Raw genomic sequence first — 72,089 nt, 5'->3', positions numbered from 1 at the left:
TTTTCGCGAACTTCCGACCGTTTCTTGCGGTATCGGTATCTCGAGGAATCAGAAACGATATCGGTAATTTGAGTCAGAAACGGAAACAAAAACGATTTTGCCTCCTTCCAACCGTTTCTAAATATTTCTGTTTGTAGCTGGTAATTTCTGTCGATAATTACCGAATACCCACAACTAATTCCAGCCTCCCAAAGCCTAGGTGACGCCAACCATCGGTTCGACCCATCTCCCGATCAGATCGGCCCAAGCCTAAGCCTAAGCCCAACGTTGCCACCAGCCTCTCAACCTCTCATGGCTCCTGATTCCTAAGTGGTTGAGTCCCAAGTCCAATAACGCTGCTGCCTCTCGACCTCTCTTAGCTCCTGAGTCTTGCCCTCATCCTCATCCAAACTCCGGCGCGGCCGCATTTTTCTCCAAGATCCTGCACCGCCGCGTGTCCCTCCGGGCTCCTACACCGTTGGCACGTCATTGGGCACCAAATCTGTCTGGTGGCTCGACGCCACGAGCCGACGACGCGATGCACCGACGCCACCCCAGAGCAAGTCAACGACACCATGAGCTGGCGACGCGACGCCACACCACAGTGAGCCAGCGACGCCATGCCACGCCGCAGCGAGTCTTCATCCACGCCCCAACACCACGCCACGACCCGATGCTGCCACGCAGTAGTGAGCCAGCGACGCCACCATCCACTGACGCCACCTCCATGCAACGATGCTACCTGTAGGAGAAGCACAAGCACTTGCATCGTCTCGACGCAGGCTCATGGAAGCACCGACCCAGCATCGTGAGGCCACCCCTCAGAGCTTGCCGACTGCAACCAGTCCACCATGTCCGAGTATGCATGCCACATTGCCACCCTACCCCTTTTCTGAAATGCTCCATATTTTTTTTGGAGAACTTGTTTATTTAGCACTTAGACAATTTAGTAGTTAGTAATCTACTACTCTTCTTGCAAATGTAGTAAATAATGAACATCAGACCTTAGTCCGACTTATCATTTTCGATATCACTTCTGCAAAAAAAATGTGAAACTGAAAATGGTTTTAGCCTTTTCCAGTCGTTTCCGACCATTTTCAGTCCTAATGCCCAGGCATCGATCTGATCGCACGGTTGAGATCGATCTGTGCTAGTCTCCGTATCATGACAGCGACGCTACTGCAACGATGAGCAACTTGTCCTCCGTGGAAAATCAACTGAACGAAGCCGTCTGGCATGTCCGTGACAGGATGACTCACCGTTGACACAGTAGTTTCTGCAGCAGTGCGGGCGGCGCCGCGCTGAAAGAAACACGAGCGGTTCTTTCATTTCCGTGGCTGGAGCCTCGAGTCCCAGACAAACATGCTCCAGCAGGCTTCGCGCGGTACATCCGAGCAAAGAAGCGTGGTTTTATTAAGGAAAGCAACTCATTTGCTGTCCTAGTGACTGGTACCCAACAAAAATATGTTCACTGCGTAAAAAAAAATCAGCAAAGGAGACATATTAGTGACAGCTGCTCAACACGCGTCACTAATATGCCTTTTGATCGAAACCTGATATAGATATGTCACTAATAAGCGGTCATTAGTGACGGATCGGGTCAAATTGTGACCCGTTACTAATGATTAGATCATCAGTGATAGGTTATCATAAACCAGTTATTAGTGACGAGTCAAATTATGACCCATCACTAATGATAAGATCATCAGTGACGGGTTTAAGTTGTGACCCATCACTAATGACTAAGTTATCAATGACGGGTCAAGTTATGGTCGTCCTAGGCCAGTTATTAGTAACAGAACATAACTTGATCCGTCGTTAATGATCCACTCATCAGTGGCAGGTCGTCCTATGCTAGTCATTAGTAACAGATCAACTTATAATATGTCACTAATGACTAACTCCAGTCACTAATGACGTTATTCGCAAATATTTTTATTTTTATTTTATTTTTCTCTTATTTTTTCTCACCTCAGTAACACTAAAATACGAAATTTGGTAAAATTAGTTATTAGTAACGGATCATGATTATGACGCGTTATTAATGACCTTTGATAAAAAAAGTTAAAAAGAATAAAATATCCGGTTTCTATTGTAACTACGTGATAGTAGATGTGATAAGATGGCTACACGCGTGAGAAGAAGGTTGCTGGTTCGATTTCCATAGAACACAAACTTGAAATAATATGAAAAAATGTGACTTTCAAGTGTTTTTTTTATTTTTTAGTAAAAAATAAAAAAATATTTATTGATCATTAATAACATGTCACGATTATAATCCATCATTAATGACTGAATATTAATAACAAATCACAATTATAACCCATCACTAATAATCTCAATAATAACGAATCATCATCCATCACTAAACCTATCATTAGTGATATGATAAGAATGACAGACGCAGAATCCATCACAAATATCTATTATCACTTGTTATTAATAACTTTTTTCACATAAGGATTCCTTCCTTGCATGGACGCTAGCTGCTACTTCTTTGCATGAAGGTACCCATAAAAACTAATAAAAGTACACAAGACTGACGAGTGGTCCAGCTCGCCTCCTTGTCCGACTTGGATCATTGGAAGCATACAAAATATACAAGTTCTGCGTGAGACTTGTATCATTGGAAGCATACAAACTATACAAGTTCAGCGTGAAATGCAACAAGAGTATCTGACAGAGGCCAGACAATCCAACACCATATGCAGGTAGAAGAAACAAAAGCGGTTGGGATTTGCCAGACATGCCGGTAGCTAGAAACAAACGACACTTTGTTTGATTATGACTGCCAAAATCTAGATCTTTTTTTTGTCTAACTACATAATCCCTATATCGAAGTATTGTGATAAAACCATATCCTTCGATCATTTACAGAAAAGATACAGCTCGCAGCAAGGCATTCCAAGTCCAACTCTAGTTTCGGCAATATTGTTTCCCAGATGACAAGCAAAGAAGAAAAGGAGCAGCCAAGCTAACCAGCCTCAGCTTCATCAATATGGACAGTTGAGAAATTCTCCTACATAAAGTAATAAATATATTGGAGTAGCAGCAAGTTCTGCCACAGATAATGACAAGTCAAAGGTGCCCAAAGGTAAAGGGAACCGACCACAGGTGTACAACCAAATAATTTGAGTGGTAGTCATTTAGAGACTTCCTTCCATTGCAAATATCTCCAGTCTGTTCTTATCAAGCAAATGGCAATAGATTTGACTGAAGTATGATGGGTTATTACATCAGGAACAGCATTGGGTTGTCATGCACAACTTGCATACAGCCGAGTCCACTCCTTAGCTGCAAATTCCACAATCTCTCTTACTATCAGGGAGGGAAATCAGAGGGCAAGATCAACACTGTTGACTGATTTGTGAACTTCAATTTACCTGTTTCAACAGCTTCTGCCTCGTTGGCTTTCCAGTGTTTTGCGATATTATCAGAGAGAGGGTCATCTGGATTTGGTGCACTCAGGAGAGCCTGGATACTGAAAGCCAGAACATTGTCAAGGAAAAGCTAGTACGTCAGTGAATACAAAAGGCATAAGAACTTAACCACTAGTTAAATTTGGTGAATAAGTTTAAAACAGATATTGTGTTTTTTAGGCCAATCCTAAGTTAAGGAAACAGCAACAGGAAAAGAAAAAAAAGACAAACACAAGAGAGACCTCAAAAGAACTGTTCGAATCTGAAGAGCTGGGCTCCATTTGTCCTTGAGAATGTCAAGGCATATCCTACCAAGCTGCAAAAGTAAAGCCCTCTGCTGAATAATCATTCATAGAAAGGAAACTGACACTACAAAGTAATATGCATCATACCTTGTCAATGTTGGGATGGTAAATTTTGGTCAGGAACCTAACCTGCATCAGCGGCAGCGCACAAGCAACAATAAGTTCCCATTGAGATTATGAACACTAGAACGATTTTATTTGAGTAGTTCTAACACTTTAATGAACCAAAGGAAAAGGGGCAGACAATGGTATGCACTTCCAATAGATGACATGGTAATCCAACTACATACAAATCAGAATCAGCTAAGATATGAAGTGATTCACTGATGAATGCCAAGCAAAGAGAGAACTTGAACCCCTTTAGCAGCCTTTTTCAACAGACAATGATATGCTCCAAAGAACAGACTAAGAGTTCCCACCAAAGGTAGATAGATCTGCATAATGATGAGATAGACCATGGCGCAGGATGACATGATCTTTCTGCAAGTATTAATTTCCCTGAGATCACTGCTATCCTAATTTACTGAACAGGAAAGGTAATTATTATGCTATACCCCGCTCGTCCTCTCCAACTTCCATACAAGTATACAACACATGTCAAATCATGCATGCTTGCACTGTTCAAAGACAAGGAAATCAAGCAGATATGTAGTTAATATATCACCATACATCGTATCAAACCTGTTCTGCGGTTTGAGAAACTATGTGAAAGAAAGCAGAAGTCATTTCGGAAAAGAGGAAATTTTACTCACAGTTCTGAATATACAAACAAAATTAGATTAAAGGTATAGAGCACAATAATATTTTTATGCGTTAAGCAAATTTCATCTACAAATAGTTACCTTTGGGGCAGCCATTGGATATTCCTCAGGTAAAAAGAGCTCAAGCTTAAAAACTCCACCTGAACAACGATAAGCAAGAGAAACAACATCAGGAAACTAATTAAGTACAAAATCAATATGCTAATACTAAAAAGAAGATGTTCTTCCATAAATATCTCCAGTACAAGGTATTATGGTAATTAATATAAAGCACCATGAATTGAGTTTGCTAAACACAAACGCTACGCAAGATGAAAACGAGTCCTCAGTTCCCACTGCTATAATTTTCGTCATTCCATACCATTTAAGGACGGAAGCCAACTAGCCCTTTCTCCTAGTTGCGTACAGTACAAGTGACTTCATTAACTCCAAAAGAGCTAGTTTCCTACAGGTAACTTCATTAACTCCGAAAGATCTTAGGGAAGCCAATAACCAATATGACATTACGCAAATCAGAGGGTAAGGGGATCAAGACAGCATATACCGATAGAGCGATGGGATCATGGAAAGGAACACTAAAAATAGCTACACGAACAAATTTTGATATAGAACACTGAAAATGATTTTTGCTTCCCCATAAAACATCAAACAAATGCGCGCATAAAGCACTATCTAGCAGTAACTAGCACATAATTTATGGGCGTAAACACTACTAAATTACCAACCCTTTAACATTACTAATAGCATACTAAAAAGACAAGATGAGAAAAATCAACCACAATACCTTCACGAGAAACTAAAATTGACAGGCCAAAGCCACCAGCCCGATCAAGCAATACAATATTACATGTGTGCATAAACCAAAACAAACATTTCAGAATTCCTCCCATGGCTAGTGGCATTTTTTAACAGAAACATCTCCATTCCACGTTTGGTATCTAGAAGCGCCCAAATTTACCACTCCACGCAACGAATAGCACCACTAGTGAATCGAAATTCTGGATTAGAAATCCGTACCTTCATAGGGCGACTGCGCCGGCCCAAGGATCATGACGTTGAAGTAGCGCATGTTCTCCTCCGAGGGCGACGCGCTGATCCCCGGCGCTGCACGCTCGAACGAACCAAACAGAAAATCATTCAAACAACAAAAACCAAAGTTACCAAATCCTGCCTAAAGAAAATTGAAAACCATGCCGAAATCCACCGAGACTGCGAGACAGAGAGCACCCACACCTGGTTCGCTGAGCAGCCGCTGCGTCTCCTGCGCAGATCCAGCAACACAGCGACAACCAAAAAAGGATTAGAGACAAATCGGACCGAAGGCGGCGAGAGATCTGCGCCGGGAGGATCAGATCGGGCGCGCACCTTGATGATCCGCCGCGGGAGGTTGCTGTTGGCCATCGGATCGGGATCGGGGCCGAGGCGCGGGCTTCCTGCGGATTGCGGCGCCGGAGATGCTTTTGAGGACCGTGCGGGGGAGGACGAGGAGGCCGGAGCCGTCGGTCGGGGGTGGGGAACGGGGCAGGACGCAGGAGACGGTGCGCGCGTCAGAGCGCGGCTGCGTGCTCGCTATTGTACACGGACGCGGTCACGCGTCGGCTTTGCTCCAATGGAGACTAGCCGTGCTACAGTAGTGCTGGGGTTTTATCACAACCCTGTGATATAGCCTTTGACGGCTGTGATTAATTTGGTGCGTTTTCGGTGGAAGAACCATTGCTTTGCAGAAATAGGGCGCGTACAGCGTTATGCTTCGTTAAACGAGATGTTTCATTTGAGATATCAATTCATTATAGTCGGGAGTCCATCAGGGATCATCAGCCCATGATTTTTTTGGGATAATTTAATTTAGTATGTGCATACTCTCTTTGGTAGGATGTTATTGTTTGAAAATGGATTTTGCAAATAGCTCAAGTCTATATTCCTACTCCGTGTGGCATGTCACTAAGTTTGCAAAGATGTTTTACAAATTGTCATAGTGAATGTTTTAACCCCTGGTCGTATAGAACATTTAGGTTGCACATTTATTTTGAAAAAGGTTAAGGTTCATGCAGTTTTCATTGTGGTGGATCTTTAGACTGTGTGTTAGGTTTGATCTAATGTGTTTGAGATTAATCAATCAGTTGGGATATGTAGCCCTCTGAATAAGCTTTCCGTAGAGTACAAGAACACCTAAATCGGACATCGGGTTAGAAAGTTATTGTCGTTTATCTAGGTGTCAATTGTGCTAGTTAGGGAGTAGCGGTCTAAATGCCAAGAACTCCAGTCTGACCGCCAGGGTGGCGGTCTGACCACTGGATCTTGTAGAGATCTTTTATCTCTCTAGAACAGGTGGCGGTCTGACCACCAAGGTGACCGTTCTGATCGCTAGGTGTTACTGATTTGATCGCTAGGGAACAGAGAGTTTTGATACTCTGTTCCAAGTTGACAATATGACTGCCAAGATGACTGGTCTGACCGTCGGAGGCCTGAAAAGGCTATAATAACTAGTTTTAGAGTCATTGGATGAGTTACTGTCTAACCACCAGTTGTACTGTGGTCTGACCGCCAGATACGCAGAGAAGTCAGACTTTGGGCAACAGCTACATTTCGGGTTGTGACCTAGAAATACCTCGTGTCCAGCGGTTTGGGTAAGTGCTGCTGCCCCCATGAGCATCCTTGAGCATAGTGAAGTTCTCCCCAGATATTTGTGCATGTTTTGCATAAAGAGAGGGTTTATAGGCAAGAGTCAAGTGCATTTGCATTAGAGTGGAGGTGGTTGCGCTGTTGAGCCCTTCAAGTTTGTGAAGGAGTCACGATGGTAATTGTGAGAGGCTTTGTGCATGACTTACTGGAGAAGTAAAGTGCAACTCTAGTGGAATCAAGGTGGTGAGTGGTTCATTAGATTAATTGGCTCAAGATCAAGTTGATCGTGAAGAGCCTTTTCTCATAGTGAGAATTGCATACTTGATAGTGAAGTGGTTAAGGGTTTGAACCCACCTCAACGTGGATTAAGAGAGACCGGTAAGTCCTCGAGACCATGGTAAAAAATCGGTGTCTCCTTTGTGGTTTATCTACTTAAACTTATTTACATTGTGCAATTTATATTTCTAGAATTATAATTGATTACATGTCACACTAGGTTATAAACCTTGACATAGACATAGAATTGATCACTTTGTTGAGACATAGATTTTGGGGGTTTTATATGTGTTGTAACTGATCATTTTAATTCCGCATTAGAATCGGTTATATCTTGTAGATTTTTTAGAACCGCATATTGACCCCTCTCTAGTCAGCCTCCTCGATCCTACAAACATCCTGTTGTTGCACTTGCTATTCCTTAGTCTCCTTCTCAACGCTCTTGGCTTTAGGTTTCTTAGGTTCACAAAAGGTTGTCAGTGATGAAAATGTTGCAGGGGCTGGAGGTGGATGTGTGGGAGCAGTCGACAGCAGGAAAGAATGCTGAGCACTGGAGGGTTCAACTATATTTCACTATTTTTCCATTAGATCCTCTGCATGAGAGCCTCCCCTAGAGTTGAGATCTCATCATTAGGTGGGATCTTCAACTTGTGCACTATGAATTTAGGATGGACCACGTCCACCTCAACCATTGCATTGCACCATCACACCTCGACACAATGTAGTATCTTCTATAGTGGTTGCACATGACCCCTTGCGACATCAATAGTGAAATCATTGAGCCTAATGATGAGGGTGCATGGTGTGAGCCCATCAAGGTCACCTATGGGTGAGTGGCAGGTCTACGCCACCTCAATGGATGCACAACTACTTCTTCCCAGATCAATAGGGCCTCCATTAACTGGTACAATCTAAAGTCTCTGTTCCTGCAGTATGGTGGTCACACGGGCGAGGACTTCCTTAGTGAATTCTGCCTTAATCCTCTGAGATAGCTACTCATTATCCATGGGCTCGTTTCCTCTTCCTATACAATAGATGGTGTTTAGGCCATCTATACTTCCAACCCTCGTAACTAGAAAGTTCTCAAACCCGACCTGGATGCTCAGGGTTTTCGAGAGCAGCGGAAAGGACATCATTTTCCTTAACACCGATGAAGGACCCTTCACTAGCTTCTATCTTCTTATCTCTAATTTTTTCCATAGACCTCTTGAGTCTCGCTATTCTTGAAGCTAATCTCGCCATAAGACGCCATGGTTACCCTGCCTCGTAACCAATTCTTGGCATGGCCATCAGGAATGTCAGCAAATGGCATTGATCGACATTCCTTCTCAGCTTTCTCATACTCCTTCTGCCATTGAAGGATTTCCCCCTCATACCCACATGTGCCCAACCTATGGTTGTGCTTGTTCCGAGTCTGAATATCCTTGTGTTTGCTACTCCAGCTTTGAACTCGTATGAACTATTCATCTCCATAGAGGCTACATAATCCTCCTGTGTTATGAACTTGTAGTTATCAAATGGCTCCCAATTGAGAATATCCTCCAAGCCTTATTGGTCAGTCCCAAAGCTTTGCTTTTTTCACAAGGCCTCTCAAATTCTACAGTATCTCCAAATAATTTAGTCAGTCCTAGCAAGATGAGCTCGACCCTCTGAGGTGGTTGTATCTTTGTGACGTCCGTCGTCTGAGTAGGGATGCTAGTGAGAGGATGGCAACAAAAATTGACCACTTGATGTCATCTAGTTGAACTACGTTAGCGAATGAAGATAAATAATATAAAGGCAAGAACAATACTGATTTATTCACTGAAAATCTATTGCAACTGAAAATCTACTGCAACAGAATCCAAATAATGTGGACTAAAAAAATTCTAGCATTCTAGCATACATAACTAATCAGTACTATGATTGCCTTCATACATAACTAACCCTAAGGTGGTTGTACTCTTTTTAGCCTTGAATTCTAGCATTCTAACTAAACAATATGGATTACAAAAAATTAAGCATGCTGCTTCAGTATGAACTAGAAATCATGCTAGAGTTATGTATGCATAACTAATCCTAGAGAAATAAATGCAAAAAAAAAAAAAATCCTACATTCTAAATCAAGCTCTAAGATTATACAAATAACTTGAGTAGCTAACATTTAGTACCAAGTAATAAGCAATAACCAATGCAGGAATATTTTCAACTAGAAAACCTTAATACCATAGCAGGGAGTAGGAGGAGGGCCCAAGTAATACCCGACGAGTGTCGAAGGAGGACCCGAGCACTGCCGGAGGGGAGGAGGAGAGGAAGTGCTACGACAGTGGAGAGAACGATGATGAGGACAAGTGCCCGAGCATCACCACAATCGAGCGGACAAGAAATGAGTGCCCGAGCGCCACTGTGGTGGAGAGGAGGAGGAGGAGTGCCCGAGCACCACCGTGAAGAGGAGGAGAATGCGAAGCGCGTGCAAGATCTGTTTGATGAATGAACAATAGAATACACAGGTACGTTAAAATACTCAGCACAAATGATTTTTATTCATGTTGGTCTGTGTCTTATCATATCACAGATCGTGTTAACTAATGTCCATCTGTGATCTAGCCTGTGCCACATGGGCCCGCACTACTAGTCACGGACGATATTCTCTTAATGTTCGTATATGCCAAGGACACAGACTGCCAAGGAGAGCCAATACTCACATATGATATTTTATTGATGTCCATTTGTGTTGTATGAACACAGACGGTTTATTGCTTGATGTATGTCTATATCTTCTTACTGTCACATGTGTCTTCAGAATTGTCATATGTTGTCAGATATCGTATAAATTTGAATACTGGAATTTCAACACAAACATGATAGAACTTAATTTCAACACAGACATTATTTTAACATTAACACATATTCACATCACTTCATCAATATATGGTCAGTAATTTACAAAAATTATGTAATATCAACAAAAGGGGGAGCTTCATCAAATTGATTGTACTCCTCCTTGACAACGCCATTTTCAACTCCGACGTTCTGTCTTTTATCACTGAGAACTATATGTTAGTTCTTTTATGATGTATCATGCACATAAAATACTTATGTAACATTCAACAAAGGAAGCTCCAGCGCTACAAAGGTAGCTCCAAAAAATCACCCCGCATGGCAATCTCAACATGCTGTCTGAAGACTCGCGCGCGTCTCTATCTGAAAAACTCACGCTAAAAGGTTAAGACTAATAATTCATGGACATAGACGGTTATTATAATGAACCGTCTATATATTCACCATCATGAAGACGGTCGTTAAGTCTAGACGATTTTTCAATTTCAACCGTCTGTGACTACCACAAAGACATAGACGGGTTTTAAAAGAAACCGTTTGTGACAAATGTACAGATGGGCTTGTATTTATCTACGAGACACTGATAAATTTGTAAAATCTGTCTGTAGATATTGGCACACACAGATTGTGAGGATGTTACAGATTCGTCTGTCTTAACAACCATATGTGTTTTTTTCCTAATAAATCATAATAAATCGTTTGTGACACTCCATCTACTTTTATTATTTCTATGGTACTAACATAATCCATCACTACTCTATTTCTCAAAGCAAACAACCCATAAGATCACGATGATCAAATGAGAAGAGCACGATGTAGCCATCGTTCCTTCATTTCTGCAGAGGAAGAATCAAGCAAAAGGTGGTCGTTCAACAGTACGTTCGAACGAGAGACGAGTGAAGTTTCGTGTGCTTAAATTAAGATCGAGCTCTTAAAATCTGTTATTAGCATTTGTTTGGTCTTTATGCTCTTTCAAGTAATCAATCTGCTCGTTCAGTACATATTGGCTGGTCAGCTACGCACACCTGTTCAAATAGGCATGTTGGGCCGGCTCATCATAAGCCTAGCTAGGCAGGACTCGACAGGCCTGATAAGCTTAACGAGTTATGCTGTGCTAGGTCAGCTCGGGGGAGCATAGCGCATGACCGGCTCGGTTCCCGGCGGAGTACCGTTGGCCCGATAGTATTTTTTAAAACTATAAAAATTTTAAAAAATAAAAAAATTATAGAAAGTATATAAAGAGTTTTATTGATTGAAAGCCTCGTTAAAAACATTTCTGCTAGAAAGAAAAATAAGTACAACATATACTTCAAAAATTACATAATTTCATTGGAAATTCTAGATTTTTTTTCTTACGATACGTAATATACTTCCTTAAGTGTCATATTGTAGATCTGACATATAATTCATAGTTGCATATATTACATTTAGCAAATCTTACATGTTTCATGTTTATTTCTCTAAAGATCTATCCAAAATTTTGCCATACTAATGACTATGCACACGAGTTCTCGACGTCTTGAGTCATAAATATAAATATAGAATTGATTTATTGAAGTGTACAAATGGCTACTGACTAGCAAATAGAAAAAGATAGATATGTGGTCAATAGGATCACAGGAGTTTGGGACGGTGGCTATTTATAGACTAAGACGAGAGATAGGTGGCAGGTCATTTTTGAAAAAATAAAAAAATTATAAAAAATTAAAAACAATAGAGACACATAATTAATTCTAAAAATTGGCTTTATTGATAGGTTGTCCCATTAAAAACCTTTCTAGGAAAAAAAGAGAGTACAATTTAGCTCAGAAAATTAGAAACTACACATTCTCATCAATATCTAAATACATTTTTTTTAATGAATCTTCAAGCTTAGTGTTTTTCTGCAATGTGTTGCATTCGTGCTTCAGCATGTTCCCAGTCTTTTACTATAGTGAATATTTCCACGATCTCACTTGTGAGCCTTGTTCTTCTCTCTTAAATTATCCTTCTAGTGAGGTTGAAGGTAGTCTCTAAAGAACTGTAGATACGGGGATCGTTAACAAATGTAATGCTAACCGTGAAAGCACTGAATAATTTATCTTGTGTTTATGTACCATTGCAATATATTAAAATTTTCTTGTCCATGGCTGTAACGTCAATGTCGATGAAGGTTGTTAGCTCCCATCTGGATGCTGGAATTCCGATGCTCATAAACTATCGTGACGAAGAGTCTGAACTTCTTGATAAAAAACCTCCAAAAAATATTTTTCCCACGTTGTCATCTTCTTACTTGATGTGGATGCTAGTGGAGTTCATTGCAAGTGAACTCCGGTATACTTTGTTTTATATTTACGATAAACATCGAATAACTTAGAATGAATATTAGTATAATAAGTAGAATAATGATGGACAAGAACATCACCCTAAAATTGTGAGAACCCTACAGAAACCTGCAATTTTAGTTCTATAATTTAAAATAAATACAAAGGCATACAACAAAGTAATTTTTTTAATAATATTTTAAATTTTTAAATTTTATAGGAACTACATAATATCTTAGAAGATTATCATTTTCATAACTGTTTAAATGAATAGTAATTTTAACAATATTATGCACTACTAAATAAGATATTAGATAATAAACTTCTGATAAATTTACAGTTGAATCATAAAAAAGTCAAGAAACTTTAGTATCATTTCGGCAACATACCAATGCACTTATATAAGTAAAGTTTGACCCTATACTGATAATAGTGTGTATGAATAAACACACCAAATGTACAATTATATGGTATAATTTTTTTAGCATCAAGAAAGTAGAGCTCTATCTTACCAGCATGTCCACGACAAACTTACATGGATGCATGCCCATTGCAACACATTACTGCTTATATGCCGTAATTTGTTGGTTAGAGGAGTTCACAAAATTTATTGCAGTACAAAAATTATCTAGGTATTACGCCAACATCTTTAAACAGGATTTTACTATAAGATTAATAATATGACAAGCAAAACGTTGATATAGCAAGAAAGATTGAGCATATATACTAAACAAAGGAGTGATAATATCCATTACTCTAGAGTTTGCAACGACATTATCTAAAGTGATAGAAAATATTTTATTTATGAGCTCAAAGTCTTCAACTACTTCAGATATTTTTCAGTAATATTTGCACTGGTATGCTCATTGTCAATAAACCGAAAACCTATTATTCTCTTTTATAGTTCTCAATCATTATTAACAAAGTGAGCAATCACACTAAGATAACCCTCTCTAGCCCTACATGCCCATATATCCGAGGTCAAAATAATTGAAAATATACATGTTTCTAATATTTCTTTAAGCTTGCTACAACATGTATTGTAGAATTTTAACATATCCCTAGTACTTGGCTGTCTACAAACACGCGTGTATCTATGATTATGAGCTTGCTTAATGTAATCTTCAAATGCAGCAGACTCAATGATGTTGAGTGGTAGATCCACTCTTGCAATGAAGTGGCATAGCTCTTTTTAGTATTGGCGGAGTCATACTCCCAATGACAAACAGAGTCATCGGGGTTATACTGTAGCACCATCTACTTCATAACTGCTCCACTCTTTCGCTTGCAAGTTATGGCGTGCCCACGTTCCTCCCGAGGACTTTGCTAATAATTCATATTTGCTAATATAACACCTAGCATACCTGACACTTACCCCATCTTCCTCTCTGTAGATCCTTTCAAAGTCTTGCTAAACTTCAGAAGTAGCGGCTCTTGATCTTTTAGATCTGGTGTTTACTGACGTGTGTGCACTTGTAGAGCCTAGCGATGGAGGTGCTGCTGCATGTGAACCAGCTGGAGGTTCACCATCATGTCCTTCTTCACCTGCAGCACTACTATCAAAGGGGTCGTAGTCCCTTGAGAGTCCTTGAAGAAAAAAATCATGATTGATGGACATATCATCATGATCATGATCACCGACGTCCATGATAAATGTCAAATGGCACTAAAATAATTCAAATATTTAGAGTTAGAAAAAAATCAAATAATAAAACAAAGAATGGAAAAAACAAGAAAAAACAACGATGCAAAAAAAATTGCCAAAATTTCTTCAAGACAGCAGGATGACGATGTAAATTTGTCGGATTTTTTTGCAACAATTCAAACTAATTTTGCCAAATTATCGTAAATTCTCAAGAACTTTGAGACAAGAATGAGAGGAGCAAACAAGTGAGCAAATGTTGTTTCTGATTTGGAATGAAAGAGCGGGATGGTGCTCTATTTATAGGTGAAAAATAGTGATTTTGCAACAAAAAATTTGAATTTTTTGGAGCCCAAACAGTCACAAAACGGCTAGAAAATTCAAAAATAATAGGTTGACGGGTTAAACAGGCTAGGTGCAACCCATTCAACCCATTAACCCAGGCATACCCCCACATGCCCACCCATGCTACACGTGCCCAACCGGATCGGCCCCACGTGCCAGTGGCTAGGCGTTGGATCGATCGTGCCTCACCGGGCAATTGGCATGCTGCACGCTCGGCTAGGCACGGCCCATCACCGCGTGGCATGCCTGGGTCGTGCCTATAGTGGCAGGTCTTGGGCTGGCCCAAGAGGCACTACCATTTGCCCAGCTTCACAGCAAGTTTGCCCTTTTTTCACGAACCTGTAAAAGCTGAACAAAAATCTGACATGAAATAATTGTTGCGAATAGACATCCTATAGAAGATAAACACATGTGATCAATTAGCAAGAAAATTACCATTACCAGTTACTAATGTAGGGGCACCCATTGGGGGTCAACCAACCTCCCCAACAGGTGCTTTAGCACCACTTCCTTGTGTATATATTTATAAGCACTACTCATGAATGAAGAGAAGATTCCACTCTCTAATCTATTGTTCCATCTCTGATTTCCTATTATAATATGTTATCAGTCACTAGTTCTTCCACTGATCGACCACAACAATCAGAAACAAAGAGGCAAATCAAGATCTGAGAGGCACAAAAGCCTCTCCCAAATAGTGAGCACTCCATGGAAAGTCCATTTTGCCCCAATTCATGGCATACCTACATCTTCGATCTTCATGGCCATTGTTCTACCCCCCCCCCCTCCACGTCCACGCCATTGCCATTTCCACCGTCGTCCACGTTGTGGTGCTTGTCGTTGTTTTGGTCGCAACAGCGACCCTGCTGTCATCCCACCGTCAACCTCACCGCCTCCAGCCTTGATGCCTCTATCATCTTTCTCTTTTGGAGTTAGGCCACCTGCTGCACGGGTAGCTAGCGTGGGGTCCTTCACGACAGTGGCTACCACCACAACGGCAGTCAGCTCTGGCCCACCACCCACAATGGCAGCACGCAGCGGTGCTATTCCCCTTTTCAACGGCCCGATGACGGTGGTGTCTCTCGAGGAGGAAGATCCCAAGGAGTACGTCCCACAGACGCTTCACCCCCCCCCCCCCCGCTCCTCCTTCACCGGCTGTCCCAGACTTGAACTTGGCAGCCACGACATCTTCCTCCGTTGCAACGCCGTACAGCCACTTCTGTCGCATTGTGACAACGGTGGCGAACCGCCATCTAGACCTCTGCTTGGTGCCGTGGGCCCTTGCGGCCCTCGTCCTCCCCTCCGATAATTCCTAAGCGCACCTAGACATGTGCGCATGCTTGGAGAAGGGGGCTTTCGGACCCCTTCATGCACGCATGTGAGAGGGAAGAGGGCGGTGCACCCCGAATGACGGTGACCCCACTGGCAGCATGAAGAAGGCAGCAGATCCCGGCGTCCTCATCTTGCCTCTCAGCTTCTCAACGTCGAAGGCACAACTTCTCAATGTCGACAACGTGGGAACCTCTCAGATCCGATGGCACGACAATGCCCACGCGGCTCCGGTGGCGGCCAGACGAGGCAACAAGAGGCGTGGCTTGGCCCACTGGCGCGGCCTCCATATGGTTGTCTGGCTGCACTTCACGCGGTGCAGAAACACGCCCGCACTAGTGCGGCACCCTACGACAACCGGTGGCTCTCTGGTGACTCTCCGTCGGCTCTTCGATGACTCTCCAGTGGCGCAACATCCATCCCGACTGGGTCGGCTCGGCACAGTGTGACAGTTTGGGTTACAAACCCTAACCGTCGGATCTCTCCTCTCTTATATGAAGCGGGGAGGGGGGAGCCCACCTAGGTCGAATAGGCCACAAGGCCAGAAATGCCTCAGCCTAGGTTGACATGGCCCATAGGCCAGTAAAGACCATTCTGCAAAAGAGCCCCTTGGGTTTCTAACAAATTGCAAAATGATCCAACTATAAGTATTGTGTTTATCTTACTTTTCATGTTTAGACCCTCGGTGTTTACAGTAATTACACATGTGTTGTTTACTGTTGTAATTTAGCATTCTAGACCTTATTTTTCAAGTAATCCCTATAACATGCAGTTTACTTATCAATCTTTGTTTATTTTGTAATTAATTTTCTTTATTGCAAACTTTACATTTTGCACTTACACTTACAATTAAGCCCACAATTGCTTCATAGAAGCACACATCATTTAATTCAAAGTAGAATTTAATGCAAAATTATAAGTGATTATATCCAATTAATATTTGTGAAACACAAGGTGATGAAATCAACCATCTACTGCACCTTTGCAGATTATGCTCCATCGTTGTGAGGTCTACATAATGTCATTTTGACATTATGACTACCTTCAAAGTGTCACTCCAAATATTCAATTACGTATAACACAAGATAGAAGGAATATAGGCATCTACTGACCATTGTCAGATTATGCCTCCTATTACTGTGAGATCTACGCTATTTTGGTGATTACCTTCAATGTGTTAGCTACATAAATTGATGTCTACACTATGTAATTCAAGTCTCAACTTGCTTGACAAATTTTGCATTATTTACAAGATTACCATGATTTGTCAATTTACTCAATGTGTAAATTCGTTCATTCATTGATCATTTTGCAGGACAAAATGTCCAACATCAAATTTGATAAGCTCGAGTTAGATGGGAAAAACTATCTAACTTGGGTAATGGACATGAAGATAAGTCTATCATCCTGTGGACTTATAACAGCGATTAATCCTCCTCAAGAAGGAGATCTGTCACTTCTAGATCCAATCAAGTATGGAGCTTTATACTTCATAAGGCACCATCTATATCCAGATTTAAAATCTGAATACTTGATAGATGAGAATCCATATGATCTATGAAACTCGCTCAAAGAGCGATATGAACATCAAAAGACAGTCATACTACTTGAAGCACAACGTGAGTGGTCCAATATTCGCCTCCAAGACTTTAAGTCAATTGGAGAATACAACCATGATGTTCACAAGATCTGCTTTATGTTGCTATTTTGTGACAAACTCCCATATATGCAGAGAAAATTGAAAATTTTTGTCTACAATGGTTTCTGCCCATAGGGTATTGCAACAACAATATTGTGCTAGAAATTACCAGCATTATTCTAAATTAATTCACACTTTATTTCAAGCTGAAATGCATGATGAATTTCTTTTAAAGAATCATCACCAGCACCCTACAACCACTGCTCCTTACCCTAAAGTTAACTCTAATATTCAGAATATCAAGAAGTTCGACGACAACAAATACCACCCGAATAACTTCAAAGGTAAGAAGAATCGCAACAAGAAGCCAAAAGTCCATGGACCCAACAAAGAGGAATGGCATTTCCAAGAACAACAAAGACAAATCTGACATTTATTGTAAGTGTGGTTGCTATAGCCATACAACTAAGAAATTCCACACCCAAGACACTTTATTAATCTCTACCTCAAGTCGACAAAGTCAACCAGCTCATGGCAAAATATTTGAAGTGTATTTCAATCTTCAACCTGACACCACTAAGCAGGCCAGTTGTTCTCAACGCGTTCCTCCAGAACCGGACAACGATATTACTCTGTAACAGCAAGAGGACCTTAAGAGCATAGACAATATGATCATGGAATTTCCTTCCAATGACTTATTTGGAGACCTCAATTAGTCTCCCGATTTATTAGATATTATTATATCTATGTCCTACATAGTATAGTAATAGGTTCTTGTCATCTTATACTATATAGCATACTAATATATCAACACATTGACACTCAATAAAAGTTATATGTATCCTATATATCTATCAAGAATTTCTCTTTAAATTCTCCATTTCTATATATAGATGTCTACGTGGGACATTCCGATGGAAGAGAAAATATGTTTAGTGGATAGTTGTACCACTAACTCTATACTTAAGAAAACTAAATATTTCCTTTACTCTTTTTAAGAAATTAGAAATATCATCACTTAAAAAGAGTAAAGAAAATATTATGATAATCACTAAACGTGATGGTATGATTGTTGGCTCTGGTCGTGTCATAATCATTATCCCTATGGGTACTCAAATAATAATCGATGATTCACTATTGTATCTCGATTCAACTCGTACCCTACTAAGTTATAGAGATATCTGTCAAAATAGTTTCCATATCAAAACCCATGATGCAATAAAGAGGAATATATCCTCAATACGAAAAATAACTTATATGCCAAACAGATACTAGAGAAAATTCCTTCTTTATCTTTAGGATTGTACTATACATATATCAAACACGTACCACATATTGCGTATAAGATAAATTTTCAGAATGTAGACATATTTCAAATATTGCATGATCGGCTTGGTCATCCCGGTGTCAGGATGATGCAAAAAATTATTAGCAATTCAATTGATTGTGGCATAAATACTGTCAAATTCCCACAATCTTCGGATTTTGTGTGCACTGCATGCGCCATAGGGAAATTGATTTTAGGACCCTCTTATCTTAAAATCTAAGCCGAACCACTCAAATTCTTTGAACGCATTCAAAACGATATATGTGGTCCAATCCAACAATTAATTGGACCGTTCAGGTACTTTATGGTCCTTATTGATGTATCTACATGATGGTCATATATGTGTCTTTTATCCATATGAAATCATACTTTTACTAAAATAATTGCTCAAATTATTAAATTACGAGCACATTATCCTGAACATAGTATACAATCCATTCGAATGTATAATACAACTGAATTCACTTTATGTGCCTTTCAATGATTATTGTATGGCCCTAAGAATTCAAGTCCAGTATTCAATACCATATATCCATACTCAAATAGTTTGGTCGAATCTCTCATCAATAGAGTCAAACTCATTGCACGACCAATGTTACATAATTATAACTTACTAACTTCATGTTGGGGTCATGCAGTCTTACACGCTACTGACTTAATTCAATTGTGACCAACTATATATCACACAGCTTCCCTGCTACAGTTAATATGTGAAAATCCTCCTAGTATTTCCCATCTACAAAAGTTTGGTTGCGCTGCATACATACCAATCTCACCACCACAGCGTACATCAATAGGCTCACACAAAAAATTAGAGATATGCATGGGGTATAACTCTCTGTTGATCATAAAATACCTAGAGCCCCTCACAGTGGACCTATTTACAGCTTGGTACGCTAACTGTATATTTGATGAGGATCATTTTCTAGCATTAGGGGAAGATTTTAAGTACCAGAAAGAATTCCAGGAATTAATTGGAATGCCACAGATATTTCCTCGTCAGATCCACATACTCAAGAATCTGAACCCCAAGTTCAGAGAATTATAAATTTGCAACGTATCTCAAATAATCTGCTAGATACATTTACTAACAACAAAGATATCACTAAATCCTACATTTCTGCTAGAAATGTGTCGGAAAGAGTGGAAGTACCAAACAAAACCACTTAACTCCCAAATCAAAATAATATGGGGAGAAGTACGGTCAGAAAAGATAAAACTTCTTGCAAGCTACCGCGGAAACAGAGGATTCCCTTCTTCAAACAGTAAATACAAATCAACGTAAGTTGAATGACATCCAAAGCCTATGGATACGATACATCCAGTGGATGATCAACATCCATATTCCAGTTCAACCGTATACACAAATATTGATGCTGGTACATCGGAAGTTCGGAACACACCGACTCTATTGTAATGGGACATCATGATGAGTCAAAAAGGGTAAATAAAATTTCCATCAGCCATATTGGTTTTGAGAATCATTTGACAGAAAGACTATAATTGTTAACACTTACTTCTCCTCAACGATTGCAAATGACCATGACAATGATCCAGATCCCAAGACCATGGCAGAGTATCGCAAACGCTTGGACTGGATACAATGGAAGGATACAATCCAGGTAGGATTGCGCTTGCTCTCCAAAAGGGAGGTATTCACATCAGTAATATCTACTCCTCGTAATATTTTCCTCGTTGGATACAAGTGGGTTTTTCATTCGCAAACGGAACAAAAAATATGAGATGGTGAGATATAAAGTGAGGCTTGTAGCATAAGGGTTCACGTAGAAACCCGACATTAATTTCAATAAGACATATTCTCCAGTAATGAATGGAATCACATTTTGATATCTAATTTTACTGTTAGTTTAAAATCATCTATCTATACAGTTGATGGATATAGTGACCGCATATCTATATGAGTCACTTGATTCGAATGCACACACGCGCGTGCGCGCTTAAAGTCTCCGAAAGTCTAGACATTTCGAATCCAAATGCAAACTACAACAGTATTGTGTAAAGCTTAAAAAGTCATTATATGGCTTAAAGCAGTTGAGAAAAATGTGGTACAACTGACTAAAAGAGTTCCTTTTATAAAAAGAATACTCCAACAATAATGATTGCCCATGTTTCTTCATAAAGAAGTCCTCAACAGGATTTTGCATCATCTCTTTATATGTCGACGATCTGAATATTATTAGAAATATATAAGATATAGATAAAGCACGCAGTCGTATTCTAGTACACCAAGCCGCATATACTCAAAAAATATTAGAGAATTTAATATGGACAAATTATATCCATCCAAAGCTCTTATGGTTGTTCGATTTCTTGATATGGAGAAAGATCTATTTAGACCACGGGAGGAAGGAGAAGAGATACTGGGACCCGAGGTTCTATATCTCAGTGTCATTGAAGCACTTATGTATCTTGCAAATTGCACCAGACCTGATATCGCATTTGTAGTGAACTTACTAGTTAGGCATAGCGGCGCTCTAACTAAATGTCATTGGGCGGGAGTCGAGAATATATTTCGATATCTCCAAGGCACCTTAGATCTTGGTCTTTTCTTTCGAAGAAAACAAGATATGAATATGACTGGATACATTGATGATGGCTACTTATCAGATTCCCACAATCCCATATTACAGATAGGCTTTGTGTTCTTACACAGTGGAACAACTATTCATGGAAGTCTTTAAAACAAACTCTAGTGGCTATATCTACAAATCATTCTAAAATAATTGCATTATATGAAGCATCTCGTGAATACGTGTTGCTTCGCAGAATGATCAACCATATACAACAGTCATGTGGTATTGGTTTTATTGATTCACCAATAATTATTTATGAAGATAAGTCTGCATGCATTGCTCAAATACAAATAAGTTACATAAAGAGCAATATAAACAAACATATTACCTCTAAAATGTTCTATCCTCATGAATTGCAAAATAATAGGGGATATAGATCTTGCAAACTAAATCATGTAATAATCTCGCTGATTTATTTACTAAGTCCTTACCAACTTCTACATTCTAAAAATGTATTTATGGAATTGGTATACGACGACTTCAAGATTTACAAGGTTCAGAGGGAGTTGATTCCTGAACAATAATATATTTATATTATATTGCATTCTTTTTCTTTATGATTTTTTCCTATATAATTTCTCAAATAAAGTTTTTAATGAAGCAATATCTACTTTATTTCTTCTATTTTTCAGTTGATTTTTAGAAGTTTTAATATGATTCATAAATCATAGTTGTTGTTCTATGAACTCATCAATGAGTTTTTCCTATTTAGATTTCTCATATGAGTTTCAGTGAAGCAATAATCAATATCTATCATATTATTTTCTTCTTATATTTTCACATTAGATTTTAAAAGAGTTTTAATGACATATCATCATATTAACATATTATTTTCTCCTTATATTTTTCTCACAGAATTTTAAAAGAGTTTTCAATAAAAAATTTATATTATAAATAATTGATCAAACGAGAGTGTTACAAATAGAGATCCTATAGAAGATAAATATATGAGGTCAATTAGCAAGTTAACTGACATTACCAGTTACTAATAGAGGGACACCCGTTGAGGTCAACCGACCTCCCCAACTGGTGTTTTGGCATCTCTTCTTTTTTATATATTTGTAAACACTACTCATGAATGAAGAGAAGATTCCACTCTAATCTACTGTTCCATCTATGATTTCCTATTGTAATAACAATAAAGAGTATAAGCAGCCAGGATTCTTTTCCAAGCCGAGACGAGGACATGGCATTAATCCTACGCAACCCCTCCTCTGATGTATCTGACGCCAACCGTTGCGTCATCCGATCCTCTTCTTTTTTTTCCCACCCCTTTCCTTGTGAGGGAGGGAATCACAATCACATGGGGAAGCCTACGCTATTCAATGGCCGTGACGAAAGCAGAGATTAAGGTAATGTTTGGTTAAGGAGTGTAAACGTTAGTGTAAAGGGAATCGAAAAGCACTACAAATGTAAACGATTTAAGCGATTACTTGTTTTGTTTGGTTCAGCTCGATCAGTAATGAAATAGATGGTAATGTTTGTTCGCATGGAAACGGGCAAAATCGTAAAAATAACGAAAGCGAAATCAACCCACAATCCTACAAAATACTCGATATTTCTACGGGATTGAGGCGCTGAAACAGGTAGAACAAAGTGTGGGCGCTTCTGGGAGGCGGCAAGAGACAAAGTCACTACTACTAAAATTATCTTTTAAAGCACCTAGAGTATCTTTTTCGCAGGCGAATTATATGGCAAACCAGCTGAGCAATTTATAGAAATGGATGACATAAGAAATTGCTTGTATAAATATTATTTTCACATACGGTTCTTTACGTGAACCGTCTGTATTAATCGTACTATTTACATAGACGGTTTCTTACGTGAACCGCTTTGAAAATGAAATAATTAACACAATCAATTCACATAAGAAATCGTCTGTGATCATAATCATTTTCAGAGACCGTTCCTTATATGAATCGCATGTAAAAATATAAGAACATTTTCAGAGACGGTTCATATAAGAACCGTATTTGAAAATAGATGATAGGTTGTCTTAAAAACTTCATAATTTTTTCATACGGATTTGAATGAGAACAAATTTTATATAAAAATTATAGCTCTCGATGAGATCTACATTTTTGTAGTTGAATTACTTTTCATTTGTAGTTATTTAGATGCCTAAATAATCATTTAAAATTTCAGATAGAAGATATCAAAAGGAATGTATATGCTATTATGATCGATAGTAGTTATGTGATGGGATGGTAATAAGAGTTCATGCGAGCCCATAGGTTTCGAGTTTGAATGCCAAGAACCACACGCACTCGTATTTCGTGTGAAAAAAATATGTGATTTGTGACTTGCGTATGTGGGGGTACCTGGTTGATAAAAAAATCGCTTTTTCCGAGGTAAAAAGGGATTCGGGGACCAATTATCATGAAAATCGGTTTTTGCAGACGATCCGTTTATGCGAACTGTGGAAATCTATTTTTATAGGTAGTTCTTGAAGCGAACCATAGATATCATTAGCGGTATTCAGCTATATTGTTTCTTTATAATGGTATTTAAAAAATTACCCCCTTTATAGTTTATTAGGATGGCAGCATACATGGGGATAGGATTGGTTAGCTGTGCCTTTCTGACGGAGCAAGTTAGCTTGACTAGTCGATTCCTAGCTAGTTCACCAACAGATCGAGAGGTTTTGCTAATGAGAGACGAAGGAAAAGAAGAGAAAGAGGAAAGAAAGGAAGGAGAGGCAGGTTGATGAGTTCCTAACTGGCTTGTCCGTATCTATTACCGCTATTAATCAAGAAAACAGGAGAATGGTTTAAACATAGCTTATTTAAACAGCTTAGATTAACTGCATATACTACCAGCTACGTGCTGAAATGTTAGATCAGTGTGTGATACTGTGATGCGCACCTTGAATGAGCTAACAACGGGACAAACGACAAGTCTGCGCTTTCCACAAAAGGACCGGGTTTGGTGAGCTAGGCAAGGGTGTTCCTTTGCTGGCAAGCTAGACTTGATGTTGACTTTGAATTAAAAAAAAAAAGATTAGACTCCATGTTCATCTGACAAGAAGGTTCTCATTTGTTTTTGCACACAAAAGTAACCAGATCTACGACATCCTGCATACGTTATTATTATTATTATGAATTAAGTTGCCGTGTATACTGCGATGGCAGCAGGATATTTCACTCCAAAGTTATCATTACATGCTGTGATCAGAGACGAACTTCCAAAGCATGATAGCATGATTGGACAAGACTGCTGGATGGCTGATGCATGCATGGCGAGAAATCAGGCTCGACCTAACTTGGACTGTACTGACGCGTCGCTTCGAACTTACATTCGGGATGGGGTCACACGTACGTTGCCTCATGTATTCGTGGCACCTGTTCATGCGTGCCTAACCTTATACTATTTATACAAGAACATCCGGTTGCTAACCCGAAACAAAAATAGTCGGATATCTCATACATATCATTATATCACAGTAAAATATCTAATACTTTAATTATTAGATAATATTATATTCAATCGGTGTTATATGAGCTACTTCGATATGATAGATCATTAACAACAAAAATTTAACCGGATTCTATGCATACTATAGTCATTAGGTGATCCGCCCTTGAGAACATCCTTGGCTCTTGACATTATGTACACGTTTTTTGGACTGATTTTGGCGATTTGGTCACAAAGAATTTTAAGCTTTGGAAAGTATAGCAATCGTAGTTTTATGAGGCCTTGAGATGACTGCCGTGGCCATAGAATTATCTTCCTTGTCATTAGTTGGAAGGGGGCAAAAAAGAAAGAGGATTATCTTCTCTCACGCTCATGAAGATCGTCCGTATCCGCGCTGCAGCAAACTCCATCTTTTGCAGATAAACGTCATGCACACACAATTGACGAAAGAGAAAGGCAATGTCAACGCCTCAAACGATCGGCACACACAGTCAGTAGTTCAGTACTCTCTCTCTCTCTCTCTCTCTCTCTCTCTCTCTCTCTCTCTCTCTCTCTGCTTCTGAACCAGATACTATCTATCAATCTCTTTCTATCCACCATGTAGCACATCCTCTCATGTGATGCTTAATTAGCGGCTAAACTAGACACTTTCCCCTGCTGAGTTTGAGCCTTTTTCCACACAAGAATCAATCGCCATATGAAACCAATCCAATATAGTCCACAATAAAGCAACTCTCATGAAAAGTCAAACGATTAGAGTAACTAGGAAAAGATCAAGGTCAACACGACTAAAGGCAAGGCCGCCGAAAGTTGCACCCACCGGTTCTGAGCGATCGATCTCCCACCCTTGTGCGGCCGAATCTGTAGGCCACATGTCGGCACATTCCTCAGCGTTTCTCGTAATTTTTTGTTTGCTTCATGCCATGGTTCATCCTCCAGTCCAGACTCCAGGCCTTCCAATTACTAAAAATATTATGAGAGAGAGAGAGAGAGAGAGAGAGAGAGAGAGAGAGAGAGAGAGAGAGAGAGAGAGAGAGAGAGAGAGAAGGCCATATCCATGCATGATCCATCCGTCCACATGCCTTGTTTGTAGTAGCGGCGGTCGCACAAAGAAGTCAGGTATGCTAAGCAAAGTGAAAACAAAGAGGCAAGGACCATCTCCACCTCCTCAGCTGTGTATATAAAAGGCGGCGGCGGCGGCGGCGTCTCCTACTCACCACCGGCTCCGGCCCCGGCCCCGCCTCCATCCATGGCCAACCTCCCCTCCGCCGCCGCAGCCGACGCCGCCGGGTTCAAGCTCTTCGGCAAGGTCATCCAGCCCCTCGACGCGCCCCGCGCCGCGGAGGAGAGCGCCCCGCCGGCGGTTCCAGCCTCGCCTCCTCCTCCTTCGCCTCCGCTGCCCCTCCAGGCGGCGGCCTCGAGCGCGGCCGGGGCCGGCACGGGGGAGCCGCTGCCGTGCCCGCGGTGCGGGAGCAGGGAAACCAAGTTCTGCTACTTCAACAACTACAACGTGCGGCAGCCGCGCCACCTCTGCCGCGCCTGCCGCCGCTACTGGACCGCCGGCGGCGCGCTCCGCCGCGTCGCCTCCGCGTCCCCCGGCCGCCGCAGGCCGCGCCACAGCGCCCGATCGGCCGCCGCCGCTATGGCGGCCGCGTCCTCCGCCGCCGAGGAGCGGGGCGGAGAGCGTTGACTCGCGGTCGTAGGCTCGGGGCAGGGCTCTCGCTCGCGGGACCCGCGTGCGTGACGCAATGCTCCGGCGCCCCGGGCCCGCGCGTCAGTCACGGGACGGCCGTCCTGCGGGGCCCCTCTGCGCCCCGTCGCCCTTTTCCCCTCTCCTTTTGTGGTTTATTAGGCTCTACTTTTTATACCATTTTAGGATTCTTTTGGTGGCCAAAAGGACGCGGCCAGCTGCGAAAGGAAAGGTTGTAGGTATGATATGATGTAAAAGGTCTGAACTTTTTTCTATTGCTTAAAAAGATGCAAAAGAGATGATAAGTTTGCTAGGCAGCTCAGATGATCCCAATTATAAATGTACTAGCACTGCTCCTGATGTTATGTGGCAAATGGTGAATTGGTTGATAACTCAAGAGGTGGCAGATTCAGCCATAATTTGTTGAAAGAAAATCACTCTCCATCTCCTTTCGATTGGTTCGCATGTTTTTATCACCTCTGCTGCAGCGTTCAGTTATTATGTGCACAGGGAACATTCAATGGATCACGTGGAATCCGTGACCATTCAGAATTGGTGTAGATCTGCAGCTTCAATGGAGTGAAAGGGGTGGGTAGATTCGATAGGGGCCTGTCGTTATCAAGCATTTTTGGAATAGATGATTTGTGACAAAGTGTTCAGAATTACTGGTGAGTGCCTTTGTTGCCACCAAGAAGGCTATAATTATATGTAGTAAGTGGTATTATTCCAGGAAATGGTGAGCTTTATTATTTCCTCTTTCAGCCCAAGCCGTGAGACCAGTGCTGCGACAGTTCAGACGTCCCTTCCTGGCAGCGATAGTTTTTCTGTCATTGCTGTCTGTTTATTTGTTGTTCTTGTCAACGTTAAGCATCGCTCACATTTAGCATCAAATCCTCCCAGATTTCTAAAGTAGTCGTCGCAACTTTTACGATTCATTTCTAAACACGTTTCCACTGGTGCAAGTGCGAGTGCAAATAGTTCTCAGACAGCACATAGGTAAAACGAACTTAGCTCACGTCGGCCTGGCATGTACACCCACATTCCAGTTTAAGCATACGAACATTTTTCTTGAACATAACGAGTTTCTTGAGGATTCCAGCATTCGTTAGGTCTGACTTTCTTTATACGAGTATATTGAGAAGCCTGCGTTACTTACATTCAGCCGTGGTCTAGACTCTAAAACTCCTTATGTGTCCTTCTGAATGTGAATTCAACCATACAATTGGGCGGTCATTGTGGTAAAGGTTCTGAGACGTAAATTTGTACATTGATGATCTCTGTAGAACACGGAATGAATGTGGCAACATCACCTTTTTACCAACTTGCGTCATAGTATATACGAGGGAAACGTTGTTAACCACTCAAGATTTTCAGATGGCATCCTCGATGAGCATCTCATCTACTTGGTGACTGCGCCAGCTCAGATTCTACTAAACGGACCTGTAAAATAAAGCATTTGGATCAGGATAAACAGACAAGGTACCACCTTTTCAATTTCAAAAGGTGCCTACAGCAGTGCTGTTTCAAAGACGCCATGAGCATAAATCTTTACAATTCTTCAGTGGTTAGAATCACATGCATCAGCTGCAAGTACACTCATAGCAAATTAAAGCTACCGTCGACAGCAAAAAGTAGAGCATCTGAATAGGTGTCTGTTCCTTGAAGTCTAGGTCAAGCACTTTCAAGAGCACCATTAGGACATCCTTAATGGTCAGAATCACATGCATTGGCTGCAAGCATACTAGTATAAACTTAAAAAATATATTGGTGACATGAACATAGGCACATATTGCTATCGTGCTGAAGAAAGGATATAGCTTGGTACCTTCCTATTTGGGTGGCCAATCTTCCCTCAGGGTAACAACCTTTGTTTCCTATTCAATAGAATACTGTTCAATCTTCACGATTTCCAACTACAGGCATAGAATCTTGAATTGCTTGAGCAAACGTAGCAATCTTGTAGGTGAAAAACCCAACAAGCATGGGTATCAACTCCAGGTGTATGAAGCCATAATCTGGAACTAATATCCTGAACCAGAACGGCAAGGACACACATGTAAGAAAAGGCGTATTTTTTTCACATATTTTTAATATGTCAAAGCCAAACGTTTACTAATGATTTATCTGCTTACCCATTCCATCTATTATACATCATCACAAGTAACACTGGAATAAGCAATCGTGGTTGTGCAGCAGCGCTCCTGCAAACATGCCATAATAAATTTAGTTGTCGACCTTTTGTTACAAGCAAGTTCCAGAAGCTGCCTACTGTTTACTGTAGACCCGTGTCACCTGTCAGCTGTCACATTCTCTTGTAAGAGTGTTGCAGAAAAAAAAAATACAGGGCGCTTTCTATGATTAACAAAGTATCCATAGAATCATTAGGGCCATCAGTTTTTTTCCCATGTTCTTTCTGATTGAGCCCCTGCACGATGATAGATTACCAAACTAAAAAAATCCTAGCGAAAGAAGTTCAACAGGAACGGTGTTTTTCCTTCATGAAGAACATGCTGCTCAAACCATATATCTCAGCAAAAACAGGTTTGGACAGGTCAAACAAAGTGTGGTGTACTGGTGTAGGTCAGAACTAGTAGGAAGTCTTGTCTGAAATACATCTCCATAATCTATCTCAATCTTGAAACATGACCACGGAAAATATCTTCAAATAAAAAAGATCTTTAGCTTCTATGTTCAGTTAACTGTCCATGGTTATCAAAGGAATTAGTTCTATCCAAAGGAGTCAAATTTGAGTAATCCTCGACATTGGAAAGAAAAATAAACAGCAGTGCTATAGAATGAGGTCAGAAACTACATTTAGCACTGAGTAGCTGTGCCAAACTAAACCAAAGTATGAACAAATTTGATTTGAGCATCTTTCAGCAAACACAGTTTGTGCAATAACTAGCTGAAACATACCTGACAGTTTCTCCAGTTCCACCCGCTAGGGAATCTACACTGGTTCCAAGCATGCGGAGATACACCAAAGATCCAATCAGCCCTGCACCAAAGCTGAAGAGTAACTGATATCAGTTGAATAAATTAATCCTAAAAAGTGATAACCCAGAAGGCCACTCCTCAACATTATCTCTGACATAAATAGAGCTTAGCATTTCACATACCTGGCAGCAATTTCAGGAGAGTGAAAAATAAGCAGACACTACACCAACGCCACCAATGCCTAAAGTGAACAACTGCAATCTTTTTTTCAACTGCAAAACATCCACATTGTCAGTAAAAAACCGATAGATAACATATGCATATTTCTACTAAAAGAGCACACAATAATACTAATATGGACCATATAAAATTTCCAGCATGCAACTCCCAAAAGAAGATTTCATGTGGAGGAAAATGACTTAAAAAGATATACCTTTAGATATTGCTCTCTGGACCAAGCTGTCGATTCCTTAGGGTCCCTTTGCTGCACTCTTGATTTTGATTCCCTTAGTATGACATCCTGAAATGGGATCAAAAGAACAAAATATATACTTGAAAATAAAGAAAAGGTGGACATTTGTTATAACTTATAAGATTGTTACATTTGTACATCCAAAAGGATCTAGAGCAACCAATAAGTCAGTCATAAGGATTGTAGTGATGTACACTGCCACCAGATCGGCGCCTGAAGCTCCTTACTCAGATCAACCTCGACACTACAATACACATTCTCAGATTAGTCAACATTGCAGAACAACTGTAGGAACACCAATGGATGAGCAGTGAATTTGATAGGCAGGTGACGCGAGAGAGACAGGAACCTGTCAAGGCTCATCGCGCGGTTGATGCTCAGAAGCCCTGACTCCACCTCTTCGTCCACCTGCTCACACGAATTTCTGCTTAGAAACTTCAGAACCAATGCTCAATTCATATTTTGCAACAAATGAGACCACGCGGGCTGGTTCAGTCGCTGAACCGAACTAAAGCTAAGGCACAAGCAAGGTACGGGTGCAAATCTGAGGGGCTAGAGGTACCAGGGCGAGGCGGGGGATGGTGGGGGCCGCGTTGGCGCCGCCGTTGGCGACGACGCGCTCCATGTGGGGGAGGAAGTCCTTGTTCCAGATGAAGTCGTACGTGTTGCCCACGGGGTCGAGGTCCTCCTTTCCCCACCAGTACTTGCGCGGCTTGATGGTGGCCGGCCTGCCGCCGTACTCCCCCGGAGCCATCCCCGTCGACCACTTCTGCGGCTTCCCCTTCGGCAGGATCACCTTCACCGGCCTGCGCCCCGCCGTCTCCGCCGCCGCAGCGGGCGCCGCCTCGCCCGAGGCCGCCAAGGCACGCGGCCGCACTGTCGCGGCCCGGGTGGAGGCGACGGCGAGCAGCGACATGGCCGCGGGGGCTCGGCGTCGTGGGCGTGGCGTAGCGAGTCGCCTCCGCGGGTTATACGGCACCGCGCGCACGGCCCGCGCGGCGCGATCGCCGTCCACTCTATCGCTCCGACGGTGCTGATTCTGGGCCAGGTTTGTAGTTTTTTTTTTCTGCGAGGGAGGTTTGTAGTTTGGATTTTGAGCTGAGAGTCGGAATCGGATGTTGAAATTGCTGTTAAAAGCTCTTGAATTTAATCGTCTTTGCTCACACTGGGTGAATATGGATTGTAAATTTTGGGCTGAGGTGCCAAGCCTCGTTTGGTGCACAGAAATTTCACGGCAATCTCATTGTAATATACATGACGCAACTCAATTCCCACGGAAATAGGCTATTTTCCGGCATTCGAAACCAGGATTGCTTTCCAGCGCAGTGTTGATAGATTAATCTTTTTTTAAGTATATCGGGATGTATATTACCACATACTACATGCGTAGAAAGAAGTAAGAGACTTGAGCTATCTAGTGCGCTGTAACATACAATATTATTGAACATTTACATGTGTATCTACCTAATTTAACTCTGACTCAACTCGAACATGGATGAGCATTTGCGTCAAGCGGAGATCAAACATAGACAGATTTGTCGCTCACCTGATGACTTACCAAATGAGCTACAACACATTCTCTAGATAAGTCTTCTTTAGTTAGTAGTAAATTGTGCATCACATCTAACGTCAACAATATGCATCTCTACTTGTCAGACATGATGGCCTAAGATTATAAACAAACCATTGAGCGTGTGTGAGCGCGAGTATTATGCGTGTGCATAAGTGTGTCGGGCTTATACTCTAAAAATCCACTGAAGAGATTCAACAAACATCAAAGTGGAATTAACAAACTAGATAAGTTAGTAAAACTAGGCATTTGTAACTCCAGAACCAAGTACTAATTCATTTGATAGTTGGAACTTGGAAGCTGGAAGTCTGTAATACGTGCCTCTTATCTTTGTTCACATGCATCCAGGTTATTCGGGCTCACCCTCAGCCCTTCACACAGGGCAGCGCCCAAAACTGATGTATAGGTGCTTCTGTGCATGCCATGTCACCTAAAAAAAGGTATACAGCAAGAGGGAATAGAAGGTCTAAAAAGGGGTGGAGGAGAGCTCTACAGTCTACACCATTCATATACTCCCTATTCAAAGAGAACCACGGAGCAGAGATCACAACAACAACGCTGCTAGGGGCTAAATACTGTTCACAAACGACGGTAGTTGCGGTACTGTATCAATTCGTGTTACTGTTCCACCACGCGTACTGTAGCAACGCTAATATCTAATTTTTAGTCCATTTAGATTATTAAGATCGGCTCTTATATAAAGTAATGTATAATATTTATTGTAATCATGTAAGAAAAACCAATCTAATTTTTAGTTATTTTCTTCTAAAGCTCCTCTAATATTTTATCTCTCCAGTCTATGATCTAATCTCTCATCTAACAGTTAATGTTATCTAAATATTCTCTCAGTGTATGTTTACCTTAATATTTAATATTAAAGATGCCAGCTTACCAATCCAGCAATAGTTCTATTATTTAAGCCATAGAGAAATCTACAGTACTATAATCACCACCACATTACAAGGACGAGATATCTTAAAAGAAAGAATAACGATGTTATGTGCTAATAATAATGTTCACGCTCACCACCGCGTATACCGTAGCAGCTGTTAAAAGCACGGCTTATATGCTCTAAAACCCCACTAAAAAAATTCAACAAATATTGTTGGAGTAAAAAGCCACAAGAAGAGAGATGGAGTGGATCGCTAGAAGGAGGGCATGTTGAATTGTAAAAGCTAGATAGTATAATTTATAAAAGATAGTGAAAGCCAGATTGTTATAATCTAGAAACAGGATTATAAAAACTAAATTGTAAAAATTAAATTTTATAATCTATAAGCTAATTTTTCATAATTCATAGCTAAAATAAACCGATCCTGAGCTTCACCTCTCATGACTCCTTTAGGGCATTATATACACGAGTAGAGAGGTAAATCCCTTTCTTACCTTTAGTGATACATATGAATTACAACTTGTGTCATTATATAGATTGGACCGAATCTTTACATAAATCTATTTTTAAGCTATTAGGCTATTCCCAACAAACATCAAACCGGAACTGACAAACTAGATAAGTTAGTAAAACTAGGCATTTTTAACTCCAGAACCAAGTAATTCGTTTGATAGTTGGAACTTGGAATCTGGAAGCACAAGTCTGTAATATGTGCCTCTCATCTTTGTTCATATGGACCCAGGTTATTCGGGCTCACCTTCAGCCCTTCACACAGGGCTAGGTGCTTGTGCATGTCATGTCACCTTAAGAAAGGTATACATCAAGAGCGAATATTAGTTCTAAAGAGAGGGGGTGGGGGGAGCGATGCTCCCTACTCAAAGAGAACCACGGAGCAGAGGAGCACAAAAACAATGAAATTTACACGTTGCAGCACCAGCGGTATCAATGCTTCCTGTTGCTCAGTTAATCAACCTAAACCGTGTTTCAAGCTACTCCAAAACGCCTACTGTCAGACTATATTTGACTTGCAAACGGGGCACGAGATCCTCATCCCAAGCCATCTGTCAATGCACTGCAGAAGAAGAGTTGAATCCACTAAGGATGTAAAACTGAAACATTTGAACAGAAAACAGTTCTTATCAATTGAAGCGTTCCTGTGTACCTCCTTGTGAAACTTGTGCAAGCACGGCAAATGCCGGAGGGAATCACCAGCAGCAGGGCAATCCAAGCATATAGGGCAGGGTTCATCGGAACTTTCTCCCTGAAAAAAGGAAAGGTGTGGTGTCAAATTAAGCCTACTAAAACAAGCAAAATGTACATCCATCTGAGTAAGACTGAATCCGAACCTCAACTACTGATAATGGCAGTCTGTCTATTTGATCATCAGTAGCACCTCTGTGATGATTGTTGTCATCAAGTGCTATGAGGTCCTCATAATCATCACTAGTATGAGATCAACAGAAAAAACTTGTTAGTAAGAATAGATATACATCAACTAAGAAGTAGCTCCAAGCAAGGAAGCAACGCATCAAGAGGGTCCCATTCATATTACGGGATCCATGGGATAAGCAATCTGAGCCACCTACTAGCTACTGCAGGGCACACATGAGCTGTTGGAGTATTCACATTTTAGTACTATGAAACTTTGCAGAATGTTTAACCAGATAAACAACAAATGATACAGCGCAATAGACCAAACATGGCGGTGAAACTTTGCTGAATGTTTTACCAGATAAACAACCCACGATACAGAGCAATAGATCAAACATGGCGGCAAGTATGCAATTCTAAAAATATGTGAATGTATGGTTACGAAAATTTCCACCCGAACAACATTGTGTGAAAAGAAAAATGCTACAGAACAGTAAGTTCTTACTCATCAGAATCTGGAGAAAATGGGTCCCCACAGTTATCCAATGCTTCTTGAAGTGAGTCCAGTACGGCCATTCTCTACATGTTACGAAACAAAAAACATAGCATGATTGTTGCGATGTTAATATTCAAATGTATTAGAGGAGCTATTAGAGCAAAAAAAAAAAAAAAAATCCTCTTTAGATGCAGTGAAATCTGATGAGGGATGTGAAAGCTGGTTTTCGCTTTGGTGCTATCCTTCCATATCAAATTAATGCATTGAAATATTGAATGGCAACTTTGTATATTTTTACTAATACTAACAACATAAGGCAAGGACTCAATATTTAGCTCTACACAATCTGCCTGTGCATACTCTGTATTAGATAAGCAGGAGAGACAACAAGGCAAAGGCCCTCAACATTCCAAAGTAGCATGACCTTCTATAATATAGAGTAAGTTCTAACCATTTCTAGATCCATGTCTTCTCTGAAGCATCCCCTGGTCAACTGAGAGATAATCATCTGAGAACGAGCAAATGTCAATGCACAGGTGGAGGTCCAAGAAATAAATTTATAAGTGTCTCACGTTGCGTTGCTCCATTTGAGGGCAGTTGGAGCTTCTTGGCAAATCTCTTCTGCTTGACATCAGAATCGGAGTACGATTAGATGTCCAAGAAGCAAAACCTTGAGCAGGTGAGTGCCGGCCATATGAATACAAGTGTGCCATTGATCTGTCCCTCTGGCTCTGAGGAGAACAAGAGTACACTTTTTAGAAAACAAAGGATGCTACCAAAATTCAGATAGATAGTTCGAGACATAGAATGCCAGAGAAAAAAAGGAGAGAACGGGGAAATGGGTCGGGATGGGGATTTATATAAATGAGAATAGTAATAGGCATGAAATGCCATAGCCAATACAGGGAAATACGCAAGATAGGAACAACAGGTGATATTTTAAGTCATAATCCTTTTGCTGATACTTGTACCTTATTTTCAGTTTTGAGACATGTTTCTATATAATTGACCCACCAAGTGCTGAGTTTTAGATGGTTATAAGCAGATATGATGTTAGGACATCCTTTCCATTTCAATATTTAGTTGACAAGATGTAATAGAACTTAAGCAGCTTGACTAGATATTCCACAACTTCAAACAAGATTGTAAGGATCAGCATATCAGTTAATAACTAAAACCATGTACTTATGCATAAACATGTCTACATGACTGTTGCAAACCATAAACTACCCCTCAAATGCCACGTGACAGCTTACCGAGCTAGACTGGCCTTCTCTTGCAGCAATTCTGGCATGCTCTGCATGTTGCTCTTGTAATGTCCAGGCTAAAGTCATATCAACCTGCAAGATGACAGCAATAAGTAGATATTAGTTACATCCACAGAAAATCATAAGAAGCAGCCACACAAACAGAAAAAACAACTAAGAAACAAAATTTAGTTTAGACTTGAAAAAGACACCAAAAGGACACAGCAAGATTGAGAAGTAGTTCAGTGCAACAACTGCTTCGGAATGCTGAGAGCCTGGGTGTTCCTGATTAAGCTGATCCTGAAGCCTGCGGGCAAACATCTCATCTTCTTCAATTTGCCTAGTTCTCAACTGATTCTCATCAGGAAGTGGGAAGTTTAGCCCCTTGATCCTTGACAGCCATGAGTAGCTACTATCTTCCATAGGAAAATCATGGCATCCAGAAACTTCACGAGTGGCTAGAGAGCCTTGAGAAAACATTTCAGCATCATCCCCTCTAGTGCCAGCATACCACGAGTGTGATAGTGTGTTGACAGGATCAGCAGGTTTGGCACCAAGAATACCCTTCGAGGGATCATCCGAGCCATTGTGGAACAGCCCTTGCCGTCCATATGTCTCGTGAAACCCCTTCCTGTCTGATCCCTCCTGCGGCACGGGAACCGAGTTGTGCCGCTGATCACCCCAATCACCCCAATACCCATCTCCACCGTTTCCGCCACCTCCAACCTTGCCCGCCAGTGCGCTCCAAGGATCACTCCCAGTTCCCATTACACCATCACGAGCACCCAGCGATTCTCCACCGAGCTTTGGAGGCCCCGCCGCCCACGCGCTCTCCCCCTGGCCAACCTTCTCCTTGCCTTTCTTCACCGCATCAATGGACTGATGTACTGACCTCGCCGCGCTCTCTTGCTCGGAGGTGCTGTCCGTGCCGCGACCTCCGGTCTCTGTGCAGCCACCCACGCGGTCAGGGCCTGAACCCGCCTGCCGTGCGGGACGCTTGTGGTCAGGCGAGTGCGCGGACACCTCGTTCTCGGAGTCCGACGACACCAAATCCAGCACCTGCACCTCCATCCCCTGCAAAAAAAAAAGGGGGGGGCGAAAGCCATCAGGGCGGTCTAAGGGAAAAAAATCGCAAAAAAGTGGACGGATTAGAGTACCCAATCCGTCCCAGAAACAGAGATACGGAATCGAGTGCTCGGAGAGAAGAAAGGTGGGGGGGGACCAGAACCAACATGAACCCTTGGAACAATCCGTCAAAGCAAGCTAGGGCATCCGTACCAGCGAAAGAAGATGCAAATCCCGAATCCGCATAGACCTGCGCTGGCGGTACTTGTCGAGGAGGGAGGGGGAGGAGGAGGGCAACGACGAGGAGAGAAGGATTCGAGGTGGCGTGGTTGGTCGTAAGGGGGCTTTGGCGATGCGTTCGGCGGCGCGGTGATGCTGCGAGGGTTTGTTTGATGATGATCGAGGGAGCCGGGGGTGGGGTTGCGAGGACCCGGCCGCCGGTGAGGTGCTGGAGGGCGGTGATGTGAATTTTGGGGTGAGAAAGGAGCAGCAGGAGAAAGTTGTCGGCGTTCCAGGGCGAGGATCTCCTGAAGCCTGGCTCGTGTCTCTTGAGCGGGAATAACGACGTCTGGTCCAAAATACACGTGGCTAAGCGTAGTTCAATTTATAAAACTTTTGACCACTGTTATACAGTAAAAATATTTAAATATGTACACTTCTATCCTGTCGAGATTAAAAAAAAACAAACCAATTTTATTTTAGTGCTAAATTTAGGAATCAACCCTAACATATGATTTTATTAATGATAATCATTATAATATCTATACTTAATCGAATTAACCATCTTAAAAAATAACATTCAAGAGTCGAAAAACCAAATAATTACAGCAGAACTAAACGAACTACAAAGACTCTAATCCTTTACGATTCTTACACATGTATTATCGACGCAGAAAGCATCTTAGAATAATCCACCTTTAGCGTACTCCTCGATACTTTCTTCAACTGAGTGTTTGTTGATAACAAGAGTAAATACTTGACATACTTAGCAAATTGTAAAAAAAATTACACATATGAAGGCTTTAACAAAAATATGGCTAAATGATTATTTTGTATGAAACAACATTTAAGTAAAAATATTTAAAAAGCAATAATAATTAAGTGAATAACAAATCACCTCAAGATTCCATCCATCTTGACTTAACTAACAACTAGCGATCTCAACTAAAATTCCATCCACTAAAGTTGAACACATCAATTATAATTCTCACCACTATGACTGATAACCATCCACTATGATTCCCATCATCACAGTTGACCAGACTAACCAAAACATCAAGTTATAATCATGGTAGGTTTTCAGTGCCGCTCATGACCATGAGCACGACTAAATATTCAGTTTTAACTCTACAGATGTTGTATTTTACCTATAAGTTGTTTCTTCCCATTTTACCGAGCATCCGCTGGCTAACGAAAAACTCTTACACACTACCGAAGTGTGCGTTGGGAATCCGGTAGTGTGCGCTAGGAATCCACTATAAAACCTTTATAATACCCCTCTCAGTACATATATATCCGCTAAGGTTTCACCACCGCATAATTCCACATCAACAACGGAAGCTCCCTCTTGTGCCTTATGGATCTAAGGAAGTCCATCTCTTCCATTCCTCGTACCACTAAATTGTCTACACTATGCTGAGAGTAAAGCAAATTACTTAGCTAGGGTTGCTGTCGGTGACATGGGAACCAGAGGTCCCCGAATCCCGAGGCCAGGACAGTAGAATGCCACGTGGCGCCATCCCTCAGGGACTATCTCCCCGAGGTCCGAGAAGACCCAGTTTTGGGAGGGGTGCTCGGAGCCATGAACAGTGGCATCCGAGTATCCGAGTTCCCCGAGGATCTAAGAAATACAAGTTCCGGGAGAGGGCGCTCGGGGCCATGAACAGTGGCCTCGAGTACCCGAGTTCCCCGAGGATCCGAGAAGTGCAAGTTCCGGGAGAAGGAGCTCGGGGGGCCATAAACAGTGGTCTCTGAGTACCCGAGTTCCCCGAGGACCCAAGAAGGCAGTTCCAGGAGAAGGTGCTCGGGGTCATGAACAGTGGTCTCCGAGTACTCGAGTTCCCCGAGGACCCGAGAAGGCACAGTTCCGGGAGAGGACGCTCGGGGCCATGAACAGTGGTCCCCGAGGACCTGAGAAGCCCCTCGCCGGTGGACCCCACAAGGGCTCAGCGGTGAGGTGTCAATTGGTGAGAGGCCCGATGCTGCATTTAAGAGGGAGCGTGGCATGTCACTTCCAACCACTCCCCCCACGCCTGCTGTCAGTCCCTGCCACCGCCTGGCAGGGAGGCGTGGGGACATTTAATGCGACAGGTCCCATCGCACGTCATCCTGCACGCCTTGGAGATATCGTCGCTGGGCTCGAGGCTTATCGTCTACCCCCCTGCTATGTCAGGCCCGCTCTGACCGAGCGGGCATGCGGGGTGGTTTGGCGGCTGCCCGGTGGGCCCCCCTCTTGTAAACGGCTAAAGCCGCGCATAATGGGCGACAAGACCGGCTGGGGACACACTTTTCAACCTCTGCAACGCCGAGCTGCAGCCCATGATGGTTGCTTTCCATTTATGGCTCATAAGGACCCGTGCCCTCCTTTCTAGGCACGCCAAGCCCCCTCGACGGTATAAAAGGGGAGGTGCACCCCAGAGAAAAACAGGTGAGAAGTCCAACGGTTGAAGAAGCATACGATGCACAAGACTTAGAAGATCATCAAAGCTCAAGTACGAGTCTGAGAAACCAAGCAGAGGTTCACCGAGACCGAATCTCTAGACTTAGACATAAATCCTTGTAATACAAAAGATCCATAGAGAGGCATTCCCAGAGCGATAATAGCACACACACAGGAGTAGGGTATTACGCTCCGTGCGGCCCAAACCTGTCTAAATCCCTCGAGCATTTACTCTCACTAGCATCCGATCATCCGTCTCGCATGCATCCCTCATACTCGCATTTAATTCACGTACAAGGTAGATTTAGAATCATCCCTCCGGCCGAATCTCAAAGGGTGTCCCTCCGGATCCCCGCTTGAGGAGTTCATCCTCTGACAGTTGTCGTCCCATACCAGGCTTGTGGTTATATTATAAATACATAAAGATCACCCCACGAACCGATCCTTAGATTTGAGCAAGATTACCACTTGTCTCAACTGTACATCACCTACCGATCATATCACATGCTCAAATCTCTATATCATGTTGCTACAAAAATTATTTCATCATATTTATCATTGTTGCATATGACCATTATCATGTTCATAGAATATTTATCATGACTTCCATCCTAAAGTAAGGCTAAGCATCATCTACCCTTCTATAACTCAAAATCATACTATAGCGACAAGGATGATAAGGGAAAAGTAGGGTAAAACCTAACTCATGGGATTTCTAATATATTATTAGCATGCATGTTTATAAAATAAAATATTTGTAAAATTAGGATAGATATGTTCAAGAACACAACTTGTCTTCACTGAACTCAGTTGGGTCTTCAAAATCCTGATCCTGCAGACATTCTAGCTCCTCCTGGACGTTGGCATCTACGCACGACATACTTGAAAAATAACAACACATAAACACCAAGATCCAAAAAGAACAAAAAATCACACAACAAATATCATCACAAATAAGATCACATTATTCCAAACAATCTAGCGAAAGAACAGGCCAAAACATAGCTACGGTTATCAAGTTATATTTTTCTAAAGATTAAAAACAGACTAAAAGATTATCTATATATGAAATTATATTGCTAGAAATATTTTAGAATTTTTCTAAAGCCAAATATGATTTTCTAGGATTTTTCTTAAATTTCTAGTATTTATTTGAATTATAAAACTATTTAAAAGAATTAAATATATATATATATATATAATATTATTAAACATTATCATAAATCAATTTCCTAATTATTATTATTAGAATTATTTTTACAATAAAAATCTATTTATTACGTAATATATATACTATTTATGACGTCATCATAGCAATTAAAAAATTAAAAAGAAAAGAAAAGCTGACTGGGCTCTATGAGCTAAGGTGGTGTAGGACTACGAGGCTCCGTAATGACATGGATGAAGTAGAAACTGGACGTCGTGTGAAATGGTGCAGCAAGTGCAACGGAACATGACACACTTACAAGAAATACACCGTTGGTGTCTCAAATGTGAACCCCACAGAAGCAGGTCTATTTGGGTCTGCTGGAGATGGGAGACGTCCTCGTAGTCGTCGATCGTCAGCTTCATCGGCTCATTGAGATTGATTAATGTTGTAATTTCGTGTGTGATAGATATTCATGTGCACACAATGTACATTATTGTGTTAGTGCCGAGACGGTCACAATGTTCGAGGTTGTAACATGTTATGTTATGATTAATTCACATATTTATGTACCATTTGAACAATGTATTATATAATGTTATATGCTAGACGCTTACTCGTTCATCCCACAAATAAAGACCAATCGACACTTCTTACTCTTTATTTTTTGCATATAAAAATATAAATAACTTGTGAACATGCAGGTATGGCGCAGCTGGAGTTGCTGGACCCCCAGATCGACGTCAGGCACCGTTCGTACCGCATCGCTGTGCAGGGTGAGGAACTCCTAGTACTTCGACCTCGTGTACCAGATGAGCTAATGAGGATTGACGAGTGCTGGATCCCGAGGTTTGTTAATTTTGAATTTACAGTTCTATACGGATTTAGACACGATATTGGTCACTAACTGTAGTATGCTTGCAGGTTCCGTGCTACTGGCCTACTTTCGTTGTGTCGGTTTGTGGAGGTGGACGCGTTGGTGGGGGCCTCAGAGGCGGCGACGCGGTTCAGCTACGACAGGGTCCTCCTCGCGGCCCTTGTCGACAGGTGGCGTCCCGAGACGCACACGTTCCACCTCCCGTGCAGCGAGATGGCGCCCATGCTCAAGGACGTCTCAATCCTGATGGGCCTGACTTGCGCGGGTGCCGCTGTTGGGGCTAGGGACGTGGGTGTGGACTGGCAGGATGAGATGCTAGGCCGCTTCTCTGTCGTTCAATGGATGGATAGCGTAACCCCGTTCAGGCCTTTTTCAGCGAATGAGAAGTAAGGCCCAACGAAGGTCTTTCTCGTTTAGTTTGTGGTATGTATGTCTTTTAATGGTTTCTCATCTCCTTTATGTTATTAATGGATGCTAATATTTGTACTTCTTCCTTGTTTGATAGGCGGACACCATCCACCCACTAGTAGGCGCCGAGGACGTCTCCCGACACCATCGGGTGAGTCATGTTCACCGAGACCCACAACAACGCGGTTTCGAGGAGCATGATCCCCTACACCAGAGAGGTTGCAGACGCCGACCCGGCGGAGCTCGCGCAGTACAGCTGGGCTAGCTGCGACGTACAGGGGCCTATGCGACGGGTGCACGAATATTGACGACAACATGATCTTGAACGGGTGTCCTTTGCTACTTAAGATGTGGTCGTACGAGCGCATCACCATCAGCAGGCCCGTTGTGGACCTTAGCGCGTACCAGTTTGGTGCAGACGATATCGATGTCCCGACCATGGGGTCCTTGTGGTGCAGACGTAGGGTAAGTGTAATGCTATTTGTGTACGTTTATGTTGATTGCTTTATTGTATTATCTAACTTAGTTAGGTTGCACAACCGAGTTGGTCCAGCATGCAGACACACCGTGCGTACCCGGACTTCGTTCGTCAGTTTGATGAGCTGACGGTGGACTGTGTGCGCTAGTGGTTATACACGCAGGCCGAGGTACTTCAACATGCTCTGTTTGGACTTTCGATGTTCTACCTACGTGATCGGGAGTATTGGCTCATGACTCGTGCCCTCGTCTTCGACATCGGTGTCGAGGAGTACTCACTGCATCGCGTGATGCAGCAATTTGGGAAGTTCCAGCCGTGGCCGCTACCGTTGACTAGGTTGGTGCCTAGCAACATACACATGTGCGTAACATTGTAATTAAATTTTTATACGGCCCACATGTAAACCTTGTATTCGCGGACTTATGTTTCTGCATGTTGACGCGGAGGGGGGCTCATTCCACTAGCGCGTTTGCATCGTGTGTGCAGAGATGGGTTGAAGAATGGGACGTAGCTATCGAGCACATCGTGGAGGAGGAGCGGCCACACTTGGAGGAGGCGTACGTGGAGCACCTATCGTGGTTTGTGCGTCAGATGCGGGTCCGGGTGACGTAGACACCAGCCGAGTTTCCATGACATGTGGCGGATATGCGCGACCTTTACCCTACGCACAGGGACCAGGCTCGTTCACTTGAGGTACAAATAACCCTACACGATTCATCATTTACCTCAATTGTTAGCTTAAAAATTATGAGGTGAGATAAAGTTTATCTTTGTAAAGGGACATACTACGCCAGATTGATGTCGAGGCACGTGCATCGAGACTGCGGCTCGATAGTGGGGGTGAGGCCCCCACGGTCGAGATGAGCACGTCGTTTGGCCGGATTATCCTAAACGTGGCGAAGTCCTTAAGATCGTTGAGCTGCAGTTCATCCTCGAACGTTATGACGGAACCACAAGCGTCGGCACAGATGCCGGCACGACCGTCTGCCAGCTTCACCCCGCTGCCGCACCAACAGGTAGTTCCACCTTTCGCCTGAGCTGTCGAGGATGTCTTCAACACTGTCTTCCTCTTTGACCCCTACGACGGCGAGACAGTCTTTCACTGCTGCTGGTCACCCCCACTACAGTGGCACGTGCCTCGGCTTTCGTTCTTTGGTGCTGGTGCCCCTGCTATGGTTCCGTTGGCCACTTCCACACCTTCAGCAGTGCGATGCACCCTTCCTCTGTGGATGCAGGTACTTTGTGCTCTCGCGTCCCCAGTGCAGGTAGGACATTCGCTTTATGCATTCCATATTGTTACGTATGCCACGGTTTACCGGTGGTAACTTGATTTGTTTGTTGTTCCATGTGCAGAGTTCGACGATCTCCTGGAAGTAGAGGCACATGGGAGCTACATGGAGCTTCTTAGCAGGGATGTTAGTCAAGTCCCTGCTTACGACTTCATCATCGGACAGAGCGACGAGCTTGGTGTGTTGCAGCTACCTTATGCGTCACTCCTGGGGACTCGGCCCTCATAGGACGACTATGCCACTCCACCGCCTGCTGGCCGACCTGAGCTGCCGGTCCTTCCACCGGACCGCCTGACGTACTCAGGTGATCATGTGTGAGAGATGAGGCGCAGGGTCCCTAGGATAGATGAGACTAGGGGTGTCGTCCCTAAGAGGGGACGTAACCTGTAGGATTCTATATCATTGTTAGTTTCAGGGTGTTATGTACTATTACTCCATGTTACTGTTTGGTGTGTACTCTGTGCTAGTATTTATATTATGTGTCTGTGATATCATGTTGGATGTTAATGTGGGATATTTATTATCAGCCATGTTTTTATTAACTGTGTTCTCGATCGATACCAACGAAGACCATTGTGCAGTCACATCCCCTTTCAAATCGTTCACTTGCAATTTTCAAAATAAAAGGCCTTCGCATAAAAAAACCCTACTACTATAAAACTTGCAAATACAATAAAATATTACATGACAGGGTACAATTTATTCAATTAGGAACAACACGGCTGTCGGTGAATCAGGAACCAGAGGTCCCCGAATCTTGAGGCCAGGCCAGCAATCCGCCACGTGGCGCCCTCCCGCGGGGGTCATCTCCGCAAGGTAAAAAGGACTAAGTTCCGGGAGAGGGCGCTCGGGGCCACAAACAGTGGTTCCCGAGTACCTAGGTTCCCCGATGATCTGCGGAGACCAAGTAACCAGGAAGGGGTGCTCGGGGGAGGTGAACAGTGACCCCCTGAGCACCTGAGCCCCCCGACGACCAGGAAAGCCGAGTACCGGGAAGAGAGTGCTCGGGGAGGTAAACAGTGACCCCCGAGCACTCGGTTCCCCGAGGACCCGAACAGTCAAATCCGGGAGAGAGTGCTCGGGGAGATGAATAGTGACACCCGAACACTCGGTTCCCCGAGGGCCAAGAGAGGGCGTTTTCGGGAGCGAGTGCCCGGGGAGGTGAACAGTGACTCCCGAGCACTCGGTTCCCCGACGGCCCAGGAAGCCCCCCGTCAGTGGCCCCACAGGGGTCCAGCGATGAGGTGTCAGTAGTGAAAGGCCCGATGCCGCATTTAAGGGCGCGCGTGGCCTATCACCTCCAACTGCTCCTGCCACGCTCGGTGTCAGTCTCTGCCACACTCTGGCAGAAAGGCGTGGGGACATTTAATGCACGGGTCTCATCCCGCGCCATCCAGCGCGCCTCGGGATAGCATCGCGAGGCCCGAGGCGTTCCGTCTACCGCGCTGCTGTGGCAGGCGAACAAGACCGGGCGGGCACGCCGGGCCGCTCTGCGTCTGCCCGGTGGGCCCTCTCCACGACGCCCGTTGCCAGCGCCATCATGACGACTGAAGACCGGGCGCGGGGCGCGTTTTCAACCCCTGTCACTTCGTGCAGAAGCCATGATGACTGTCTTTTCCATTTATGGTGCCTTGGAACTCGTGCCCTCCCATTCGGGGCATGTAACACCCAGTTTTAAAGGAACAAAACCGGGCACAACACATGTATACCAGGATCAAGTTTCATACATATGCTTACATCATTAGTAATATCATCACAGTGCCTTTATTACAACATCGTATTTAACTTAATACAAAAGGACCCGAGGGTCTAAAGAAAAACACAGCGGGGAAAAACTAAAGGGTCTTCAGTGCTAGCGGCTCCATCTTCCACAGGCGCCGACCGGGGGGCAACACAGCCTAGAACAGCAACTCTGGGTCAAAGTCGTCGTTGAAAACTCCAGCTTGGTTTCCAGCTTCTGAACAGTGGTAGGATGCAGGGTAGGGGACAACAAGTGTGAGTACAAATATTGTACTCCGCAAGCGTAGGGAAAAAAACATGATACGCGGCTTATGTCAAGAAATGGACTTTGACATTGGCTAACAGCACTAAGCAACTATGATCTGCCTATGACTCCAACATCAGGCATCCTATTTACTAAGTGAAAAGACACGACTATATTCAAAGATTCGACTCATCGGATTCCATCTGACTACCAAGACTCACCAGATAATTTCATTACCTGGTTACCCCCAACTCACCATACCAAACCCTGATCCCAACTAATCCTGAGGAAGTCCAAGCTCGCTCTTATCCGTGAGCACGGCTGATCGACCAGATTGACACTCTGCAGAGTTTGCACTGCTTTCCCCACGAGTCGTGATTCCCTTGTTGCTCCAAACTTCTGGGGTGTGGAGTCGGGGTCTCACTACAAGGCCTTTACAAAGCTCCCTCCAACCCGCAGGCACCCACTGAGGTTTCACCGCTAACAGACAATTACATTGCTGCAGAAGCCCCCTCTTGTGCCACTTATACCGACCTATGGTGCCCACTAAGCTAGAAGGTGATTAATTAGTTGGCCAGGCCGTACCCATATAGGTCTCGTGGTTGTGCGGACAAAACTTGGTTACATGCCCAAGAACCGGTCCTTAGGACCCTACACAGATACAAACACAAACATGCCATAGGCTCCACCTCAAACCATCCATTCTGTTGGGGAAAACCTATACCATGTTGCTACAAAAATAATTACCATCTCCCAACATTGTTGCATAGTTCATTAATCAATATTAAGATTTCCCAACCAAGACTACGCTAGCATAAACTACCCATTTTCGTAACACGATGAACAACGGTGACAAGGAAAATATTGATTCAAAACTAGTAAACCCTAACATAGGATTCATATTTAGACAAGCATGCATTCCGAAGGTTAAAAACTACACCTGCAATTCTAAAATAGGATAAATATGCTCAAGGACACTTGCCTTCGACAGGGTACTGCTCAACGTCTTCAAACACTTGATCTTGCGGATTCTCGAACTGATCACCTCCTATTCGACAGACCGGAAAAGACATACCACATGAAAAACCTAAGAACAATACACCAAACAGTATTGAAACTAGACAAAAAAAAAAAACCCTACAAAAAGATTCTATACATTGCTACGAACATTTGGGCGCAAAAATCGTCCAAATCGGAGCTACGAGCAAAAAGTTATGTGATAAACAAGATTAGGGTTACGTTTGTAAAAGAAAAGGACTTATTTTAAATAAAAATAGGGAGGTTAGGGGCCTTTTTGCAAAACAGAGGGACTTAATTGTAAATATGTAGAAGTTTAGGGAGTAGCTGCAAAAAGACATGGGCTCTTGGTTAATTTTAGGAAAGTACAGGGGTTTGTTTTGCAAATTTGCCATTATTCCTGAATTAAAACAAATAGGAATATTACTGGGTAAAGGTTTGCTGATGTGGCACTGCCACGTAGGCAAATTGGATGAGGTGGCTGGCTTATGTGGCGCTGAGGTGGCTGATTTGGTGACTAGGATTACATAACACACGTGGCGACACACGATTGGCTCTGTGAAGGGGTAAGGCTATATCTAATCATGGCCCTCCAAATTGGATCGAACGGTGGATAATTGAGGGGGGGGGGCTCCTGCCGGCTTCAGAGGAGAGCGGCGGTGGTGGTGGCTCGGTGGCGGCGGTGCTCGCCGGAGAAGCGGCAAACCTCGTCGCCGGGCAAGGGGATCGACGGCGAGCGGCGGCGGAGAGAGAGGGGAGGGTGGCGAGCTTACCCCGAGTGCAAACGGCGACGGAGAGGGCTCGAGGCGACCGGGCGACGAAGCGGATGGCGGCGGCGGTCGGAGAGACGTCGGGGAGGGGGTTCGGGTGCCGAATCGAAGACGAGGAGCGTCGGGAAGCGTCGCCCGGGGTTCTGCGACACCAAAGAAGCGAAGACCAAGGTCAAAAAGGGGTTTGACACGGTGAAACAAAGCGACGGCGAGCTTCTCACTGGCGGCAATAGAGGAGATGGCGTCGGGCTCAAATCCAAGTGGAAGAAGAGGGGGAAATGGGTGCAAAATGCGCGGAACGTCAAAAGGGAGACGATGGACGGCTTATATACGAGAGAGGGGAAGAGGATTGGCCGGAATTTGAAGAAAATGGCCGGCGGCCATGGCTTTCAATGGCGTCGGTTTTTCCCGATTGATTGGGCACTAGAGGGAGAAGTAAAGAGGGGAAACGGGCGGGGGCACCTTGATGGGGTTTAAGGCTTTGGATTCGGCTGTTTTTGGGAGGGGAGAGGGCGCGGGGAGGTGCGGGATTGCGAGGCGGCGGCGGAGGGGAACGAACCGGCGGGAGGTGGAAGAAGTGGAGCCGGCTCGGGCAGGACGGCTCGGGCGGAGCGGCTCTGCGCGGGGCCCGCACGGCAGAGAGGGAGAGGTGAAGGGGCCGGCTCGGGTGCGCTGCAGGCTGGCTCGACCGATGGGCCGGCGCGGGGAAGAAAAGGCGGCCCACGAGAGAAGGAGAAGGGGGAGGTAAGATGGGCCGAGGGAGAAAGAATCGGCCCAAGGGCATTTTTCCTTTTAGAAATTCTTTTTCCAATTTGATTTTCAACAATTTTCAAATAGGGGTTTGAACGAGCGATTTCTAGCAAATTTTAACAAATTTTTCCACTCAATAAAAACCTTAATGCATCTCTAATGGCATGAATGCATCAAACATTATCCTAGGACAATTTAATTTTAGAAATTAATTTTTTTCTATTGAACAAAATTGCAACCACATATTTAATTTCTAGCAAAATTTTAAATTATTGCAAAAATTGAAATTTGGGGTGTTACAGGGCACGCCACCGCTGGCGGATATTTAAGGAGCCGGCGGACGCGGACAGAAAAAAAGAGAAGGAGCTGAGATCGAGACTGAGTCTGAGTTGGTACAGAGGAGCGCTCGAACTCTCTGGCGCCTGCTCAGAGATCGAAGAACACCTTCGTACAGGCATAGAAGCTGTGACCACCGAAGAACAAGGAGCCCGAGGCTCTAGGATAGACAAACATTCTTGTAACCAGCACATTCCTGAGAGACATTCTCAGGGCATTTATAGCATCCACACATGAGTAGGGTGTTACGCGCAGTGTGGCCCGAACCTGTCTAAAAATCCCCCCAGCGCGTTTACTCTTTTCTGCATTAGATCATTCTATCCCACCTGCCATCGCATTTATATCCATTTATTTCTCCAGCAAACATATTCAGAATCATGCCCCGGCCGAATCTCTAATAAGGGGTCCTTCAGGATCCCTGCGACACGAGCTAACCCTCCGACAATGGCATAAGAAAATATAACAAAATGCCAAGGTAACACATCACCATAGAGCGTCGGTGGTGGTGGGGGAGCAAGCTCTTGGTTACTCCTGGGTACATATTGGGATTCACATATTTAGAGAATGATAACATAGTGCAGGTCAAATACGAAATCAAATCCTCGTCCAACCGCTAGAACACATCCTTATTACTCACAGTTGTTCCTCCAACCTGCCATGCGAGGTGGGATATAGTGCCTTCTGATGTTCCTGCATCTCTCTTTGGCATAATTGTTCATGTAGTTCCTCGATAACGATGTGCAGGTGACGGATGTATTCTTAAATGTGTGGTTCTGTCAGCAGATCAATCCAGTACTGGAACCCACAATCGTCTGTCTAGAAAAAGTGATAGATGAGATAAGTAAATAGTTTTGAGAAAATAGGAAAGAAAGTAGGTACTATTTGTTCGTACTATGAAATGTAGACAACAGAAGAAGCGACGGCCTGCGTCACTAAAATGCTCATAAACCTGGACTACAACATCATCTCCATGTCGACATGGTGGCCAAAACGAGGAAGGAAGAGCATTGTGGTTTCCGTAGAAATCTCTGCCATGGACATGGATATCTAAATGGGGGTGTGGAGGTGATGGATCGATGGGGCCATCGAGAGGATGAAGAAACGCCATTGTCTCGATTCAATTCGAGGTCAGAAGATGTGTGAGTTGAGAATCGATTGAGTTTTGTTTATATACAACAAGTCCCGATGGTGTATGGACCAAGTGTAGGTATGTAATTTGGAGATAGTGCATGCATTGGATGCCTTCCTATAGCGACTCTGAATAGTCGGCAGCGTTTGGACACAACGCTCTTAAAAGGTGGCAGCGATAGGTTACATCAATCTGAACATGTAATGACATTGTAAGTAGTAACATCTCCTACACCTATGGCAGACGCCTCTTCATGTGTACGTGTGCAGCAAGCCCTACCTCCATGGATGCAACTTTCAAGAGATCTGCTGGGAATATCTGGATGAGAAACCTCCATCTTTTCCACCAACCTAGTATATACTTTCTTGCACCCGATAATCTGTCTTTCCATAAGCCACGCTTTGTTTAGCGATGGAGTACTACATGCCATTGTATCTTGTCGAAGATTGTGTACGAGTAGGGTACGAGTCGGTGTATATTGCCTTACATACTGTAGCCACAGACATGTAATAAATGCTTACGATGACCCTTATATGTGATGTATTATACTTTCTTCAATAAAATGGTTGGGATTTATCATTCTACCAATACATTTTCTCTAAGCCCAATGATTTCATTGGATTCCCTGTCTTACATGCAGAAGCAATAATAACTACTTGCTAAACTTTTGCAGAATAAAATGACCACACCAAGCAACAGCTTCCGCAGGGAATCTCTGCGAAGCATCAATACCATAACTTTTTCAGCTTTCACAGGGAATCTTATACTCCAGCCCCCAGCTGAGCCTGTGCACTCAGTCCATACACCAACCCCCATCTATTATAAATAATCCCACCTTCATCCATGGATAGATCACTCCTTCCTCGGCTCTCTCAACTGCAATGTCTTCCTTAGCTCTCCAAGCCCACCCAAGAAATATTGGAGAATTTTCATCTCCTAGGGGGTCGAACCACCGTTGTGATTCTGTGGCGAACCTTGTAGGCTTTGCGAGTCCCAGAACATATCCTACACATATGGCCTACGCTTCTTCATATTTGTCAACTATCAGTACGACAAGCCTCGACATGGACTGTATAGTACCCACCGGTATAGCGAATAGATCACTCATGTGGCACTTTCCACACAATTTCATGCACTCTCTTACTAATCTCCCATCTTGTTTCTTTTATCTAGCCTCATCCACCTATCTATGATTTAATGCAATGGCTGGACATGGAGCAAAATGAGGACCAGAAGCAGTGGGTGGATATAGAGATGCGGTGGAGGAGGGAAGCTTACCAACGCCACGAGTACGAGCGACATAAGGAGGAACTATGGCTGAAACGGCAGGAGGAGGAGCACATCAGGAACGCTGTGAAGGAGCGTGCCGGGCTCAAGCACGCGAAGAAGAGAGTGAAAGGAAGCGGGAGAGAGCTCATCGCGCTAAGGCGGGGGGTGCCCTAAGAAAGGGCAAATATCCTAGGTGCACTCAGTAGAGAGCATTTATTGTACTCCAATCTATTTTTATTCCCTAAAGTATGTTAGGTTTAGCAGTGGCACACTATTAGGCTAGTCTTTAGGCGTACCGTACATGCCAACGTTTATTGTCATTTCTTTACAGTTCTGGTTTATTCGCGCAGCGATGAAAAACCCCATATTCAATGTAATGTTTATCAACGTATGTAAACTTCGTGACGGGTTATATGATATTTGTGCTTCATAACTACTATTGTTTGATAAATTAGATTTTGTATTCTCACAAAGTCACTTCGTACAAAAAATTCCATACACTTTTACACCAACTAAATAATTTTTTTTGAGAAAATTAATGTGTAATATTTTTCAATTTACCTAATACAAATTCTATTAAAAAACTAATTATACATATAGTTGTGCAGGTGATTAAACCGAATGAAGGTATCGTCCGTTGATCGAGTGAGACCTTACTCTCCCCGATTATTAAATACGCTGTCAGTCGGGACCCACAAGGTGTCGCCCGTTCAACGAGCGAGACCTTGTTGTCACCCGTTGAACGAGCAACGATAGGGTGACTTCATTATTTTTGAAACAGGCATGCAATCTTAAAAAAATTGAAAAAAATATATAAAAAAATTCTATACATATGTGTGTTATATACTAGCTCACAAAATCAAGCAATCAAATATATACATGTACATGCACTTCGATTATTTAATTTTGCAAATTCCTTTATTTCCTTTGGTTAAGTTTCTAACTTTTCTGGGTTTTAAAAAATTTGGGCTGTTACATAGCACTCCAATCGAATTGTTTTCTAAAATACGCAAAGAAAAAGTTTACCCTCTTCTATTTTTTTTTCTAGGAGTCAGCATGCCATGGCGTCAAAGATTCAAAAAAAGAAAAAAAAAAGCTTACCCTTTTCTATTTTTTCTACCCAAGTTGAAGTAAAAGGGACATATGAGATAAAGCAATTAGTCGTTGGTCATCACTGACCTGTACCGTGAAGCAAGTATTAGGGTGGGTTTGGTTGGTTTTGACTGTCCAGCTCGTCTCGTCTCACTCGTTCAAGCTGACGAAGTAAATCTTGAAAACCGCAAGCACCGAGCTGGACAACTAAATGTTTGATTTCTTATCCAGTCAGTCAAGGCAACCGACGACAAGGAGCCCAAATATGGCCTAAACTTTTGAAATGGTATAATAGAAACATGTTACAACGTTAAAGGGTGAAGCGGTCTTCTTCGGCGCACTGGCGCTCCTCCACCTCCTCTTTTCTGCTGAAGACTGTGCTGAAGACTCTGTTCTGCTGTCGAGCCCCATCCGTGAAATCGTCACGGCAGCAGCTAGTGGAGCAGCATTTGTCCGAACGGACGTGACGAAGGACCGGACCAGTACATCGGCGCATTGATAGCGCGGTTGCTAAATTCAGCTAGTCGTTTCATCACGAATGCTGGTCCTCTTTGAGCTTGGGTCCAATTCTGGTGTGTAATCATTCGAAGATATAAGCATAACCGTGCGCCAATCACTCAATCAGTAGAACCAACTGTAAATTTGAACTGATGCGTTTGAAATTTTAGTTACAGATCTCATGAGAATTGAGAAATAGATCAAAACAGAAAGGTCGTTGGCCATAGTTTTACACGACTCTGTTTCCGGACACGGAACTGCAAAGGTTAATGGAACTAGATTCGTCGTCTACACTGGAAGCTTGGCGGGAAACAGGCATCGCCATCGGCAATTCAGCGCTGCTTTCTCACTACGAACTCCGGGTCTATGTACCAAACAACTACAACGAACCTAGATGGATCTTCATCAAAGAGCAACATCATCCCGTTAGCTTGGCTCCTAACAATCTGGAAAAAAAAAAGAAATCAATAACGTATCAGTACACAATACTGCTAGCAAATCTGATGATCAGAAAGACAGGTACCACATGATGAACTAAAATCAATTGTAGTCTTTGAAGAATGCTTGCAAGATTTAATCAGGGAAAAGTGAAGCGACAAATTTTTGAATTGATGTAACAGGACAGCTCGCTCACAACTAAACTTTCTTATGAGATTTTGTAAGACTGATTGGCATCAACCAACTTTAGTACCATTAACTTTTGATGCAAACTAACCAATTAAAAGCTTTTTTCTATCATCTCTAAAACAACTGACGAGAACAAAAGAGAATGCAACACTGGGGGGAAAACCTTTAGGTACATGATGATTGATGATACTACTAGTAACGCCAATCATGTAACAGTAAACCAAGGGTAACTTAAAGATAACAAATGCTCAGAGCATTTGAAATTGTAGGGGATCTTAACTTCTGAGGCTCTGATTGAAATTAGGTGTTCATCAAAAACAAAATAATGACATTTTTCCACATCAGGACAGACAGTGTAGACTATGCACAAAAACAGCAAACAGCCACTGGATTTGCCAAAACGATAGGGATAGAAAATTCAGATGTTAATTCTATGATATTTTGCATGGGCTCGTAATGGTAAGATGCTAAGATGAGCTAACCCGTAGTTTCAATCTAGGCTGCCTTAATTCTATAGTCATAGGTGGCCAATGAGCATTGCAGTTAAGAGATGTTCTGTACAAAGAAAATATAATTTCAAGGAAAATATAAAGAACACTCGGTTACCATAAGATATTGTCTTACTCCTACAATAGAATTTCAAGGAGAAGATAACCAGGCATGTACAATTACGCACACTAGTGAACTATCCAAAATTATCCCACAAAGGAGCCTGCAACTACCATGATACGAGCACGACAAGATTCCAACACATGGAAAATATTTTTCATGACACATCCTCAAGTTACCACAGCAGATAAACCAACTAACGTATAATTAAACTAACTGACAAGTAAATTAGAATTATCAAAAGACACTCAAATGCATCAAAGAATCAATGTTGAATTTGAACAGCAGATTTTGGCTATCTCATTTCAGCATATTACTTTCATTTATGGAAGGACATTGATGAACACCAAGGAAAACAATTGCGAGGATTGAGAATTGAAATATCTCAAGGCACAAGCCAAGCACAAAACTCAAAATCTCAAACACACTCAAGACATTTGAAGCATACCATTCTACCATGCAAAACTAATTACAATTTTAACTCATCACCAGTTCAATCAATTAAGACAAAAAACTAGTTCAAAAGAACATCTTCAAATGCCTCCAATCAATGTGAAACCATCCAAAAACAAAACCCTAGTACAGAATCCTCAAATGTCAAAAACGGACTCTAAACCAAAACAATACCCAATACAGAGGATCATCATTCCTCATAAATGAACTTCTCTTCAATATAGTACCAGACCAAACATTTTCAGCATGGGCAAGTCACAACGGAAAAGCTAAAAGCAGAAGCCAAAAATCTAATAAACCCCTTTTGCCAATATTCGAAACACATAAAAATGACCATGTATCATCTGAGATAACCACAGGCCTCAAATGAGAGAAACTGGGGAGCTCAGAATTTGACATAGCAGAGGTTCACATACACTATAAAAAAGTTTAAACTATAAAAATCCCCAACTAGAAAGGCAGGTGACAATAAAAAAACATAACCTAGTCACACAATAGCGTGATATCATAAATGAAGCATAAGTCCCTCATCATGCAAAGTTGCAAACCAATAATGTATGAAAAGAAATTGCCAAATAACATGTAGTGCTATAAAGAACAAAGGTAGTCTAGATATAGTTCCTACATTACATAAAAAATGCAGGTCCTAAATCAGTTAACCCCATCTCATCTAAGAAAAGAGTATCAAGCATTGGAGTAGCTCCGTGGTTCGTGTAAAACAGTATGAGACAGTATCATGGTCATAAATCAAGCACACAAACAATCCACTAAAAGTCTATCACAATGACCAATTTGACTGTATCCTAATGTAAGAGGACAAATCTTCCGTTACCTAAACTCTTCTTCAATTCAGAGGTAAGCAGGGGTGCTGAGGAACGGCAGTGCAGCGAGAGACATGAGCATCTCCGAGGAAGCGTCACCATTCCTGGCGTGCTTTGCCCTCGCAAGCTGCAGCTGCATGTCCACAAAAGCCTGCATCCGCTTCAGCTCCAGGTCCTTGAGGAAGTTGATCCGCTGCCTCTCCATCTCCTCCGCGTGCCTCTGCTTCGCGGCCTCCATGCGCTCGTACATCTCCGCAAATGTCTCGATTGCCCTCGCTAGCTCCCCGAACCCTCCACTCCCGCTCGTCTTCCTCTTGCTGCCGACAGCAGGAGCAGCAGCGCCACCACTGCCGTCAGAGCGAGACGACACAGAGCGCGACGCCGACTGCTGCGAGCCGTCGTCATCGTCGTAATCCTTGTTGTTGTTGTAGCCGTCGTCCGAGTCGGACTCCGCCGCCGCGGCGGCGGCAGCCGCGGCCGCCTTATGGATGAGGTCCGCCGAGGGTAGGTTGGAGCCGCGTCGGTAGTTGGGCAGGGGGAGCGCCAAGGGCGGCTGCGGTGGCGAGGGCGGCGATGGGGATCGCGACGGCGACTGGCGCCTCCTGAGCATGGGCAGCGCGCGGGGCGGGGAGGGCTTCTTGCCGCCTCCAGCGACCGTGGGCCCGACGAGGAGATCGAGCTGGCCGTAGAAGGCCCATGGCGATGCCCCGCCGCGCGCGCGCTCGGCCTTGTACTTCTTCTTGAGCGTGTCGACGCGGTTCTTGCACTGGATGTCGGTGCGGGGAGGACGGCGGCGCGCGGAGGCCCCCGGGCGGGAGTTGACGGCGTCGGCGACCTCCCGCCACTGCGGCTGGCGGAGGCTCCCGCGGTTGAGCTCGAGGTAGCGCGAACCCCAGGCGTCGACGAGCGCCGCCGTCTCGCCCTCGCTCCAGCAGTCCTCACGGTAAGGCAGATTCGGGTTCGGTGGCGGCAGCTTCCCGTCCATCGCTCCTCCTCCCAGATCTCTCCGCCTCACGACGACGACCTAGCCCTCTCTCTCTCCTCCTCGTTTGCGCGTGGAGACGGACGGGTGGATAGACGTGGGGCGGCGGGCGAGGAGGGGTTGGGGAATAAAAAGAAAGGGAGGGGCGGACGGCGAGGGGAGGGGCGCCGGCCCGTGGGCCGTGACGACCGCGAGGCGGCACGTGGAGGAGCGGAGCGGAGGCATGGGGTGCGTCGTGTGGGCGAGCGGCCGCCGTTGGATGGGTCCGTCGGTGAGGGCAGGTTCTCTGAGAAAAAAAAAAAAACCCAACCAAGCAGCCGGGATCGAGATTCAGAAGGGGCAAGGGCGGGGTTCTCTGAAAAGTAAGGGGACACAAGTAATATATATACGTATAGTTAAATGTTCTTACGTTATAAAAAAATTAAAAATCTACATATGATAATATTATTAATTTCTCTAAAATCAGTAATCATCGTTGAAGTATCTTTTAATATATAAGATTGTTAACATTGTTGAAGTATTGAAAAAAAAAACTATTCTAAACACTTAGACAATACATCATCTTATAACTAAGTTTACATCTACATTCAAACATACAATGAAAGTCAAGCATAACAAAATATATACTTAAAAATTTATCACAAAATATAAAAAAATAAAAATACAAACTATTTAGGAAATGAGTGCTGCACCATCCTCGTTGAACCAATCCAAATATAAAAAATATATTGATCAACTAAGCTACTAACAAGATACAATACTAGACCACGTTTATATTTTACGTTTTGGCAATACACAAGAATCAAGCCCGTGCACCCCACCCGCCCACCCGCCCCACCTGCATGCTCGCCCCCGCCCTGCACACAAACCCAGCGCGCGAGCTCCCAACCCCGCCCGCGTTTGCCCCCTGTTCGCTTCCTGCCCTGCGCCACTCTAAAAGATGAACTACTGAATTTGAAGAGATAAACTATTGAACCGTAAAGTTAAACTACCGAACGCTCAATTTATTATAACTTGGATTCACTAGTTCACCTAAACTACTGAGCAATGAACATGGTTCTATTAAAATAAATTTACTATGACTTGAATAATTAAAAAATATACTAAGTCCTCAAATTTACTATGACTTAGACTCAGTAATTAAACCTGAACTATTGAGCAATGAACATAGTTTTACTGAATCCCAGTTTTTACTATGATTAAATCTCAAATTTACTATGACTTAGACCCTGTTTGTTTTAGCTTCGGATTTTCAGCTTTTATAATCCGAAGCTGAAACAAACAGGCAGCTTTTGGTTACAGCTTTTTAAAATCTGCTGGTTGGATTGTGAGAATCTGAGAAGCTGATTTTTCTCAGCTTTTGATAGATTGTGAAAGTTAATTTTATTAAACTGTCCATTAAAATTTTTTAGAATCTACAGTCTAAAAGCTTTTCATAATCCAGCTTTTCACAATCTAGCTTTTCACAATCCAGCTTTTATAAGCTGCTTTTCAGAATCTCTAGCTCAAACAAACAGACCCTTAGTAATCCTTCGTTAATTAGTAGATTCTCTTTTGGTACTCTATTAGTAGTTTTTCAGTACTCTAATAGTTTTTCAGTAGCTCTGATTAGACAGGCGCACGCGAGGGCGGGAAGCAAACAAGCGGGGGCGCACGGGGTGGGCATGGGTGAGCGCGCGCGGGTGACGTTGGTTGACCCAGGTGTCAATCTATCTAACTATATATATATAGCGGTATAAGGATTATTATTTAGAGCTATATAAGGATTATTATTTTAGTTCTTTATTTAAGGAGCGTTGTTTTGGATTTCTTCAAGAAAAATCTTAGAACCATGATTAAAATCAGTGCAGGCCTTCATGATAAGCATACCATGCATATGCTTAACTATAATACCTTATTTCAGCTCAACACTAATAATTAAAGAGAATAAGGCTATTTGCCTTATCACATCTCATACACTAAAATAGTACTCCTCTGAGGAAGATCCATTAGCTTGAAGCCGCAAGATGAACTGCCCCAAATACAGTTAGTTTCAATATCCTGAAATTAAATGAATTATAAATCTAAGTCCATGCTGAAAACAACCTAAAAAAAATCAGTCAATCCTACAAACATTATGGGGATTTGTGGGCATCAAAAGTCATGCACAGAACAAGTTGTGGGCATCAAAAGTCATGCACAGAACACACAATGTATGGGGATTTGCCAAGATTTGTTCGTTCCAATCTTAGAACCATAACAACAAACAGATAGAGGGCATATTTGTACTCGTCACCAAACACTGACTATTCCAATCTTTAAAAGTTAGCTCCAGAAATAAGAAATCGACTGCTCTAAAAATCACCAAATCACAAGCAAGGAGGTAACAAGAAGTCAAGAATCACAGTCAGATCAAGCATATGTCGAGGGCAAAACTAATGCCTCAATCATAGGATTTACGTGTATGAGAAACAGGAGAATACCTGAGAAGGAAGGTGAACTGCGTGTCAGAGTTCACCATCTGCCCGGCGCATGTGTGGCTCGACGAGAGCACGTGCTTGGGGATGGGGATGCCCTCCAGCTGCACTGGGTAAGCCATGAAGTCGAAGGCCGGACCCGTCCCCGGGGGCGATGTAGTAGGCGAACCGGCGGGTGCCTGCCTGTGCCACGAATGATACGCTGCCCCAGTTCATGACGAAGAGGTCCATCGTTGCCTCCAAGGAGTTTGCGGCGTTGCTGTTGCCGGCTGTGTGGTGGACGAGTAGAAGGTGATGCAGCCGAAGACCGAGCGCATGTAGCTTCCTGTCACCGTCGTGGAGCGCGGCGAGAGCTGGCACGGCGGCACATGGAAGGTCCGCCCAACGGAAGGCACGCCGAAGCACGATATCCCTCGTCTGCCGCGTCGCCGTCGTCCACCTCTGTTCCTCTGTTGGCATCACCCCCCGCGTCCCCTCCCGTGTCGTCCTCCAAGTGAGAGGTGCTCTCCGAGCCGCAGCCCTCCTCATCGAGGAGTGTCGCTGCGTCGTTGAGAGTACTCATAGCTGGTGTTGGCGCCCGGGATGGAGAGCGGTACGTGTCGCAGCCACCGCCTCCACATCAGTCCGCCGCCGCATCAGCGACCCCCGCGCGCGCCCGCACGGGCTCCTGTCAAGATCCTGGAGGACTGAGGGGATCCAGGTTGGGACGTCGGAGCGGTGGTGGCGGACTGGGGCCGGTGCGGCACGGGCGGTGGCGATGGGTGATTTTGGGAGCTTGGCGTCCGATTTGGGAGGCGCATCGTCGCGAAGAAGGAAAGGGAGCAGGTGCGGCCGGAAATTGAGGGGTTAGCGTGCATGCGGACGGGGGAGCGGAACAAGCGACAGGAGCGGAGCGGGAGCAAGGGGAGCAGGGACACGGCGGGCGGTGAGCTCGAGATAGGCGACGGTGGGGCTGGGGTTGGTCGGGGGCGTGATGAAGATGAGGAGGATCTTGCGGATGCGGAGGATGATGTCCTTCATCTCGTTAGAAATGCGCTGCGGCTGCGCCGGCGACGGTGACACCATCGGTGGTGGCGAGGATGTTGCTGCTGCTTCTACTTCCACCTTAGGCTAGGGGAACTGCGTGTCGTGGTGGGTCATGAGAAGGCTGCGGCGGCGGATCGGGGTGGGGCAGTGCGTCCGCGTGTGCGGGCGAGGTGGATAGCAGATCGGCGCATCGGGGGTTGGAGCGAGACAGAGGTAGCGCAGGAGGTAGGGCCCACTCCCTCCGTTTTATTTTTGACCAAGTAATACTAATTTTAAATAAAAAATAACAAAAATACTCTTAGAATTTAATTTAAATATTTAGAACCAACGGAATAAGTGGCAAGAGATATTATTTTGTAATAAGAAAAAAATTAAAAATTATATTTTAAAAATATGAAGTGATAAGTATTTAAAAACAAATAACTATGACAAATATAAAAAAAACGGAGGGGACAGAACCCGAATGGACGCATGATGGAAAGAATTTTATAAACATTTTAAGAGTAGAGATATAAGAGGGACCCTCTAAGTTTTAGGGGGCCAAGGTGATCGCCCGTTTAGCACTCTCTCCAAATCCGACCTTGGTACAAGCTATACAAACACATATCTACGAGATAATTCTTAAACTTGCGTCCACATCTATTACACAGTCACAGGTAAAAACTAAAACTCGTACCCGCCAACCATGAGCACGTCCGTATACCCATGAATATAATAACACCATCCTATCAGCAATTTAAATATGCATCTAAATTAAAGATAATGAACTTATGAACATCTCACGGATTGACATATACATCATATATAGAAAATAGCCAAATAGCATGAATATCTCATATTTTACCATAGTTCACACATGACACATTAACACATAGAACATATTGTTTCACAACCATGCTTAGTGCAACACAGAACAACTTTGATTGTGCATCAAAGCTTCTAACATTTTTGGAGTAAGACCGCTTCGATGTTCACTTAAAACCTCATGAAAATGGAGGTGGTAGTTTATGAAATGAAAGCAAGATATCAAGGGCCGCAAAACTAGTAATGCCGCAAAGACTCTGCAAAGAAATCAAGTGAAAATCCACAAAATGATGGCATAAAGTATCTATCACTACAAATAGCAGTATGCACACCTATGGTGGTAGCTTTGCTTATTTCCCTATAGGAGATCCACATTCCATTACATTAGATTGTGAAAGATGTATCCAAAAAATAGCTTTCAGATCAGCCCCAGGCAGAGGTGGATCATTTATTTATTTTAAAAAACCTTTGTAATACCATTTGGTCCATTCATGTTCATCTAAAGCAAACAACTGCTTCAACAGAGAAGAGACCACATGTTTCATTACCTAATGTAAAATATGATCTTTTCGAGAGACAAGAGACCACATGTTTCATTATCTAATTCAACAAGAATGTGGAGACCTGACCAAACTACACTTGGTTCAATTGAAGAGCCATCTATCCACTTAAGTTCAGGGCTAACATACGTCCACCAAAAGACATGACATATGTTAAACCTCAACTAATTGTGACAACTCAAAGCACCATCCAATTGAATCAAAAGCAGTTCTGGTAGTCCTGATAGCACCATTTGCCTACAAGGCAACCGACTGAGGTTAGTAGTAGTATAGCAACTGCTCATCACCACACCACTCTCGGTGGGGTATAAGTAGCCAGCACCTAAACTTCACCTTCAAACAATCAGCAAAGCACGGTGAGTACGAAGGTACTCGCAAGACTTACTTACATGGGTATATATATTTATGACTCCAAGGATAATATATTTGGATGAATTAGTAAGGAATCGGCCACAGTATAAACTTGAATTATGCGAAAGGCAATTTATCAACATAACATGTGAGCACCTAACTTAGCACTTTAGCTAGCCTAGCATGACCATAAGAACATAAACATAGACAACATATGGGCATAATTATCTCAACTTAGAACATAATAGAACCATCTCATCTTCTGCCACATATAACCGCCATACCACAATTACCAAATGGAACTCTACGGTGACGTCTAATGAATATTAAGCTTGCTCATAACCGAGATCGCACCAATTCAAATTGATTTTACACTCTGAAGGGGAGTAAATCTTTACCACACGACACAAGACCACCCTCCATACAACCTGTCGGTTGCAAACAATATTCACCTGACAACCATTCATGTACTCACCCTGAACCTTTGTTCTCATGCCTAAGTATGCGAAGGCCACATAGGTCTACACCTGGAGCAACCTTAGGTGCCTCTTACAAGCTCTCTTGCTCACATCATAGGTGTATGAGTTAAATGAGCGTGGTGACTTACTATACTTGGCTCATTCTTTCCTTATTCAAATACATGGTAGTACGGAGAAGTGATTAAGTCAACAATGTCAACATATGGTGCTTAAACGATGCAAGCAGTCTATGGCATCCGAGTCCCTTTCCTGACCTGCCCCTAACACCGCCCGCATCTCGTCTCATTCTCACAACTCATTTTCCAACATTATTTTCTCATGAATAATTAATTCCTATAGCTCACGAACGATGAATGATCCATCGCTCGACTTCTACCGGTGATATATGCATTGCTAAGCATTTCAGATAATTTTTAAGTTAGACATTAATATGGTTATATCTAGGTTATAAGGATGGAGATCAACAATATATCAAGGTAGGAACACTTGCAACAAGATATGTTCTATCCAATTCCCGACATCAACTAAGTAAAAATGTCTATACGACGCATAGTAATATATAGCAAATTGACCAACAATTCACCAAAACATAGGAGAAATGTACATAGATGCTTGCCTTGGTGCTCAACTTCACAATAAAGATTAACCACAAAATCTCCTCAAGCAAACCCATCACTCTCCAGTTTGTCGATCACTAAAAGAGTGAAAATACATCGCAATAAGCATGATAAAATGCTATAAAGTTGCTTTATGATGCATGATCATGAGCAAGATGCAATGCGACATGTCATGAAAATATTGCAAAAGAACACTTGATTGATCAGGCTAGAATGGACCTAAACATCATACGGGATAAACTAAACTCACTGGGTTCTAGGTGTCTGGAGGTCAGACCAGGTAGGGTGGCGGTCATATCATGAGGGTCGAACAAAGAAGAAGTGATACCGAGTAGCTATGATGGTTAGATTGAACCCATTGTAGGATCTAGGATACTGACTAGAGGGGGGTGAATAGACGGTTTTAAAACTAATTTCAAAGCGATCAAGAAAACTTGTAGAAAAAAACTAAAGATCATTAGAACAATAAGAAACAACTAAGAGCTATGTCAAGATTTGCAATCTTAGGATGACATGCAACAATTTATATTCTAGTAAGATAAATTGTATAAGGTAAATTTCATGAAAGTAAATAGCTCAATAATAAAGTAAATAGCTCAAGAGATGATACTCAAAGTTTATCTCGTGGTATCAGTTATTTGCCGATCACCCCTAATCCACGTTGAGGTGAGCTCAAGCTTTTAACCGCTTCTCTATCGAGTATCCAATTCTCACACGGAGAAATGACTCACACCGAGCAACTTAATCTTAAGCTAGAATAGAGCAAGGAACTACTCACTACCTCGATTCTATGAGAGTAGCACTTTGCCACTCCAGCAAGGCTTGCTCAAAGCCTCTCACAATCACCACCGTGACTACTTCACAATCTTTTTTGAAGATCTCAATAGCGTAACAACCTACAAGCCATCTATGAGGTGACAACCTCCAAGATTAACAAGTCGATGACGTTTGCTTGAAGGATCACCAATGCTAAATGCTTAAACTCTTCAAAGTTATGCACTAGATACTTTCACACTCTCAAATATGCAACCACTAAGCCAAGAGAGGGAGAGAAGGAGGAAAAGAGCTCAAATGTATTGTGTTGAAGTGCAAGAGACCTCCCTTTAACCAGCCAAGCAATTATATATAGGCCACACTCTAAAATGTGTCTGTTTCTATTGATTTGACACCTCTGTGACACTGGCGATCAGGCCACAAGTCAACTGGCGATCAGACCGTCAACCGTTCAATGGCTATAAAGTTGTGATGATGACTTCTGACATAAGTTAGCTGTCAGACCGTCAACCCTCTTGGTGAGACCGTAAGTAGGGAACAGAGTGCCAAAACTCTATTTCCCGGGTGGTCAAACCTCTTGCAGGGAACAGAGTGCCAAAACTCTATGTTTCTGGGCAGTCAGACCGCCAGCCAGAGCAGAGGGTCTGAACCCCTTTGTTCCTTGGCTGTCAGACCGGGCCGCACCACGGTCAGACCGATACTGAGGTCCAAACACATCTCAAACATGGTTATACAACGGTCAGACCGTGACCCTTGAAACTTTTTAATAGAACAACATTTGCAATACAACAATTAGACCGACCATTCCGGCGGTTAGACCGCCACAACTCAGAAACACCACAAAGGCCGTCTTTCTTTGGTTTCTCTCAAACTAAATTTCTCACTCTATATGAAATTCAAGTTTGAGCAATTATGACACTATAGATATCTCAAGTAAACGTATATCAACCGTTCTTAATAGTACAACATTTATCCTATCTATCTAGTCAATTTTCTTCTTCAACATATTTGTGATTAACCTTTTCATAACTCAAATAAATATGTTAGTCCACAAGTTTCTTATTGTCATTACTTACCAAAACATGAATTAGGTGCCTAAATGCTTCCTCTCTCTTTTTGGTAATTGATGATAATAATACTAAGAAGTGATATGAATTAAGTTTTGAAGTCACTTTTAGCACATGGCATAAAGAAGACTCGGTGGTGAGTTTCCATAGCAAGAATTATAAGAATATGAAATTAAAGAATATAAATATTATCAAAAACTCATGTTAAGGTAAGTTTCCCCTACATATGTGCCCATAAGATTAAAGAGAAGATACATGGCACAAGTTATAGATTTTAAATAAAAAATTTAACAGAGTTTACCCTGATTTCTTGGATCAGAGTAAAAGGATATAATCAATGAGATTTCCAATACAAATATATCACTCAAAACATTTTCCTCAAGACAACTAACAAAGTTAGAACATACAGATAGAGAAGAAAATGAAGATAAGCAAATAAACATAATTCATCATATTACAATAGTTAATCATACTCCATCACATAGTTCTCATGCAACAAAAATAAATAAATATGCAACATAGTTCATCACATTACATGCAGGATAGAGTCTTATGCATAGAAAAGATAGATTATCTCTCGCATGAGATGAAAAGATAGATTATCTCTCGCTCTCCCTCTTTCTCACTTCTTCCAACTTCTCCCCCTTTGGCATCAAGTACCAAAAAGATCTAGTCATCCTGAGGAAAAGGTGGAGGAGGCCTCGGATAGACATTACAGAAGTGATCAGATAAGGTGTTGAATTGATTCTCAAGCTGCTGCTGTTCAAGAGAGAGGTTGTGAAACATGTCATCCAGGTCTTGGTTTTGAGCATTGAGAGCGGTAATACCCACGCGAGCAAGAGAGATGGACTGCCAAGTAGACTGTAACTCTGTCATCAAGGGCTGATAGAAATTCTACTGAAAGCTGGCCTGAAAGGAGTTCAAACTTTGCTAAAAACCCACCAAATCATTTCAGTAGTAGTGATACTCTAAAATGTTACTATTTCTGTTTATTTGACACCTCTGCGACACTGGCGGTCTGACTACAGGTCAACTGGAGGTCAGATTGTCGACTGTTCAATGGCTATAAAGTCGTGACGATGACTTCTGACATGAGCTGGTGGTCTGACTGCCATCTCTCTTAGTCAGATCACAAGTAGGGAACAGAGTGCCAAAAACTCTATGTTCCTGAGCGGTCAGACTGTTCTTGCCCGGCGGTCAGACCGTGATAAGGAATAGAGTGCTAAAACTCTCTGTTTTTGGGCGGTCAAATCAGCCATGCTCGGCGGTCAGATCGCCAGCCAGAGCAAAGGGTCTAAACCCCTCTGTTCCTTAGCGGTCAAACCGGGCCACACCACGGTCAGACCGGTGCTGAGGTCTGAACACATCTCAAACATGGTTATACAGTGGTCTGACTGGCAAAGCCCTTCGGTCAGGCCACAACACTTAAAACTTGAATAGAACAACCTTTGCTATACAACGATCAGACCGGCCGTTCTGGCGGTCAGACCACTACAACTCAGAAACACCTCAAAGATCGTCTTTCTTTGGTTTCTCTCAAACTAAATTTCTCACTCTATATAAAATGCAAGTTTAAGAAATTGTGACACTATAGATGTCTCAAGTAAATGCATATCAACCCCTTTTAATAGTACAACAGTTATCCTATTAATCTGATCAATTTTCTTCTCTAATATCTTTTAACCAGTAAAAGAAAATGCCCTACAATTATACATTTGCCTTGAGCGAGCTATTTCCATGTTTTTCACACATACTTTTTCTATCTTCGCAACACCTTTCTGACTAACCTTTTCATAACTCAAATAAACATGTTAGTCTACAAGTTTCTTATTGTCATTAATTACCAAAATATGAATTAGGGACCTAGATGATGCACCCATGACGGTCAGACCGCAGGGTCTAGTAGTCATACAGGCCACAATGGCGATCTGACTCCTAACTGTGGAGTTTGAAATCAATCTAACCAGCCAGGTTCCAACCCGACGATCAGACCGGCCCAAGTGACGGTCAAACCATTGGGCCAGGCCAGTAGCACCTCGGCGAAGGCTTCAGTGACACCTTTGGCCAAGAGTGGTATCAAAACACTCTACAAGACTAGGGAAGTTCATATTTGGTGGTTTGAGCGACATGCACGAGGTCAAACTCGAGGACCCCATGGATGACGTCCATGGCTAAGGGTGGAGCTTAGATCGATTTGAGCTTAGAGATGGTGGGAAAACAGTTAGAAAAGTCTCACCTTAGTGTGGAGAAGCTTCCTAGAGGGTTGGCTGGCTTGGGGAGGCTTCGATTTGGAGATCAGGTTCCGGGGTGGTGCTCTTCCTTGAAGTGGAAGAAGACGCGTGGGAAGCTTCTCCGGTGAAGATGATGATGGGGAAGAGCTCGGAGAGGCTTGGTGAAGCTCAGGGAAGAATTCCTCCATCGATCTCCGACCATCATGATGGTTCAGATGGTGCTTCCTTGTCTCTCTCGGGTTTGGGTCGAGGTGGAAATGAGTGAGGGAGAGAGAAGGGAGGTGGTAGATGGGGTTTTAAGTGGGCCTTCTGAACCCTGATAGTCATACCACGGGTAGGCCCGGTTAGACCAGGGGCTGGACCCACGTGTAGTGAGTTCTCCTCTTTCCCCCCCTTTCTACCAATTCTTTTCTCTTTCCTTCCTAAATGATTTTGGACTATCTAAACTACTTCAAAAACAATTCCCCACCATAAATATATGGCTGAACTTGGGTTGCTTAATGACGTAACATTTTCATAATATTTTGAACACTTAAAACAAAAGGAAAAAAATAAAACATGATGTCATGATGCATTGCGTACTTGATGACTAGGTTAGGGTTTTTGGGTTGTGACAAAAATAAGCAGTTGCAACACAAGGTTCAGATGCAAGAGGAGCAGAGGGGACGGGCGCGAAGCCATGGATGACATGGTCGGAGTTGGCGAGGACAGGCGTGGATGGCACGGTCGGAGTCGAGATGGGAGCGACGGAGCCGTGGAGGGTGCGGTTGGGGAGGGCGGAGGAACTATGGATCTGGGATTTGGTATGTGAGGGAGTGGTTGACTGGGGGAGACGGGCTGGCGGCTAGGTTGGGAAGTTGGGATTCTGGGCTGGCCGCTAGGGTTGGGAAGTTGGGATTATATATCTAATAGGATGTGGGTCCACATATCAGATTTGTAGAGCAGTTACACGTGCAAAACAGGCATGGGTTTGCCAATTTTATGCTTGTCTCTATACCTGTTAGGTCCAACTTCAAACCCGTACTTATACCTATGGATAAAAATTAAAACACAAACATGTGCCTATTAGGGTTTTTACTCACGGGCAAACGGATAAAATGTGCCCCTTACCATCCCTAGTTCATACCATCCTCCTGGCACCTCAATGCAAAATGATGGTACTTCATGGATGGGATGGGATACGAGATTTCATGGATGGAATTCCTTTCAAGTCCATGCACATGTTGGTACTTCATGGATGGATGGGATACGAGATTTCATGAGATTCTTGCAATATGATGGTATTGGTTTCATTATTCCCCAGAGCTCCCTCTTCCTTGATACTGATCCTAGATGATTTTGCCCATATTGATTCTATGGTTTTCTTCTGAATAAAAATATGAAGGGTTTTCTCTTATTGATCAAATCTTGGAGTGTTGGCTGCTGTGACAAGGCTGCAACACCGCAATAGCAACTTCCGAAGCCATCTCGATATCCCCTTGGATAAGTGAATTCTTGATACCCTTGGAGATACCATGCTCCTCCACATGGTCACCTTCTCGGCCACGCCCTCCTTGGCGGACTGCCTCGTCGCGGCCCACATCTCTAGCGCCTGCAACCTTGCGTTCTGGCGGCCCGGGATGGACGCGCACTGGCTTGCGTACAGTCTTGAACCCGGCGTGATGAGGACAGCATCTATCACCAGAGCGAGGCGAGGCGAGGCTTCCATGTCCTCACCGACACAGAGATCTCCTAGTGTATGTGACCAACGCCAACCAGATGAACTCCCCGCTGGAAATGACATGTGTCCGGTACAGGTTCGAGAAGTGCATGCGAGCACTACACCCTCAACCAACCCAGATTCTCGGTGAGTCGCTGCCTAGTGGAGTCCCGCGGGAAGCTGCTGATGGTGCCGTGTGACTACTCCGTCGGACGCGGCGGCGAGGCGAGGCGCGACGCACATGAGTGTACTTCAGGATCTTCGAGATGGTTGTTGAGATTTTGTCCCATGGCACAAAAGCTTCCTGGGTGTTGCTCCGTGAGCTGCAAGGCCGCACCCTCTTGCTTGGTCGAGGCTGCTCGAGGGCCCTTGAGGTGTCTCATGTCACCGGATTGCAAGAGGGCATTATCAATTACTTGGACGATACGAGCTTCGACATTTCCTTGGTGTTGAGTCATGGGGGTAATTTCTCTAGCTCCGAGATGCGCATCATTAAGGGTGGAGCACAACGCTTTCATCATGAATTCGCTAGAGAGTGCTCTCATCCGGTTTGGCTTCTCCACTGAATCAATACATGTTACATGCTCTGGGGCTTTAGCTGGTGCCTAGCTGACGATGCACTAGACTTCTGCAGTTTTGATAGAGTATGCATTATATCGTACTAAAAAAGAGAGTACGCATTATATCATTTAGATGCGCGCGCACTGAGAGAATATATGGCTCGGTGCATTCAAATCTTGTCAGCACTTTGTGTTTACACGGTCAAGTACACCTGCTCCTAATGCCAAACAGGTAAGCGGTTACATTGTACAATTCTCATGATTTCAGCACCTATGGATTTTTCAGTGAAGAATAATAATGCATATTCTGTGAAGTCGATAGTGCAAGTAGCGACGAACTCGTGTTGTCTGGCACATTGATTCCCTCGCTTCTGTGCCAGTGAGCAGCTACAGCACCAGGAGCCCAAAAGCAAGAGCGGAACTGCATGGTTTCCCAAAGTGTGCTCTGTTTCAGCAGCCCAAAATTTCCCCCACACTCCACACACCTTTGCGTAATGTGTATGAGCTATCTCTGCTCCGATAACTGTTTCAAATTTCAAAAGACCGCCGTGTTGAAACGATTGGGAGAGATAACTTTGTTTTTTTGGTTCTTTAACAAGGCATGACAAAGCATTCGGATAAGTGTAGATTGGAATTTTCAAAAGTCCTTTATTGCCCCATTTGTGAAAAAATTGGTGGGTGGCGGATTGTACCCTTTTTATAATTTTTACCTTCTACTTCTTTATAAGCCGGTGAAAAATCCTATCTTTATCTAACTTTTTAATTCGCTAAAGGTACATATATCTCTTACATATATATATATATATATATATATATATATATATATATATATATATATATATATATTAGGTGGTTATTCTAAAAAAGTTTTTTAGGCTTATGGTGGTTAGATTCTGCAAATTGTAAAGATCCTCTCTCTCTTAAACCCCACTCCACGTGTCCATAGCTCGTTGGGTCACATTCAACACAAAATGAGGCTTGCTAGCTTCCCCTTCTGTTAGTCTTTTCATTCCACTTACCATACTCCAATCCTATGGTTAGTAGAGTTATAGCCACCAGCACAATTATTGCACTAAAAAATAATCAGCCACCAGCAACACTAAATGAGTCAGATAAGAAGACTAAGGTCTTGTTTGGTTGCGAGAATCATTTCCGATTCTAGATCGATTTTAGTTTCTCGCAACCAAACAACTAGATGATTCTCTAAATTAAGTGAAACAACCTTATAGCCACGTGAAACAACCTTATAGCCGTTTCTCTGATTCTCAGAATCACCTGCCTCCGAGAAACATTTCTTCGAGAATTTAAATCCCAACCAAACGTGCCTAAATACTCAAATGAATTGCCTCCTCTATTATCCCAAGCACAAATTGACTCGCCATTGTTTTTGTAATTTCATCCCCCACTACTACTTAGACCAGCCGCAATGGGGAGATAGGAGGGGTAGTAAGGCCTTACTGTCGACAATATATATTGTGAGGGGTGGTATTAAAACAGGCAGTAGCTATTGCTGGCAGTAGTGCTACTACCTTGTAACAAGCAATAGAGAAGTATTGATTCTATCTCATCCCCCGTCCTCCCACCTCGCTACACAATCCGTTGCTGCTTCCACCACCTTGGTGACCTCACCTTCACTACTGCAGCACGCGGTGCTGCACCTGGCATCCCGCAGCACAGTGAGGACAACGACCTCCACCAGGCATGGTGGAACGAGATTGGCGACTAGAGAAGAAGTGAATAGACATTTCAACAATTTTTTTTAAAAAAAAAATCGATAATCTTCTCCTATTTAGATCACCTAACGTACCTCAAAACTCAAGGAAGCAAAAATTGAGAGAAGTTTTAACAATAGAAAATTGAGGCAATATGACTCTACAAGTTGTATATAAACCATAGGTTCCATTTAAGATCAATTTATATGTCTTAGCACTCGAAAGATCACAACTAGCAAAAAAATAAGAAAAGATAAATACCGAACAACAAAACTCTACAAATTGATTGTCTAGAGGCAAGAGAATTTAAGACCCTATCATATAAACATGTGTATGCAAATTTTATGCATCTAACAATAAGAAAAATGATCTCACAAGGTGCTGAAATTTCAGCCCAAAAATCAAAACGAAAATCAAAATCGAAAAGAAAAAACTTGCACACAAGGCAAGAGAACCAAGAGAGGAAACTAGAGGGAGCAGAATTCAAGCATATGAAACAAAATAAACTTCATTACTTAAAGACGTCAGCCCTGTTTTAGGAGAATTACAAAGATTTTTCTCTTAAAACTCTCACCCATTACATAGACTAAACACGCATTCTCTTCTCCACTAAAATCCTAGCACAATACTCTTATATGGGTGACACAAAGGGCTTAAATGGCTGGTTCTCTCTCTCATATAGCCATGCCTCTCTATTTATAGATCTAGAAAACTTGACATCTAAGTTTCCTAGCTTTTCCCAAAATGCATATCTCTTGTAGTACACTTCTACCTACCATCGATAGTATTTTCGTCCATTTTCTTTTCTATTCATCGGATGGCCACGACGCCTTTATGATTTAGTTTTGCCTTGATGCAAGCTTCGCGATGGTGACACGTACTCCTCTAGTCTTTCTACGATTTTAAGGTCAAATCGCGAAACTCTAGCACGCTTCTCAAAGTATGACTAGCTGTCACTTGCTTCCACCTGAAGCTAGCTCTCTGATGATGACGTGTGTCTTCCATCTTGCGATCTTGACCGCCAGCAAGTCTCTCCCGCTCCTGATCCCTCGAGCCGCCTTGTCACTTGTACTGACATCTCCTTCGCTTGACTTTGTCAACACATCATCTTCATCCTCTGTTTCATATTTTGCTTGACTTTCATGTGTATAGCTAGAATCACCTTTGACTCCGTCCGGCCCTCCTTGATCGTCTGGCACCAAGCACTCGCTTAGCCTCGATCACCCGCCGTCGACCGCCAAGTTGCATCCTTCACTTGCACACCTTGAAACAAGCAAACACATTCTCCACACTTCAAAACATCTCCAGGTTAGCATTAAATAAAAAACTTCAACTCAGAGCACATCCTGTAGAAAACGTGAACACCAGATGTTCCGGTGTATTCTTCTCATGAACACCAGACCATCATGTGAGTATAACACTATTAGTTCTAGGAAAATTTTGCTCTCTGCAAGAAAAGGTCCGGTGAAAACTTCCGATAATCTCATGTCCATCACCGGATAATTCGGTGTGTGCTAATCCACCGAACCACCCTTCTGCAACCTCTCTACAACAAAAGGTCCGACGCATTTTCCAGTGTTTGCAATCTCAGCACAGGACTATCCGACATACATAATCAAACTTGCGCCAAAAATATCTTTTCTACAGAAAATACTCTAGTGCACTCAAAGTCCATCACCGGACCATCTGATATTTGCTTTCATTTCTGTTCCAGCACTGAAAATGCTCCAGTGATACCCACCGGTGTAGCCACCACAATCACTGGACCTTCCGGTGCATTGATCTCCAATTTCTCCTATATAATTTCTCTCTGCAAGAAATAGTCCGGTGAATACACACTATCCACACCGAAATTTCTGGTGAACACTGGAACATCCTATGTTCACACCGGACCTTCCAGTGTGTGTAATTTTTCTACATACAGAGAAGAATTCATCAATTTCAAACACCGCCAACTCGAGTTAGATATGAACAAGAACAAACATCCACAAACACATGCTAAACAAGTTCAAGACACATCAGCTGTTGTCAATTCCTCATCAC

General features: G+C 43.0%; 4 protein-coding genes and 1 pseudogene across 5 annotated transcripts; 1 reads left to right on the top strand and 4 right to left on the bottom strand.

Moving 5' to 3' along the window:
• Positions 1-2,999: 2,999 nt before the first annotated feature.
• LOC133917151 (ubiquitin-conjugating enzyme E2 36-like) lies at positions 3,000-6,083 on the bottom strand. Its single transcript, XM_062361154.1, has 8 exons — positions 5,830-6,083; positions 5,698-5,725; positions 5,482-5,568; positions 4,546-4,604; positions 3,791-3,832; positions 3,641-3,714; positions 3,363-3,460; positions 3,000-3,273 (listed from the first exon to the last, which is right to left on the bottom strand). The coding sequence occupies exons 1-8, from the start codon at positions 5,863-5,865 to the stop codon at positions 3,236-3,238; spliced, it is 462 nt and encodes a 153-aa protein (XP_062217138.1). The 5' UTR covers positions 5,866-6,083; the 3' UTR covers positions 3,000-3,235.
• A 19,237-nt stretch (positions 6,084-25,320) lies between these two features.
• On the top strand, positions 25,321-26,862 carry LOC133889155 (dof zinc finger protein 5-like). Its single transcript, XM_062329628.1, has one exon. It carries the CDS (start codon positions 26,025-26,027, stop codon positions 26,463-26,465), a length of 441 nt encoding a protein of 146 aa, XP_062185612.1. The 5' UTR covers positions 25,321-26,024; the 3' UTR covers positions 26,466-26,862.
• A 687-nt stretch (positions 26,863-27,549) lies between these two features.
• Positions 27,550-31,072, bottom strand: LOC133917143 (protein CONSERVED ONLY IN THE GREEN LINEAGE 160, chloroplastic-like; annotated as a pseudogene).
• A 1,883-nt stretch (positions 31,073-32,955) lies between these two features.
• LOC133917129 (uncharacterized) lies at positions 32,956-37,065 on the bottom strand. Of its 2 annotated transcripts, none has more exons than XM_062361133.1 (9): positions 36,729-37,065; positions 35,706-36,524; positions 35,460-35,543; positions 34,776-34,934; positions 34,655-34,696; positions 34,213-34,286; positions 33,683-33,779; positions 33,499-33,597; positions 32,956-33,408 (listed from the first exon to the last, which is right to left on the bottom strand). In XM_062361133.1, the coding sequence occupies exons 1-9, from the start codon at positions 36,759-36,761 to the stop codon at positions 33,346-33,348; spliced, it is 1,470 nt and encodes a 489-aa protein (XP_062217117.1). In that variant the 5' UTR covers positions 36,762-37,065; the 3' UTR covers positions 32,956-33,345. The 2 variants fall into 2 exon arrangements, with proteins under 2 accessions (XP_062217117.1, XP_062217110.1); XM_062361126.1 differs by having other exon boundaries at positions 34,655-34,711; positions 36,729-37,062.
• A 15,272-nt stretch (positions 37,066-52,337) lies between these two features.
• Positions 52,338-59,349, bottom strand: LOC133917125 (trihelix transcription factor ENAP2-like). Its single transcript, XM_062361115.1, has 3 exons — positions 58,173-59,349; positions 54,740-55,996; positions 52,338-52,664 (listed from the first exon to the last, which is right to left on the bottom strand). The coding sequence occupies exon 2, from the start codon at positions 55,711-55,713 to the stop codon at positions 54,757-54,759; it is 957 nt and encodes a 318-aa protein (XP_062217099.1). The 5' UTR covers positions 55,714-55,996; positions 58,173-59,349; the 3' UTR covers positions 52,338-52,664; positions 54,740-54,756.
• Between the last annotated feature and the right edge of the window lie 12,740 nt (positions 59,350-72,089).

This window comes from Phragmites australis, chromosome 1 (assembly GCF_958298935.1).
Source record: "Phragmites australis chromosome 1, lpPhrAust1.1, whole genome shotgun sequence".
NCBI classification, from domain to species: Eukaryota; Viridiplantae; Streptophyta; class Magnoliopsida; order Poales; family Poaceae; genus Phragmites; species Phragmites australis.
This window is presented reverse-complemented; position numbering and strand designations above follow the sequence as displayed.

Bases quoted from the DNA above. Each gene is read 5' to 3' on its own strand.
- LOC133917151 (XM_062361154.1), bottom strand. From the start codon at position 5,865: ATGGCCAACAGCAACCTCCCGCGGCGGATCATCAAG. The intron at 4,605-5,481 runs GTACGGATTTCT...ATCGTTGTTCAG, and splicing joins GGCGCAGTCGCCCTATGAAG to GTGGAGTTTTTAAGCTTGAG. The intron at 3,274-3,362 runs GTAAATTGAAGT...TGGAATTTGCAG, and splicing joins GGCAGAAGCTGTTGAAACAG to CTAAGGAGTGGACTCGGCTG.
- LOC133889155 (XM_062329628.1), top strand. From the start codon at position 26,025: ATGGCCAACCTCCCCTCCGCCGCCGCAGCCGACGCCGCCGGGTTCAAG.
- LOC133917129 (XM_062361126.1), bottom strand. From the start codon at position 36,761: ATGCGGATTCGGGATTTGCATCTTCTTTCGCTG. The intron at 36,525-36,728 runs GTACGGATGCCC...TTTTTTTTGCAG, and splicing joins ATTTGCATCTTCTTTCGCTG to GGGATGGAGGTGCAGGTGCT. The intron at 33,780-34,212 runs GTAAGAACTTAC...ATCTCATACTAG, and splicing joins TTTTCTCCAGATTCTGATGA to TGATGATTATGAGGACCTCA.
- LOC133917125 (XM_062361115.1), bottom strand. From the start codon at position 55,713: ATGGACGGGAAGCTGCCGCCACCGAACCCGAATCTGCCTTACCGTGAG.